Source organism: Achroia grisella, unplaced genomic scaffold (assembly GCF_030625045.1).
Source record: "Achroia grisella isolate CSIRO2021 unplaced genomic scaffold, CSIRO_AGI_Agris_v1 utg1112, whole genome shotgun sequence".
Taxonomy (NCBI): Eukaryota; Metazoa; Arthropoda; class Insecta; order Lepidoptera; family Pyralidae; genus Achroia; species Achroia grisella.
This window is the reverse complement of record NW_026712582.1, coordinates 790292-862380: the sequence shown is the minus strand read 5'-3', so window position 1 is coordinate 862380 and position 72089 is coordinate 790292. Positions and strand designations below refer to the sequence as shown.

The window sequence follows — 72089 nt, the reverse complement described above, 5'->3', positions numbered from 1 at the left end:
TCATTCAAGTAATCGTTTAGTGAGTAATAGGCTTTGCTCAGTAAATATGATTTAACAGATGTTTTGAATTTATTTAAGGGTAATTCCAACATATCCTTTGGTATCTTATTGTAAATTTTTATACCTATTCCCATAAAAGACCTATTAACTTTTTCTAAACGATACTTGGGGACAGCAAGTTTGTCTTTAAATCTAGTATTAATATTATGAATATTGCTGTTTTTTGGTAATACCTGAAAATAATCAAATAATCAATACCTGATGATGAAATTTGATCACCATTAGAGAAGCTCGTAACGGTAGTCATGTTTCCGCACTAAATATTTGTGATCTCACACATACTAATTGTAGCGGAATTAAACAAAATAATATAAATACATTAAATAGTAAATTTTTCTCTAATATAATATCAGAGGCAAAAAAACAAATATCATTTAATAAAATAAGCATTATCTCAAATACACAAACAATGTTATTGTATGCTAATCACATATAGCTTTGTATAGAGATGTATCAACTCGAGTTACGCTAAATTCGAGTTAACTCGAACTGAATTCTCCCAACTCGAGTTGGAAGAATTCAAACGGTACATAGACGAATCAAGTGAAAGAGTGAGAGCATGGTCATCCCAACCAACAACATGAACAGGATGTTTTCCAATCATTTCATATCATAGAATTTTCACTCGTTACAAATGTCTCATTATTGGTTTGAGATTATGGCATCATTAAAATTATTTTGAAATTTATAAACAGACATTTCCGAATCACCAGTGTGTAAACGTGCAAATTTAATAAAATTTTATTTCAAGCAGATTCATTTTAAATACGTTGGAAATAGGAGTTCGTTATTGAGGGATATTTAAAAAAAATAGCTCTCAAATAGGAGTTGACCTGCAGCCATGAATGCGCTCCATAACTCCGTCCGCGGGTTTGGAGTGCCATTTCCACGCGACTATACTAGCTGCAACAACATTCGGATAGGTCGATAATTTAAAAATATCTGATTCGTCGAGGTGACTCGAGTTAACTCGAGTTAACTCGATATTTATAACGAGTTAGCACATCTCTAGCTTATGTAGTATACGTGTAGCGAGACCGTGAGCACCCGACAATAGCTCAAACCTGGGCTATTGTCAGGTGCTAAGTCAATATAATACAAAAATACATCAAGTCTCTATTGCCCAATTTACACTCAGCCCGAGTGGGCAGGGAAGTGAGCAGCGCGAGAGTGTAAACACGAGTGGAAACACTTCCCATGCCATTGGCGCTGCCACTCGCGCTGTCCGGCGCTCCCTCGATTGTCGGTTTTTCGTGCGCGAGTCAAAGGACTGGCAGCGCGAGTAGCAGCGTGTTTTTACATTCAGCCCTCTCGCTCAGTTGTCGCCCGACAATGTTTCCGGCAGCGCGAGTGGCAGGGGAAGTGGCTAAATGTAAACGTAGCATATAAAACCAGTGTACATTTCTGAGTTTAAACAGTGTATAAAATGCGACATTTTTTATAAAAAAAACCGTTGATTTTAAATCCCCCACGTGTACGTGATGTAAGCAAATTGAACTTATCGCATCCCCAACATCCCTCATTCCGTAAGACATCCGCATTGCTATTAAAAAGGGCCGCGGGGTCTTGAATGGAACTCCAATAAGAATTTCGAGGATCACAATTGTCGACACTAATTTTGAAATCTTTCAACGATGATTTTTAAAGTAATGAATTGGTGTGGTCCTTTGCAGTCATTTCTTCTTCATTATAATGTTTGATACTTTATTCATTAGGCTAGATTTTTAATTGTGATCCAAATCTTTATTTAATGTTATAAATGCGAAGGTAACTCTGTTTCTGCGAGACAGACAGGCAGACAGAGTAAAAACTACTGGACCGATTTAAATAAAATTTTGTACACAGATAGTCTAGACCCTGAGAAAGGATATAGTGTACTTTTCCATGCGAAGAAAGAGTTGCATGGGGTTGAAAGGGGGGATGAAAGATTGTATGGGAGAATCGTCATTTTTGAAGCTTGAAACTTATAGTCATTTTTGAAGCTAAAACGATGAAACTTTTTTATTTGGCTTTCATTGGGTTAGGTCAGTGGTTCCCAAATAGTTTTTGCTGCGTACCACTTCAAAAAAGACCTCAAACCTTGCGTACCCCTCATTGTAGCAATCACACTAATATTATAAATAGGAAAGTTTGTGAGTGTGTGTGTATGTTTGTTTTACTGACATCCGCACATACCCCTTGATGCAACTTCACGTACCCCTGGGAATACGCGTACCACTAATTGGGAAACACCGGCTTAGGACATGAAATATTTTTTCATTATTTACGCGGACGAAGTCGCGGGTTCATTATAAAGTAGAAACAATTGATTTTTTGTTATGAACATAGAACACATTACATAGAATACCAAATAAATCTGCTATAGAAAGTTACATTAGAGCCAGTAACATGGACTATGTTTTATCTTAAAAATTTGCTATATACAAATAAATAAAATAGAAGTGTCTGTTTGTAATATCTAGACACGCGGTAGCGTGTCAAAGCCGAGTTTCAAGTAAACTGGCAAGCAGCACCGTGTGTATATTTACACGAACCATTTGGAGCCACTTTTGACCCCCTCATAACTCAAAAACTCATTCACACAAACCTGTCAAATTTGGTTCATATATTGAGACTTGCGAGATAAATATGTGTTCCAAATTTCATAAACATATCTCAAACGGTTATTTAGATATTAATGTCCAAAAATCGTCATTTTTATCACTGATCAATAATAGATATAGCTTGGCTAGTTTTCATATAGTACATAGTTTTTATATAGGAAATATACTGTAGCCTTCGCAAGTTCTAAACATGTTACTTGTCGGTTCCTATTTTAATATTAGTAGTAACTAGCAATAGAAAGTAATAATTGGTATATGAGAACTGGCCAAGTTAGACCTTAGGCTACAGTATATTATCCTAAGTGATAAGAAGAAATGATATTATATATTGTTATAAATACATTTCAGGACAGACCATTGAACTTGGCACCCATTTAGATCTCATCTCTTTTGTCGTAGAAGTCAACAATCAAGGTATATATCATAATATTAAACTCGGCTATCATTTCACATTTATGTTTTTGATGGGATCAAATTAACAGCTTTTCACTAAATCCATATAAAAGTACATACCCGTATCTACAAGTACGGTGCTTACATCAAAATGTTAATTCAAATTTTTATGTCTGTCCGTCTGTTTATTACTGCTAATCTCTGAAACGACAGTATCTGTTTTGATAGTACTTTAACCGAGAGATAGCTAATGTTATAAGGTGTAACTAGGGCAATTTATATTTTAGATTTTTTCTATGTTAAAAGTACTTTAACCGAGAGATAGCTAATATTATAAGGTGTAACTTGGGCTACTTTATTTTAGATTTTTTCTATATTGAAAAAACTACCACGCGAACAAAATCGCTGGTAATGGAATGGCTAGTTTACAATAATTGCATCTGTATAATGACGAACCAACTTATTGATATACATAAATAATTATAGTAATCCTGGACAATTCACACAGCGCCATCTAGTACATCGCTAAGCAGAACATGTGTTATGGATACTAAACAATAGTTACAAACACTTAAATAGGTTTATTTTATAATATACAAGTGCAAACAATCATACTCATGAATACAAATGTTCTTGTCGAGAAATCGAATCCATGACCATTGGAATTAAGATGGTCTACAAAAAATTTTAAATCACCAATGCCATCTAGTTCCAAACTAAGCACAGCTTATATATTCATATACATACTTATATTCCTTTTTTTATAAATAGACACAATATATATAGGTAACCTTTAGATCCGTCAAGAAACAGTCTTACTCATGAATCTGTATAAATATTTCAAAGAAGCTTATTTCAGGATCAAGTCTGGATTGAAATAAGAACAGCCACATGTCACTTGATAATCAACATGATTTAGTGTTCTAATAAAACAGCTCCGATCGAAGAATTGCAGAGCGCGCTTGAGAGATTCAATATGCATTAAGGTTGAACGGCCTCCTGATTATTTGAATGAATGAATGAATGATTCGTAGTTTGAGCGTTAAAGAGTAACAAACGTGCATTCATCCATCTACATATCCATACTCAGAAACTTTCGCATTTATAATAATAGTAATATATACTTTTCTATGAAATGAAATGAAATTTTATTAACTTAAACACTTGTAACAATTTTCAAGCCAAGTATAATATGCAGAGGCACCTGTTTAATTTCCTTAAATGCGTCTAGGCATGTTTTACATTTACATGCACTCTGTGTTGGTGGTTACTCTATCCTCCCAAATTTGAATTTAAAAATGAATCTGTGTTCTTGTAAACATGCACAATCATATTTAAAAAAAATACGAGCTAAGTTTCTTTGTCAGTTCTTCTCATCACGAAAACATTCTGAACTGACAGTAGATTTGACATATTATGAGTCTGTAATAGACCTACATGAATAAAGATATTTTGAATTTGATTTGTTATCTATACATCTATACATATAAATAAAATTAGAGTGTCTGAAATATTGAAATAACCGTTTTTTACTACATGCATATGAATATAAATACAGTACATAAACCAAAATGTCATTTTTTACCATTTTTGTCTGTCTGTCTGTTTGTTCCAGCTAATTCTGAAATGACTGGACCGATTTTAACGGGACTTTTTTTGGAAGGTAGCTGATGTAATAAGGAGTAACTTAGGCTATTTTTATTTTAGAAAAATAAAGTTAAATTCCACGCTGACGAAGTCGCGGGAACAACTAGTACGGTAATAATACTGACCTCATAATACATCAGTGGGTTTTCTTCCCCAACGTATATTCGTACGTAACTAACGATACCTATTTGTCGGCCTTCAGCTCTCAGATTATTGGCGTCGAGTAATGTCAGGTACTAGCGCCGGCTTTCTGTATCCACTCTTTATTGATGACGATTTTAACTTAGGCGTTACATTGACACAAATATAATAAGATATTACAGCCTGTATTGTACTTAGATATATTTAAATAACAAACAGTTTTTTTTATGGATGATATCGGAATGGTGCACTTGCCTGCACTAGCGGTTTACGCTGGCGGAGCACCAGTGGAGGATGATAAGATGAACATGAGGTCTCATACTCATCTTATCATCCTCCACTGGTTGTCACAATTTGTCTGACCAAGTCAGTTAGCCCATCGTGACAAATTCACCAAGAATTTATCACGGTGGATTCACCGCGTGGAGGTCAACCTGACATGGTACATTGCTAGCGATATGATCATCAGTTCACATTACTAACAATCCCCTCTCCCCCCAATAACAAGCAGTTATCCGCTACTTTGTCTGCTTCCTTGTGATGCATGTATACATATCAATCGATCCCCCATCCAATTTAAACGGGAATTGAAATTACGAAATTACGATTACCCTGAGCCGAGGTTCGAACCCATGGTGGTGGTGCCCTCACACTAAAGTCCTTCCGCGGATTTGGTATACATATTAAAATCTGGACAACACGCACAGTTATAGCCTCAAGCTAAGCAGAGCTTGTGTTACTGTACAACTGATAGAAATTCTTAGATACATTTTTTTCGTGAATATATAAATAATATACATATAAAACACTCAGATTAACAATCATGAATGTTCACACCGTGCAAGGAATCGAAACTGTGACCATTAGAAGTAAATCAACCGCTAATCCGCAAGAGCCCTGGTACAAGAAACCAATAAAAACAAATTAACCATTAATAGTGATTTTATACGCTTTTTTTAGATAAAGTATATAGCCTGCGCATTCTTGGCACATGTTACGGCAAATGTCATTAAAATACTTTCAGTCGTTGAATTATTAAAAGGTAACAATATAACAAATAGATTGATATACTGTCTTGTCCATTTCCACTAAACTCCACTTTTACAGAGCTTGTATTTTATACAGAGTACCTTTTACCTTCCCTATTTCTACCACCAATCAGTGTATTTTATAAGCTGAGTAATGATAGTGAAATTTCAATGAACGTACGCATAATTATTCATCCGGAATAACAACAGAGGAGTATATAGTAACCTTGAGCAACACACAAGTTTCTTGCTCGTAATGAGACAGCTTTCCGAATGAGCGGTAGATTAAAAAAATGTTGTTATGACTATTCAAAAGTGCTTGAATTAAGTTAATTTGAATAAATGATTTTTGTCTTTCTATACTATTCTCGAGTGCCAAATCAAATCAAAATATCTTTATTCATATAGGTCTATTACAGACACATGATATGTCAAATATTTTGAAAGCACTTTGGAATGCTTTCGAGTAAAGAGAAACCGACAAGAAACTCAGCTCTTATTGTTTATGTACCGTCAGGTCAGACTGCTACCGAGACAAGAAGAAACTCAGCTCTTATTGTTTATGTACCGTCAGGTCAGACTGCTACCGAGACAAGAAGAAACTCAGCTCTTATTGTTTATGTACCGTCAGGTCAGACTGCTACCGAGACAAGAAGAAACTCAGCTCTTATTGTTTATGTACCGTCAGGTCAGACTGCTACCGAGACAAGAAGAAACTCAGCTCTTATTGTTTATGTACCGTCAGGTCAGACTGCTACCGAGACAAGAAGAAACTCAGCTCTTATTGTTTATGTACCGTCAGGTCAGACTGCTACCGAGACAAGAAGAAACTCAACTCTTATTGTTTATGTACCGTCAGGTCAGACTGCTACCGAGACAAGAAGAAACTCAACTCTTATTGTTTATGTACCGTCAGGTCAGACTGCTACCGAGACAAGAAGAAACTCAACTCTTATTGTTTATGTACCGTCAGGTCAGACTGCTACCGAGACAAGAAGAAACTCAACTCTTATTGTTTATGTACCGTCAGGTCAGACTGCTACCGAGACAAGAAGAAACTCAACTCTTATTGTTTATGTACCGTCAGGTCAGACTGCTACCGAGACAAGAAGAAACTCAACTCTTATTGTTTATGTACCGTCAGGTCAGACTGCTACCGAGACAAGAAGAAACTCAACTCTTATTGTTTATGTACCGTCAGGTCAGACTGCTACCGAGACAAGAAGAAACTCAACTCTTATTGTTTATGTACCGTCAGGTCAGACTGCTACCGAGACAAGAAGAAACTCAACTCTTATTGTTTATGTACCGTCAGGTCAGACTGCTACCGAGACAAGAAGAAACTCAACTCTTATTGTTTATGTACCGTCAGGTCAGACTGCTACCGAGACAAGAAGAAACTCAACTCTTATTGTTTATGTACCGTCAGGTCAGACTGCTACCGAGACAAGAAGAAACTCAGCTCTTATTGTTTATGTACCGTCAGGTCAGACTGCTTCCGAGACAAGAAGAACTAACAAGAAACTCAGCTCTTATTCTTTTTATATGAGCTTGTACAATTACTAAAATACAGATTCGGTTTTATGTTTCTCAGACTAGCTGTCTAATATGTAAATGTCAGAATATAACTTTTTTGTAGCACTTCTTGTCATGGCCATACGTCTCTTGACATCTTCCATGTTACAGAAATACAAATTTAAATTTAAAATTCAATTTCGCAGAATATCGAGATTACTCTAATAATAATAATAATAATAATCCCAGGACAATTCACACAGCGCCATCTAGCTAAAGCTTGTGTTATGGGTACTAAACAACTGATACAAATACATATATATATATATTTGCAAATACATACATATTATACATAGAAAACACCCAGACCGATACAAACAATCATAGTCATGAATATAAATGTTTGTGCCGTGCGAGGAATCGAACCCGCGACCATCCATCCATCCATCCATAAAGCGGTGTGCTATACCGCTAGACCACCGAGGTCGTCAGGTATATGAGTATTAAGTTTATTACATAGCTTTTTACACTTCACGAATCATATTGAATATTCGCTGATGTAATCGGTATAGCGACAGTATAGCGACCCGTAGAGCCTCTTTTGGGTATCATCGGTCTAAACAAATACTTATTTAATCCTTTACAAACATGACCCGAATGTATATAGGAAATAACTTAAGCTACAAAATCTATAACGTTGTCCGCGTAATATAATGTGTCAACCACATGAGGTTTTTTTTTTCGGACTACTCTAATGCTGTTGGCCGTAGCTGGCCTTTACAGCTTCACCGGACGTTACGGCGCGAGTGCAGATGGCACACCAAACCCGCGGAAGGACTTATGGAGCGGCTGAAGGCCAACTCCTGCCTGACGGATACGACTTTAGTCTGAGGGCACCACTACGGGTTCGAACCTCGGCTCAGGCCGTCGTAATTTCGATCCCCGTTTGAATTGGACGGGGGATCGATCGGAGGGGCGCCCGGGGGCGCCGGTGTGGAGCGCCAGGGCGCGCGCAGGCGCCCGGTTGAATGCGCATATTGCAATGTTTAATGCGAATATTGAGTGTTTGAGGTCGTCGTCTTCGCCGGCGAGGACGGTGTCGTGTGTGTGTGTAAAAGTGTGGTCGGGGTGGAACGGGTGGGCCCGTGGGGAGGTTACCTGCCGTTATGGGGTCGTCGGGGTCAATGAGAATGTGCCTCGGGCGACGTTGTCGCGTATGTCGGATATTACTCCTCGGTGCGTAGTCGACCGCACTGACTATACCACATGAGCGTTGTACATTTATATTTATAATAGGTGACCCTGCTCTGCTCCTATTGGTTACAACCAATAGGAGCAGAGCTGCAATGAAAATATGCGTAATGTTATATAGCTTAAACCCTTCCTTGACAAGTGGACTGTCCAACATTAAATAATTTTTCAATTCGAACCAATAGTTCCTGAGATTAGCGCGTTCAAACTACTGGTAGCCCAAAGTGGTAGTGCAAAATTTCATACTCTTTCTTCCGCACAATTTTCATAAAAAGATATACAAAGTAATTATATTGTTATAATATAATGTTTACTAGCCGTCACCTGCGACTTCGTCCGCGTGGCATTTCTAAAATAGGGCATGAAATGGGGCAGTAACGTCCTCGAGTGGCGACCACGGACCGGAAGACGCAGCGTGGGTGGCCTCCAGCAAGGCGGACCGACAATCTGGTCAAGATCGCTGGAAGGCATTGGATGCGAGCAGCGCAGGACCGATCGTCGTGGAGATCTTTGGGGCGGCCTATGTCCAGCAGTGGACGTCTTCCGGGCTGCGATGATGATGATGATGTTCTAAAATAAAGTAGCCTTAATTACATTTCATAACATTAAAAAAAAAATGTGCCGTCAAAATCGTCCATTCGTTTCAGAGATTAGTAAGGACAATCAGATAGACAGAAAACCACCTAAATGTATACAAAAATATTCACAAGTATTAAGAATCGAACCTGTGACCGCCACAACATAAGACATCCTTCTAAAATATCCTTGATTGGTAATCACATTTCTGGATAGTCGAATTGCGTATTCACTTCATTTTCCGCTTAAACACGCAGTATCGTTTGAACTGTTTGAAGTGGTTTATAGTACTATACACCTGGTATAGACTGAAATAGGGTTGCTACTTCTTGGTTTTTATACTGAAATGTCTATATAAATAAAAAAAAAACTGGACAGTTAAACACAGCGCTCTAGTACCATGGTAAGCAGAGCTTGTGTTATGGGTAAGAACAACTGATATAAATAGTTAGTTTTTTTTTTATCTTAATAATATTATAAACCTTAATGTTTGTTACTCTTTCACGCGAGAACTACTAAACGAATTTTGATGAAACTTTGCAGTAAAATAGATTATACATCAGAATGACATATAGGCTATATTTATTATTGAAATTTAACGCGGGTGAAATCGCAGGCTGGTACATTCATAAACACCTTAATTAGTATGATTGTTTGTATCAGTGTGGGTGTTGTGTATGTATAATATGTATGTAGGAATTAAAAATATATATATATATATGTATATAAATCTAAACATATAAATAAAATTGGAGTGTCTGTTTGTAATATTGAAATAACCGTTTTTTACTACATGCATATGAATATAAATACGGTACATACACCAAAATAACATTTTTTACAATCTTTGCCTGTCTGTCTGTTTGTTCCGGCTAATCTCTGAAATGGCTGGACCGATTTTGACGGGACTTTTTTTGGCTGGTAACTGATGTAATAAGGGGTAACTTAGGCTATCTTTATTTTAGAAAAATAAAGCTAAACTCCACGCGGACGAAGTCGCGGAAACAGCTAGTATATTATATATTTATACTCATTGCGATAACCTAGTTCTTCTCGGAGATCTCAATATTAATTTGATAGATGTCAATGACTGCAAATCAAAGAAGTTGCTTGCCTTTTTTAAACGTTGTAGTCTGACTCAAATTATTAACACGCCTACACATTTTATAAATAACAGTCAGACACTTATCGACATAATATGTACTGATACAAATGCTAGAAACGTCTGTGTCGACCACGTAATTGAACTCGGCCATCACTCATTCCTGTCGTGTGAGTTACTGTTAAAAAAAGATAAGCCGCGTCCTAAAACTGTTAAGTTTCGCCCGATGAAGGACATCTTGCCTCACTTGTTTTCTGCGGATTTAGAGCATATGCCATGGAATGCAATCTGTGACTATAATGATGTTAACGAAATGGTAGTAACGTTCAATAATATGATATTACAATTATTTGACCTTCATGCACCAGTAAAAATAAAAAAAATTACATCTCGTCCTACTCCCTGGCTCACTGATAATATAAAATTACTAATAAAATTAAGAAATGACGCACACGCTAAGTTTCGTAACTCAAATCTAGACGGTGATAAAATATATTACAAGGAATTAAAGCGCCACACTACCATTGCTTTACATACTGAAAAAAAAGCTTATTACAATCAATACATAAATAATAATATAAACAACTCAAAGAAGTTGTGGCAGAATATTAAAAATGATCTTTTGCCTTTAGCTAATGAACATGAATTACCTTCATTTTTTGATGACCCAGATAAAATTAATAAATCATTTTTAAATATTCCAGGTGATCATAATATAAGCAGTGTATCTTATTTAACTTTCTATGAGTTCAATCGATATGGTACTTGTACTTTTACCCTTAAACCAATTAGTCAGGCAGCCGTACTCAAAATTATAAATAACCTTAAATCTAATGCGCAGGGGAATGATGGCATTACCCTAGAAATGGTAAAGTTAACTCTGCCTTACTCGCTGGAAGCAATCACGGCTATTATAAATAAATCCATTATAAGTGGTTGCTTTCCGGAAGCTTGGCAAATGGCTGTAGTGCGACCAATTCCCAAAAATAATAATCCCACTGAATTTAAAGATCTTCGCCCTATAAGTATATTGCCTTGTCTGTCCAAAGTTATTGAGCGTGTGGTACATTCGCAGGTGGTAGAATACTTAGAGACAAATGCTATATTGCCTGACTTGCAGTCTGGCTTCAGGAAGAAACGTAGTACAACCACAGCTTTATTAGACGTGATAGGTAACATCCTGGAAGCACGAGACGTTGGTAGGGGTACGCTATTGTCTCTTTTGGATTATTCTCGAGCATTCGATGCTATTCAAGTGCAACTGCTTCTTTCTAAGTTTTTTTTATTACGGCTTTGACACTGTTACGGTAAACTGGTTTCACAGTTACTTTTCAAAAAGAAAACAAATTGTTGAAATTACAAAAGAGGACGGAACTATTTTATCATCACAGCCACTTGCAATACGTAGGGGTGTTCCTCAGAGCTCGATTCTTGGACCATTGCTGTTCATAATATATACGGCGGATATTGTTAAGTGCATACATTACTGTCAGTACCAATTATATGCTGACGATTTGCAGCTGTATATATCATTTATGCCTAGTGAGACATCTACTGCTATTCAACATATAAATGAAGATCTAAATAGAATTTCTAAATGGTCAGAATTGAACTCACTGGTCTTAAACCCGCTAAAATCTCAGTTTATAATTTTGGGTAGCAAGAAACAAATTACCAAAATAATGTCAGGTAAACCAGTTGTCAAAATAATGGACGAGACTATAGAACGTGTAGACACAGTGCGTGTTTTGGGCTTAAAAATGGACCCGGGACTTCGGTTCGAGGATCATATTAATAACACTGTACAGAAATGTTTTTATAGACTCAAAGTCCTGTATAAAATGCGCGATTTTCTATCAGTGGAGTTACGTAAACGCTTAGTGGATTCACTGGTTTTGTCAAAATTAAATTACGGAGATGTAGCATATGGACCATGTTTGTTATCAAGAACAGAACGTTTAATTCAACGAGTCCAAAACGCTTGTGCTCGCTTCTGTTTTAGAATACCGCCCAGAAGTCACATAACACCATATTTGAATAATAATGACATTCTCAAAATGACCGCTAGGAGAAATCTCCACCTGGCCACTTTGCTGTTCGGTATAATGGCATCCAATCAGCCTCATTATCTGTACCATAAATTAACCTGGAGGCAAAACTGTTACCAATACGCGATACGATTAAATGTCAATATACTTAAAATTCCAAGTCATAATACAGCTGCATTTAGGGGAAGTTTTAAATATGCCGCCACTCACTGCTGGAATAACATACCACCACCTATTCAAGATCTAAAATCAATTCACACTTTTAAACGACACCTAAAAAAATACTTCATGCAGGTACAAAAATCAATCTAGGCAAAAATACATTACCAATTTATATATCTGTATCTTTATATACCCTCTCCTGTATCTCTTTTATTTGACTGTATTTATATCTATTATCGCCTTGTCATTTGTGTACTATCTCTATTTTAGCTAAATGTGTATTTATGTATATTAATTTATATCAATTTATTATATATTAAGTATTGTATCATATCATAAATCGTGTACAACACGGCAATACACCACCCCAGGTCTTGTGCTGAAAAACAGCGTTGCAGCGCTCCAGCCGCTGCAGCATTATGCTGAGCACGGACCTATTCAGTGGATGCTTCGACAGACATACACATGCACGCACACGCGCACATACGTAATTTGTGTACTGTTATTTGTATGTAATTGTTCGCACTATTTGTTATTCTATTTTTTGTTTGTTTAATGTGTGTTTTAGTTTTCTACTGAATAAATATCATTTCATTTCATTTCATTTCATTTCATTTCATTTCATTTATATCAGCTGTCTAGTACCCATAACACAAGATCTGCTTAGCTTGGGACTAGATGGCACTGGGTGAATTGTTATTATTTATTGTATTATGAATATATAAATATAATCGTGTCAATGCAGTGACTAGTGACAACCCTATTAAATAAATACCTATCAATATTTGATAAAACCATTTCGATGATATCCGATAGAACTCAATCATACGAATCGGATGCAATCGGATATTATTTCAACGGAATTTGCGTTTAATTATTACAGTTCAAATTCAAAAATCATTTATTCATGTAGGACATTTTAGCCGCTTATGAACGTCAAATTCTTTATATTATAATTATTCCCATACCGGACGGTATTGGTTGACAATATTATCTGATTGCATTAAAAATGAGTTCGTAGCGATTTTTATGTTGATTATCGCATGTCTCTTACTTATATAAAAAAAACATCTATTCAAATTCAAATTCAAAAATCATTTATTCATGTAGGACATTTTAGCCGCTTATGAACGTCAAATTTTTTATATTATAATTATTCCCATACCGGACGGCATTGGCAAATGAGTTCATAGCGATTTTTATGTTGATTATCGCATGCCTCTTACTTGTTATTGTGTAATTATTTATATAAAAAAACATCTATTGAAAAGAGCAACAGACAAGTTTCTTGTAATGAGTCTGCGTTCCGAATAAGTGGTAGAATCAAAATATGATTATTCAAAAGTGCTCGTAACGAGTTTATTTGAATTAAGATTATTTCTATTTCTATTCAAAAGTTTTATAATATATTTTTAAGTCACAACTCGAAACAAAACTGATTAGAACTCGATTAAATCGTAAATCGATCGACTGCCCCGGCGGTGTACCGTACTCGGCAATAACCATTGTCTATGGACCGGAAGCAACGTAATCGCGCCCTCCACAACGGAAGCAGCGCGTTCGTTTCGTGCTTTATTGTGCGAGCTGTTTGTTATTGAACCATTAGCTGATGCCCGGACATAGCCATTATTTTTATAGTCAACTTGATATTTTTAAGATTTAAAAGTAAATCCATAGTCTTAGTTTAAAAATAAGTTTTTAATCTTTATCTTTCTATATACAAATCAGTAAAATGGAACCGTCTGATTGTAGATTTAAAATAACAGCTTTCCACTAAATGCACACGAAAATATATATACGGTATTTACATAAAGAATTTAGGAATAAGTCCATATTCTTTGTCTATATATATATAAAATAGAATCGTTGGTGTGTAGTTTCAAATTGACAGCTTTCCACTAAATGCACAGGAAATTATATTATATTTCGACAGCCTCGGTGGTCTAGTGGTTTAGCACACCGCTTTACTATCCGATGGTCGTGGGTTCGATTCCTCGCACGGTACAAAGATTTTTGTATTCATATGTATGATTGTTTGTATCGGTCTGGGTGTTTTCTATGTATAATATGGATTTATTTACAAAAAAAAATGTATCCATGTATTTATATCAGTTGTCTAATATCCATAACACAAGCTTTGCTTAGCTTGGGACTAGATGGCGGTGTGTGAATTGTCCTGAAATATTATTATTATTATATAAAAATAAAAAATAATTGCATATTATTGTCTCTATGTCCATCTATTTATTCTTGCTAATCAACTGAAACTGTATTGTCTCTAATCGTAGTACAGTTTAGAAATCAAGCTACTTGACTGCTGAAATTGATAGAGATACTCAAACTAGACTAGACTTTATACCAAGTCTGTCCTGCTGAAATGTACACGAATAATGAATTTATCATGAGACTTATTGAATTATTGAAATCACTGAAACGGTTCGACCAATTTTGACGGGACTCTCAGTCGCAGATAGCTAATGTTAGAATGAGTAAGTTAGTCTATTTTATATATATATTTTTAGTGATTTTAATAAAAAAGAAAAGAATAGCTACAAGAACGTGTGTTAGCCCGTAATAGCTAGTCTATACATATAAATAAAATTGGTGTGTCTGTTTGTAATATTGAAATAACCGTGTTTTACTACATGCATATTAATATAAATACGGTACATACACTAAAATAATATTTTTTATAATTTTTGTCTGTCTGTCTGTCGGTCTGTTTGTTCCGGCTAATCTCTGAAATGGCTGGACAGATTTTGACGGGACTTTTTTTGGTAAGTAGTTAATGTAATAAGGAGTAACTTAGGCTACTTTTATTTTAGAAAAATAAAGTTAAATTCCACGCGGACGAAGTCGCGGGAACAGCTAGTATATAATAAAACTTGATTGATTGAAATGACTGAACCTTTAAGACTTGACGAAGGAGGATGAAATTTTCACGGCATAAGTATTTTACGACAGATGGGTATATATACAAACATATAGGCTGAAGAAAGCCGAGTATAGTATCGGGGGGAAATAAACAAAAAATATATTAATTAGTTTCTTAACAAAATAATAGATGGCGTAGATGAATGTTTTATTAGTAAACTTAAAACGATTCGTTGCCTGCATCAATATTAAGTAGTCAACTACATACAACTCTCGTACTTATAAATTCAAACGTTATCTTATTTTATCATATGCTGATACGCTACTGATTTCATTATTAATGTCTACAATATAAATTAAATCTAAAAATAAACATTTATTGTTATAGGACCTTTAGGCCTCTGTGCACGTTTGATCATTTTTGTTGATATTTGTTCATTTTTTATCAGTATCCAGGTTTTTTTTTATGGATGATAATGGTATGGTGCACCCGCCTGCGCTAACGGTTTACGCTGGCGGGGCACCAGTGGAGGATGATAAGATGAACATGAAGTCAGATCAGTTAGTCCAACGTGACAAATTCACCGGGAATGTATCACGATGGTTTTCAGGGGGAACCGCGTGGAGGTCGATCTGACATGGTACATTGTTAGCAATGGGATCATTAGTCCACATTACTAACAATCCCCATCCCCCCCCCCCTACCTTCCAGTTTTTTTTTTTATGGGTGATAATGGAATAGAACACTCGCCTGCGCTAACGGTTTACGCTGGCGGGGCACCGGTGGAGGATGATAAGATGAGCATGAGGTTAGGTCTGTTAGCCCATCGTGACAAATTCACCAAGAATTTATCACGATGGTTTCCAGGGGGAACCGCGTGGAGGTCGATCTGACATGGTACATTGTTAGCAATGGGATCATTAGTCCACATTACTAACAATCACCATCCCCCCCTACCTTCCAGTTCGACTAGCCATTTCAATTGAGAAACACAAGAAACTCAACTGTGGTACATTGTTTACGTCCTATAATATAGCTTCTAGGAGGGATAAAAGGGGATCGGAAGTAATGAGATCTGAAGACGCTATTGCTAGCAATGTACCACGTCAGGTTTAGCACCACGCGGTTCCCCCTGGAAACCATCGTGATACATTCTTGGTTGATTTGTCACGATGGGCTAACTGACCTGATCTCATGCTCATCTTGTCATCTTCACTGGTGCCCCGCCAGCGTTAAATCCTTAGCGCACTATTCCATTATCATCCATAATATATACATATATATATAGGTATTAGGAGGGATAGAATTCTTAGTAATGCGATCTGAAGACCTTATTGCTAGAAATATACCAAATAATGTCATGTTTTGAGGGAATTTATCATGATTGTGCTAACTGATTTCACCTGTTATTCATCTTATCATCCTCCACAGGTACCCGTCTAGTGTAAACCGTTAGCGCAGGCGGGTGCACCATCATATCCATTATCACCAATTAAATAGAAATTATAGGTATTATATTAAGTTTTATCGTTTTGTTTAAACCTCGCTTTAAAACTATAGGAATATTAAATTGGTGAGTATTTAAATTCCCAAATTCCTCATTACGCCATCCATCCATGATCATCTGGATGAATGGCGGTCTTCCACAGTGCGGTTTTCTTGAAACTTTTTGCCTCGCACAACCACATTGTGGAATCACCTTCCAGCAATGGTATTTCCGAACCGATACGATATTGAAACCTTCAAGAAAAGAGCTTATTCCTTTTTAAAAGGCCGACAACGTACTTGCAATTCTCCTGGTGTTGCGGGTGCTCATGGGCGGCGGTAATCACTTACCATCAGGTGAGCCGCATGCTCGTTTGTACCCTGTGTTATAAAAAAAAATCCAATTATCATTGGCGAGCAACATCACCGACCAATCACCTGCATAATCTTTAAAAAAAACCTCCAATTAAATTTGTAATCGTGGTTCTAATCCACTGTTGATCCCAATCTCGTATAGGCTACTTCAGAATTAGTACGTGACGTTGGATACGAATGTATATTTTATCACGTTGTCTGTGATATAAGAGATATCCTGATAAGGTGATTGATACCTTGCAACTGTATCTACACGCTTGGTTGACGAATGGAAAAGCAGTTTGTTTATACAACCAATATTTTACGATAGTTGCCTGTGTTCGTTGAAAGAAGTAATATAAAAAAAAATCGAAAACGTTTTGTCTAATCAGCTGTTATCTATATAGTACATAAGTACACAGTAACCGGTATGTTTATAACCAAGTCTATTATTTACATATATTTATTATGTTTAAACATATTGCTACACGTTTTAATTAAAAGTAATAGAAAGTATGTTTAATATAAAAAGACATTTATTAAACAATTGTGTTTAATTGTAAATTATGAAATTCATATTTTATATCTATAACTAGATAACAATATTATTTAATTAGACACAGAATGTTTATTATGTATTTACAATAAATATGTTTAAATATAATACTGTATGTTTTAATTAAAAGTGATATAAAGTATGTTCAATATAAAAATATATATATTTTTAAATAATTATGTATTTAATTTTAAATTATGAAATTAAATTTTCTTTCTATAAATAGTTCTTAATGGGATTTATTTAGACACAGAATATTTTTTTATTTGTGCCTATTATTAGATACTGTTCTGCTTTTGCCAGTAAATTTTAATTTAACAATTTAAATAGATTGTACAATGAAACTTTTAACAATAAGAAATTAAATACAAATAATTACAGTTTTAGTTTATTTCAATTATCAATTATACTTAATAACTTTTATTAAAATCTATAGTTCTAAAATCTTACTACGCTTTTTTTAGAGATCAACGTGCATTGAATCTTGAAACTTAGTAATAAGAAGATATGCTCGGCCACAACGCAACGGCGGTCTTTTGCTAGCATTTCTTAAATTAGTATATCTGAAGCCAATAAAGATGTACTATATATTCAAGAGCTTTACATATACTATGTATCCTGTATTTCCGCCGGATGAGTAAGTAATTTTTTTTTGACATTATTTATTCTCATAAGTGCTATATTATTTATCTAATATATGAATATATTCTCGTGTCACATGAATATATTTATCTGTGACACGAGAATATCTAATATATTCTCGTGTCACAGATTTCGAAACAGATTGATAGATTTTGATGAAATTTTATATATAACATATACCTCAGAACACAAGTTATATTGAAATTAAACGCGGGGAAACTATGGGCTTTGTGCGTAATTTTATAAACGCGAAAGTTTGTGAGTGTGGATAGATGTTTGTTACTCTTTGACGCAAAAACTACTGAACAGATTTTGATGAAACTTTACTTTATAGCTTATACATCAAAATAACACATACGCTATATTTTATAGTGAAATTTAACGCGGGTAAAATCACAGGCATGGTTAGTAATTTTATAAACGCCAAATTTTGTGAGTATGGATAGATGTTTGTTACTCTTTCACGCAAAAACTACTGAATGGATTTTGATGAAACTTTACAGTAATATAGCTTATGCATCAGAATAACATATAGGCTATGTATTTTATTGAAATTTAAGGCTTGTGAGACCGAGGACACAGGTAGCGTACATATAATATTTTTCTTTATATAGCAATTCCAACTATTAAGGTTTCTTGACAGATGTATTCTATTAAAAAAAAATGATACACATATAATAAGCATAATTTTGAGTATTATTTCATTGACTTAATATCAACATAATGCCATTTCTCAATGACATTATTGTTACTTAATGGACTATAGAAAAAGTGTTTGGAAATGAAATCAATCGATAGAGCGCTTCTGTATTACCATGGAAGTGATAATACAAAATAGAGAGAAAGTGTTGCCATATAACATAGAAATACCCTATATTATATAATATGTAATAAATACGCTATATTTTATAGTGAAATTTAACGCGGTTGAAATCACGGGGCATGGTTAATAATTTTATAAACACCAAATTTTGTGAGTATGGATAGATGTTTGTTACTCTTTCACGCAAAAACTACTGAACAGATTTTGATGAAACTTTACAGTAATATAGCTTATGCGTCAGAATAACACATAGGCTATATTTTATTTTGAAAGTTACACGCGTGGTACAGCTAGTATGTATATGTATTATTCAACCCCTATGCACATTGTTCGACCCGGTAGAAGTTGGGGAGGGTTGGTTGTTTATAAAAATATTAATTATCTGGGATCAACATTATCATACAATTTCTACCTACTACTTCCACATAGCCCTTTTTCGTTGTTCATCAAATTTTCAGGGGTAGTCCGTTGTTAAGTTGATAAGGGTGTTGTTTTGGTTACTTGCATTATTAAGCGAATTATGAATATGTAGTTATAACTAGGGTGGCCAACTCTGATAATTATTTTGTGATTTAATGCATCAAAAATAACGGTCGCTAAAAAAAACAATATTATAATAATATCTCGGAATAATTCACACAGCGCCATCTAGACCCAAGCTAAGTAGAGCTGGTGTAATGGGTACTAGACAATTGTAAATTCATTTTTTTGCAAACATTATACTACGTAAGAAAACTTCCAGATACAATCATATTCATGGACACAAATGTTTGTACTGCGCAAGGAATCGAACCCGCGACCATCGCAAGTAAAGCGTATGCGAAGTCACTAAACCATAGAGGCCATCAAAATTACGGAAAATATTTTCATCCCGCACATCCCGCATTGTATGAAATTTCATACACTTATAGTTCTTGTATATTTTAGTTATTTTAAATTATGTTAGTATATTTTAAATTATGCATAAATAATACAAAAAAAACATTACAGAAATTATCATGTACCAATATAGGGATATCGCTTACTGAAATCGAGATGTCCCCATAAAATCGGTACAGTTGGCAAACCTACCTCGTTAATGAGTTTGTGTACAGTGCTTTAGGTAACAACGTTTCGGAATAAATTTTATAATTTTACGCAAATTCATACATAGTTTTCTTAGTCTGCTAATTTTAATTAAATATTATATTAGAGTGCAAATCGGTTTTCGTTTACAAGGTGAATATAAACAGATAATTTCATGTTGCTAGCATTACATTATATTAATAACTCCTTTAAACGTTTAGTTGAAGTTAGAAATTTAACATTATTTTTTAAATTGAAGTAACAGTCAAGAAAAATGATAAAACTTAATATTACTCTCCACCATTTTGTTTTATTGTATTTTTCTTTTGTTGGTAGAGGCAAAAGCTCTCAACCCATACAGCCGTTAACTTCAGTATTTTCTTTGAATTTTTGACAGGCTTTCTGTAACATTTTTATGCACTCTTATTTATTGTCTGGGTTAGAACCTACTTTATATTATTGTATTTTTTATAATAATTTATATATACATATAAGTAACATCAGTCAGTAAAATATTAGTGTTACAAGAGAATTCGAGATAAAAACAATAACATTATATCTAATCATATTTAAATTAAAGTCACAGTCAAGAAAAATTCTGAAACAAAATATAACTTGCCACCATTTTGTTATATTGTATTTTTCTTTCGCTGGTAGAAGCAAAAGATGGCAAACATATACAGCCGTTACTATCAGTACTATTGAATTATGACAGGCTTTCCGTAACATTTTTATGCACTTTTATTTATTGTCTGAGTTAAAAACTATGTATAATATTATATTTTATCTACGTTCTTTATAATACTTATTTTGTTTATAAATGAACCATTAACCGTGAATTACTTCGATATGTACAAGAAAGCCAGCTGAATTCTGAACGCCAGTATGGCTTTCGCCAGGGTTGCTCAACTAGTAATCTTCTAGTGTTCTTGACACATTGATGAGCAGAGCCACCATCAGTTAGTCTGGACATTGCGAAGGTCTTTAATGATTTTAGCACAAAGCTCTTCTTTCAAAACTTCCTTCGATATCCCTGCAAAATTATGCTTGAAAGGTCGCCAACAAAATTGCAATACCCCTGGTATTACAGATGCTCATGGGTGGGGGTAATCACTTACCATCAGGTAAACCACAGGCTCATTTATCGCCTATGGTTTAAAAAAAAAATTACACTAATCAGTAAAATATTTGCGACTACACCGTGCTATCTTTTGATCTCTCGTATTTGATCTCTGTCAGGATATAAACACTCTGACTTCATTATTTCAATAACAGCAGACACCGCTCGTTTACTAAACATACAAGTACATACATATGTATGGTTTACTAAACTACGAGTCCCCATACAAGTATGTAAATACATACATACGTACGTAGTTCATCACTTAAGTGCATATACAGGTACGGACAAGCATCTATTGCCGCACTGTAATTGCATGCCAATGTTGACATGACGCAGGATGAGATCTCGACGGACTCTGTGAACAGGATGCTGTGATTCCTGATATAAATAACTTTATTATAGACTAGCTGTCTTCGCGACTTCGTCCGCGTGGAATTTGTTTTTATACTTTTTTTCTAAAATAAAAAAAAATCTAAAATAAAAGTGGTCTAAGTTACTCCTTATTACATCAGCTACATGTCAAAAAAGTCCCTTCAAAATCGGTCCAGCCATTTCAGAGATTAGCCGGAACAAACAGACCGACAGAGAGACAGACAAAATTATAAAAAATGTTATTTTGGTGTATATATCGATATGCGTGTAGTAAAAAACGGTTATTTCAATATTACAAACAGACACTGCAATTTTATTTATATGTATAGATAATAATAATAATAGTAATCTCAGGACATATCACACAGCGCCATCTAGACCTACATAAGTTACACTAGCTAAAGCTTCACGTTATGGGTACTAGACAACTGATACAAATACATACATTCACAAGAAACCGGGGCGGATCGCTAGCTATAATATAAAAATTCCAAAGTTAGGTAGATCCTTTTAATTCTTCATGTTCTTTGATATAAATAGAAATATTTAAAGAATATTTTACAAATATTATAAACGCGAAATTTTGTGAGTGTGGATGTATGGAAGAATCTTTGTTACACATTTAAGCAAAAACTACAATATGGATTTTGATGAAATTTTACAGTAATATAGCTTATATATCAGAACAAAACATGGGCTATAAATTTCACGCATGTAAAACCGCAGACTCGGCTAGTATAAAATATAAATATATATGTTTCATATAGCCCTGGTTTTCATATAATAAATAAATAACTTCATATAAAAGCAAAAAGTCTGTCCTACAATAATCTCTTTCTTTAGACAGCTAAATGAAGCATTTTAGCTGTCTAAAGAAAGAAGCTGAAAATAATCAACAGACTTTATAAAACAAAGTCGCTGTCGCTCACTGTCCGTCCCTATGTACACTTAAATATTTAAAACTACGCAACGGATTTTGATGCGGTTTTTTTGAATAGATAGAGTGAATCTAGAGGAAGGCTTATATGTATAATATAATTACACCCAGGCGAAACCGGAGCGAATAGCTTTATAAATAACAGTCATATAAAAACAGCAAGTCTACAATAATCTCTTTTTTTAGACAGTTAAAGTGCATAAGCTGAAAATAATCAACAGACTTTATAAATATTTCACAGTAAGTCCTGATAGTGATATCAAAATTGTTATATTAAAAATATATCTTAATTAATACGTTAACACATAATATAAATTTATTACTTATATCATTACGTACATATACGTATTAGATATACATTGTTATATTATTTAGCTACAGCTAAATCGTAGAAAAGATGGCGGCCTGTAATCACTTTTTTATTTTTTTATTATACGAGTGTTCGCTTTATTTGCAGCCAGTTATATTTTTTAGAGATCTAGTGCCTAATTATTCCGGAATATTCTGGCAATAGATTATAAGTGCATGAAAAGATATGTGGATAATAATCTGCCAGAATCATTAGTCATCAAAGCCTTTGTGACAGGCTCGACTCATTGGCTTTGATTTGACATTGCATCTTTGTGCATTTTCTACTGAATGTATCACAGAGACTGTTCTAAGGAATTATTCCGAGCTACGTAACATCCTGATCATCTGGATGAACCTTCAAGAAAAGAGCTTATTCCTTCTTAAACAGTTGACAACGCACTTGCAATTCTCCTGGTGTTGCGGGTGCTTAATTAACGGCTGTAATCAGTTATCTACTATCAGGAGAGCCGGATCTCGTTTTTTTTAAGGATGATAATGAAATTCTTTACCCGCCTGCGCTAACGATTTACGCTGGCAGGGCAGTGGAGGATGATAAGATGAGAATGAGGTCAGGTCCGTTAGCCCGTGACATATTCACTAGAAATTTTTCACTATGGTTTCCAGGGGAAACCACGTGTCAAACTGACATGGTACATTGTTGGTAATGGGGATATTGGGCCTCATTATTAATAATCCCCTTCCCTCCGCCGTTTTTTTTTTAGTGGATGATAATGGAATGATGCACCCGCCTGCGCTAACGGTATACGCTGGCGGGACACCAGTGGAGGATGACATGATGAACATGAAGTCAGGTCAATTAGCCCATCGTGATAAGTTCACCGGGAATTTATCACGATGGTTTCCAGGGGGGACCGCGTGGAGGTCAACCTGACATGTACATTGTTAGCAATGGGATCATCAGTCCACATTACTAACAATCCCCTTCCCCCCTCCCTCCGCAGTTTGTGTCCTGTGCTATAAAAAAAAAGTAAATAACCTAACCAGTAATGTGTATTTTTTAGTTAGCATTACAATAATAACCGGGTCAGATTTAAATAATATAAGGTACCCTAATAAAGCGTTCTGCTCCAAATCAGTTAGCGGTCAAGCGGTCACATTACGTACAGATTTACGGCGACCTTCCCGCTGGGCTTTGGCAGGAAACTCGCAATTTTTGCTTCAATAATTTTTGCCTTTGTTACTTTTCATGGATATGTTTTTACATCAGTATCAGGAAATTTCGCTTACCTGCTTGTACCGAAGTTTCTATTTATGCTCACACTCTTTTTTTTTTGTTTTTTATTCTTACATTTATTTAGGGACTTTTATCATAATATGATAATGCCAGTCCCATTGTATCTTACGTAACTCTATTAAATTAATGATCACCCAGTGGTGATTACCATAATTAATTTAAGTAACACTTTGTAAGACCATAGACAAAAGGAATAAATTATTAAATGATATAAGACTTTGTTACCGCTTACCAAAGGGCGAATAATAATACAATCTAGTAGTAGACACAGTAACCATATATTTACATAATATTTAAGCATAGGACGGAACTCCTAATTACTCATTTCTGTAATTGTAAGTAGTGCTATAAACAAAATAAACATTTATCTTTATTTTTTAAAATACGGTTCAGAGCCATCTGTTACTTCAATGCAGAAACAGTTACGTGAGATACCTCCTGGCCTGCTCATAAAGCACAATGAAAGCATAGATTCCGCTGTCTACGATACATGAATCTGTGCTAATAGGTATTTTATTATAATAGATATTTGTTAATAAATAAATCCATATAAAACTTATAAAAAAAAGGTATGAACCTGTTTAGCAATTTCAGAAGCGAATAAAGAAAAATTAGTAGAATTGAAACCATCCTTGAGTTTTTTTCTGCTTATCCTTTTTCGGCAAGGCAAAGAGAACAACATCTATACAGCCATATCTGCATGTTTTGATTCTCTAAATTTTCTTAATAGTTCCTAAAGAGAACGCGAGGTATTCTCTGGTAAATTTCAAAGAGTCTTCCGGACAGAAGAACTCGTATAGAGAAACCATCATTAAATAAAGCGATTGTCAACTGTGTCATTTCTTGTGTCACCTCTCTCGGTTACGTCAGTCAGCAGCCAGCTGATTGAATTTGACATGGCGGTTACGACTGACTACGGACGCCATATTTACTTCCGTTTGACGTTTAATAATAATAATTTCTCAGATTCCCCTACCGGTTTGCGAGCCTTGTTCCTAGTAATTGTTAAAACGTCATTTTACTCGAATTCGTTTTTACAATAACGTTTCGGCGCTGTTCTGGTTTAATTTCTCTGCAAATCGCATTACATTCAAGTAAGTAATATTTTAAATACATTTTTTGGTACTATCAATTTTAAACAATACATTTTCTCTAGAAAGTGTCTACCATCCTACGTAATAACCGCAAAACTATGAAATTGCGTGTCTAAAATGCTTACGCAATTTAAATTCTTCCACACGCTCTTTTGAGTATACCAAACTTTACGCTGAAATCGCAGATTATTGTATTTTTTCTCTTTTAATACATATGACGATAAAACTAACCTAACTTTGCCGATCAATAACATTTCGAATTTATGACAAAATCTCCATTCTTTTGTTATAATTTTACATGTATTTATCCAATGTTTATTCTGTCATGTAACGAAATGGATTCTACGAGCGGTATTAGTTTTTTTTTATAATGAAATGGTCCTCCCGTTTATTATAGCGGTACCTATACGATAGCGGTGCACTATTGGAAGATCATAGAAATTAGTTATTATACTGTGATAAAACACCAGGAATTCATGACTAGTTTGCAGTACTATGTGAAGGTCAATCTAGCTTAATAACAGGCTGTTTTGTCCCCATTGTTAAGAATGACCTCTGTCCACTTTCTGCTAACTGTATACTATTTAATTGTGTATTGGCTATGATTTAGTTCCAAATACATTATTTTAAATTTATTTTCCCTTTCTTTATTATGGGTGTAAACTAGTAATTTTATAAAGATATAGTAGTACAATGTATGAATAAATATTTTGCTTTTCTTAAAGTTATACTTGAGAAATTAATAAATGTAAATTATTAATACAATATTTACAGAAATACACTGTATTTAAGCTTTATTGTCTCATTTAATGTATAATTGAATATTTACTGTGATTGTCTTGTTTAGGAGGTCATAAAGTCCCAACTACAACATACAACACAATCAGTTGCACATTTTACAATAATTTACAAATAACTAAAATATTTGTTTAAATATTTGAAAATCAACTTATTACTTCTACTATTAATTGTCATTAAATTTTTCATTACAATTAGTAATTTGTAATAGCATGCAATCTTTGTAAAAATAGATAAAACACAGTTTTCCAAGTACTGCATATCAACTTGAATTTGTAATTACTTTTATAATTGTAAAACCGAGTACTAAAAAACTAATAGATTTTGCAGTTCTATAATCTACTATTTTAGTAGTTAGAGTTGATATATCTTTAGCACTGGTAAAGGAAAATGTGTTTATTTTTTTATTATCACAAAAACAACTCTGATTGCCAATGTCAAATTATGGAGGTTACACTGTATTAAAAAAGCATAAAAATCAATCATGTTCACTTGACTAGTTTATACAAAAAATATTTAGAGTTAGAACAATCTGAAACCGTTACTTATAGAAACATACAGAATTTATAAAATTATTGTTGGCAATCAAATCAAATCAGAATTTATTCATTCTAAATAATGGAGTGACAGCAAGGCAATGATGATTGTTTCTATGCACAAAATATTCAAATCAAATCAAAATATCTATATTAATGTAGGTTTATTACAGATTCTTATGATATGTCAAATCTACGGTCAGTTTGGAATGATTTCGAGTTGAGAGGACAAGAAACTCAGATTGTATTATTTTCAAATTCACATTCATAGACACTTGTCTGTGAACGACAGATATAAGTTTTTATGTGTGAAAACTAATATTTCTTTTCAAACAAAAAAAAAGTATTGTAATCCAATAGTACACAACAAAATCTAAATGTATCCAAGATATTGGAATCTTTGAATAGTCAATAGATTCACAGATAAGTTTTAAATTTTTAAATTGTATCTTCATTTTTTTTAAATTTATTCTATTTGGGTAGGATATAGAGGGATGGTATTCTGCCATAGTTCCAAAGGTCTTTTATAATTAAATTCTTGTTACAAATGCTAGGTGATGCCAGCCACAAACGATAGGAAAAGACTCCGAGAGTCTGATGGAGAGGTCAATGGGAATTTGCCAAAGAAACATCTTATAGAGAGGTATTGTTTTTGAACAAAATATGGGATGACCTTTCGCTTGCCTCAGCAGTATAGTTATGGTTTGGGGTATTGCATGAAATTAATTAGTGCAAATAATTAATTTATTGTATGTGGGCCTTTCTCTACTAACTGGAAACTTGTCTATTGAAATTTGTCCCAACCTATTTTTCAACAAAATTAAAAATATAATATGTTAAATCGATAGATAGTTATAATATAAATGCATATGAACAAGAAACCATTGTAATTTTCCCTTATTTTTCGAATTATAGGCAATTTTGTAAAAAAATGCGGCAGAGGACTGTTTTGCCACCCAGAGTACTGTTTTTTCCACCCTGAGGACAGTTTATATCAATGTTTATTTGAAGAAAAACACAATATTAATTATTAATTGCAATCAAATAAATTTTCTTCTTTATTTAATACTGTATCCCATATAGAAATTTTCGTTTTCATCGCCTCTGAATGTATTTCCTTTAGCATCACAAATTTTTAAGAAGGTTACTGTTAGTTCGCCTTCTTCCGTGTCTATGTATCAGCATATTCAGTGTTTCTTACTAGAAATTTAACCACGATGTAATCACCAATCATGCAATCAAGATGTGATAGTGGAATTCTGTTGGTTGATTGAGCTAGGTCCAGCCAGTACAACGTCGTTGTGGGTCTCCATTGTGGAATCCTGTGAGTTGTCCATGTTTTCACTTTCAGAGTCTGTGTAAATATCATCTACGTTAAGTTTTGTCTTGTTTTTGTACTCTAACACTCCTAAATTGAAATGCTGGCACTCATCTTCACAAGTGCAACTTAAACTTTTCATTATGAGTTTCGCGGTACTTGGAGCTAATTCCAGAGGACTTGTTATTATTTCAGCCTTAACTTGATGTATTTTTATAGAGCCATTAAAGTTTTTTAAATTAACTGTTTCATTTTGAATGTCGTCTGTCAATTCTTGGATGGCTTTATCGTCTATCGTGAACAAGTTAATTGCGGAACATCTTCGTTGAATAGCCTGTATACTAATGTCTCAATATCACCTCCTGTAGTGACGACGACATCAGCGGTTCTCTTGCAGGTCTCTCCAATGCCAAGTTTTTGACTGCGTCTATGCGAGCTTCTGGCGAATCACGCATTTGGGTAAGTTTAGTGTTAGGTGTGTCTACATTTTCCTTTGTCCTAGCTTCTTCCAAACGTTCTAATCTCTTCTTATATTTCTCGGATTTTTTTCTGTAATACTCTAACTTTTTGTCTTTATCCTTTACAATTTTGTTTCAACGTTTCTTTCTAGCATTACGCTTTCTCGCATTACTTGCATCACTTCGCGGAGTGGTCATATGGTATTTTCTCGTACAAAATTATTTGTAATTTCTTTCAAAGCTTTTTTTTGCTTGCGCGATAGATAGCACAGTGCTTTCTCTATTCTTTAGTCACAGTTTTGTGTTTACGTCGACTCATATCATGAACTGACTTTCTTGTACCTTTTTCCCTCTTTCATTGGTAGTTCCGACGTACGTTTTCCTTCAATTGCTCTCTTTTTACTGGGTAATTTTTTAGCCGTTGATGTCTTAATCTTCCTGCAATTCGTTTCTGCTCTTCTATTTCTTCTTTGGTTTTAGGTTTCTTCTTTGGTGACATTGCGGCAATTCTTAAACAATAAAACATTCAATATATAAAACTTTCAACATATAAAAAAACCGTAATGGTTTAGTTACTAGATACGTATTTTATTTTATATTCTAAAATCCATAATAATAGAAAAAAAGACCTGAATTAGCGGAACAGGCCAATGTAAGAAAGAAAGACGCTATTGGCAAGCAGTAGGTTAGTGCAGACTATAAAGACTATTAATAAAGTACACGGACGTCAAATAAAACAGTCCTCTGTCCCATTGAACAGTCCTCTGTATTATAAATTTCCAGAGGACTGTTGTACAGAGGACTGTTATTTTTACGTAAAAATGTCATACCACGTATCAGTTTAAATATTATTTCACAACATAGAAACAGGTCTAAATTATCACACTGAGCAATTTTTTTGTTAAATAAATATAATTATAACACATAAAACACTGTAAAATAGACTTACCAGAGGAATGTTCACTCAACATTACAGAGACGTGGCTCCCACACAGACGCGAAGTTGTCACTGCGCAAAATCTTGGAGACTTGTTCAGCATGACGACCGAGTAAACTTCACACTGTTAACGTTCCATTTCACGCGAAATATACCCATAATAGTGTTTAATATTTTTGTGGCGCGATATTCAAATTGTGACAGTGGACTGTTCACAAATGTATCGGACAAAATTCGAACATGTTTTTTGTTCACATGCATTCAATATTCTTTATGTTCATAGACTTATAAGATTTTACATTTTTAAATACAACTAATAAAAACCGAACCGAATCATACTCGATCCGGAATTAGGACATAACAGAGGACTGTTTTTAGTGACTTTCAGACCAATTTTATGAAATAATTATGATTCTAAATATTGATTAAGCTTGGCTCCTTAAATAACAGGTTATATATTATGTGTTTTAATAAATAAAACTATGCATTTACATAGGCAAATTTAAAAAAAATGCTTGGACCATGATTTTCCTGTTAGTGGAGAAAGGCCCATGTATTTATAAAATATATGTATATGTACATATATTTTTAGAAAGCAAATACTTATTAATATATTTATCTATTGAATCAGCAAATAGATGTAATCAACTATAATGAATTTGATATTTAATTACTTAATTTAAGTGTTAGTCTAACATTATTTAATGAAATTACTTTCGGGAAAGTTAAAATTTAATTAATTAATTTATTTATTTACTTACACAACTATTAAAATAATCAGAGTGTTGGAAACAACAGCATTTTATTAGGGTATTTCTATGTTATATGGCAACACTTTCTCTCTATTTTGTATTATCACTTCCATGGTAGAAGCGTCCTACCAATTGATTTCATTACCAAACACTTTTTCTATAGTCCATTAAGTAACAATAATGTCACCGAGAAATGGCATTATGTTGACATTAAGTCAATGAAATAATACTCAAAATTATGCTTATTATATGTGTATCATTTTTTTTTTAATAGATTACCTATGTCAAGAAATCTTAATAGTTGGAATTGCTCTATAAAGAGAAATATTATATGTATGCTACCTGTGTCCTCGGTTTCACAAGCCTTAAATTTCAATAAAAAATATAGCCTATATGTTATTCTGATGCAGCTATATTACTGTAAAGTTTCATCAAAATCCATTCAGTAGTTATTGCGTGAAAGAGTAACAAACATCCATCCATGACGACCTCGGTGGTCTAGCGGTCAAGCACACCGCTTTACGACCGATGGTCGCGGGTTCGATTCCTCGCACGGCACAAACATTTGTATTCATGAGTATGATTGTTTGTATCGGTCTGGGTGTTTTCTATGTATAATATGTATGTATTTACAAAAAAAAATATCTATGTATATGTATCAGTTATCTAGTACCCATAACACAAGCTCTAGCTAGCTTAACTTGGGTCTAGATGGCACTGTGTGAATTGTCCTGAGATTATTATTATTATTATTATTATTATCCATACTCAGACACTTTCGCGTTTATAATATTATTATTAAGATTATTAATTGGTATTATCAGCCAGTAAGTTTTGAGTTACAAGTGAATGCCTAAAGTAGTAAGTTTATCTAATTTTATGATTGCCCAAGTTCAAATTAGTATATTATCAATAAATATCTACATACTGATTATAATCCGTCTAGATACAAACATATGTTGGATTGTCGCATTCTTTTAATAGTTGATTGCAAATTGCACACGTGTGTATTCTCAGCTAATTGTCCTGGAAAATAATCTAGCATTGTAATTAGTGCAGTTATGAGTCGACAAGGTTTTTCTATTCCCATTACGTTATCGATTTAATTGGGAGGGGGTTGGTAGTATAGGGAACTAGTCGCACCCTGCTAAGGGATTTTTTTTATACGTAAAATTTGGATCGATCCCCCGTCTAGTTCAAACGGTGATCGAAATTACGGCCTAAGCCGAGGTTTGAACCCCTTTAGGGGTCTAAAGGTGCCTTCAGACTAAAGTCGTATAAGTCATATCCATCAGGCGGGAGTTGGCCTTCAGCCGCTCCATAAGTCCTTCCTCGGGTTTGGATGATTGCGAGTATGAAAAATAGATAGTAGCCGATTCTCAGACCTACTGGTCAAGTCGTATGGTAACTAACACGAGAAAAATTCTCGTAAATACATAAGATAAATTTAGTTTTACATCCTTGTACCGAGATTCTTATGTTCTATTTTTGTTTTAAAGGATGATAATGGATTGGTGCACTCACCTGCGCTAACGGTTTACGCTGGCGGGGCACCAGTGGAGGATGATAAGATGAACATGAAGTCAGATCAGTTAGCCCAACGTGACAAATTCACCGGGAATGTATCACGATGGTTTTCAGGGGGAACCGCGTGGAGGTCGATCTGATATGGTACATTGGAGATCATTAGTCCACATTACTAACAATCCCCTACTCCCCTCTCATGTTCTATTGAAATGATTTAATATTGTGCAATCGAAAGTAAGCTGTAACGTCATCTCGTCAGTGGGATATTTCCGACTCTTAACGCGGGGGAAAAAGAAATTCGGTGATATGGACTGTTGACCTCATTGCTATTATGAGACTCCAAAGTACCATGTCTGATTAAGATCCACCCGGTTTCCCCTGAAAACCACCATGAATTCCTGGTTAATTTGTCACGATGGTCAAACTGACCTGACCTTTGCTATTTTATCATCCTTCACTGGTGCCCCGCCAGCGGAAACCGTTAGCACAGGTGGGTGCATCATTTCATTATCATCTATTTAAAAAAAACTGTTAATACCGTTACTGATGACGTGATTTCATGGACTGTTGACCCCATTGCTAGTATGCGACTCCAAAGTAACATGTCAGGTTGACATACATCCGGTTTCCCCTGAAAACCACCATGAATTCCTGGCAAATTTGTCACGATGGTCTAACTGACCTGACCTCTGCTATTTTATCATCCTTCACTGGTGCCCCGCCAGCGGAACCCGTTAGCGCAGGCGGGTGCGTCATTCCATTATCATCTATTTAAAAAAAACTATTAACGCATCTACTAATGACCCCATCTTCCATCTGTCGGTTGATTATACGGTTTCTAATATAAACATCAACTATATACCCAACTTCGGTCCAACTTCTAAATATTGTCCAGGATTTCTATCAGACCGTGCTAATTTGATGAGTCAATCCCAAAAGTGATGAGCCGACTCAGCTAACCTAGCGGGCCTCGTCGTGTGTTAATTTGTCAAGATAGATCTAGCTGACAAATCGGGGTTAGTATATATGGTTACTATGAATTTAGTCGTGGATGTTTTAATGATACTAATAATCGTAACGTATTAATTGCATTACGTACTGAACAGGGCGGGAACACAACTACTATTTTAATTAAAAATCAAGTAATAGTAAACATGTGTATTTTTCCCAAAAGGGCTCACAGCGAACAGGAAAGTAACAAAAGAAATAGCAAAAGTGACATATAAAAAACAAATATCAAAAATAAAAAGAACGGTAGACAAGCTGCCAGCAACAGATGGTCTAGCGGTTTAGCGCACCACCTTACTTCTGAAGGTCGCGAGATCGATTCCTCGGGCGGTGCAAACATGTAGTCATAATATAATTGTTTGTACTGGTCCTTCGGGTGTTTTCTATGTATATTATGTATGTATTTACAAAATATATATGTATTTATATCGGTTGTCTTACACAAGCTCTGTTTAGTTTGCTAGATGCGACTCCATGGATTGTTATAATTATATTGTTTACCTATATATTCTTCATGTGATGAGACAGCTTTCCGAATAAGCGGTAGATTTAAAAAAATGTTGACTATTCAAAAGTGCTTAAATTAAGTTTATTTGAATAAATGATTTTCTATTCTATTCTATTCTATGTAAAACAATATGGCGGATAATCTTATTAAACGACTATTTTAAAAGATTTCAAAATTACTATTTTATTATTAAATAAAAATTAACTGTTGCTATTACTCACCAAAAAGTATTAATGTAATTCTAAATTATAATATAATAATAATAATCTCAGGACAATTCACACAACGCCATCTAAACCCAAGTTAAGCTAGCTAAAGCTTGTGTTATGGGTACTAGACAACTGATATAAATACATGGATGCATTTTTTTTTTAATAAATACATATTATACATAGAAAACACTCAGACCGATACAAACAGTCATACTCATCAATACAAATGTTTGTACCGTGCGAGGAATCGAACCCGCGACCATCGGATAGTAAAGCGGTATGCTAAACCACTAGACCACTGAGGCTGTCGAAATTCAAATTCAATAATCATTTATTCATATAGTACATTTTAGTCGCTTATGAACGGATTTTTTTTTGTAATTTATATTTTTTTCCCTACCGTTCAGTTCAGTATACAGATTCAATTGCGAAGAACTGACTAGAAACTCAATTGAATTACTTTTATTTTTTTTAAAAGCCAGTTTAGTTACAATGTATATTTATATAGGTGTCTATGTCTAACATTAAATTAAAATCCCGTGCATGAACAATTTGCCATGCACGCTCGTCATTCAAGTAATCGTTTAGTGAGTAATAGGCTTTGTTCAGTAAATATGATTTAACAGATGTTTTGAATTTATTGAAGGGTAATTCCCGTATATTCTTTGGTATCTTATTATTAATACTTAAGTAATTTTTATACCCATTATCTATACATATAAATAAAATTGGAATGTCTGTTTGTAATATTGAAATAACGCTTTTACTACATGCATATGAATATATATACGGTACATGTACCAAAATAACATTTTTTTATAATTTTGTCTGTCTTGTCTGTCAGTCTGTTTGTTCCGGCTAATCTCTGTAATGGCTGGACCGATTTTGACGGGACTTTTTTTGGCAAGTAGCTGATGTAATAAAGAGTAACTTTTAATTTGAATTTTATTATTAACTACTTTTATTTTGAATTTTGTATATTTTAGAAAAAAAAATGATGATAATAAATTCCACGCGGTAATATAATAATTATTCTATTACCCAATAATTATTATCTTAACCCAATATGGGTTAAGAAAAAGAATACTGCGAAGACATGTTTTTTTGAGTTTATTTGACTATATTTTTACTACTCAATATGTTTATATTATTATCACATATCATGGAATATCGTATAAATCATAATACTCTGTGATGTATGAGAATTAAAAAAAAACAAATCATTTTGAAAATCGAATCCATGTTACTCCCATACAGCTGTTGTTGCTTCTCCTTTAAAATTCCATTCAATGTAAAAGGTAGATACAATTTCATTGCAATACTAATTAATTTTAAAATAACAGCACTCAAATTCCCAATTCTAAATCATGACTATGGAGCACAAATGTTACTGCCGAGGGGATGAAGTCACAAGTTTGGATCTGGACAAGCCTGAACATCTATTGCCTATGATGAGACCGTTTTCCTTGAGGTTCCCTATTACTATTACAAATTAATTGTAGTAGTTAGTAGGTTTAGATGTTGGTGTAGATTTGTTACTGTAAATCATAGTAGTTACCAAAAAAGGCGTGTATTCGCTAGTAAAATAACATAAGACCGTTTTCCTTGAGGTTTTCTATTTGCTATTTCAAATTTATAAATAAACTAGTAATGTAGGTAGGTAGGTTTAGATGTTGGTGTAGATTTGTTACTGTAAATCATAGTAGTTACAAAAAAAGGCGTGAATTCACTAGTAAAATAACTGCTGACAAACCATATTTGAAAACATGTTAAAATATATTTATTCAAATTCAAATTCAAAAATCATTTATTCATGTAGGACATTTTAGCCGCTTATGAACGTCAAGTTTTTACATTAGAATTTTTTTTTCCTACCGTCCAGTTCGGTATATAGATCCAATTGAGAAGAACTGGCAAAAAACTCAATTGAATTACTTTTTTTTTAAATCCAGTTTATTTACAATGCATAGGATTTTATATAGGTGTCTATGTCTAACATTAAATGAAAATCCAGAACATGAAAACTATTGCCATGCACGCTCGTCATTCAAGTAATCGTTTAGTGTGTAATAGGCTTTGCCCAGTAAATATGATTTAACAGATGTTTTGAATTTATTTAAGGGTAATTCCAATATATCCTTTGGTATCTTATTGTAAAATTTTATACCTATTCCCATAAAAGACCTATTGACTTTTTCTAAACGATACTTGGGGACAGCAAGTTTGTCTTTAAATCTAGTATTAATGTTATGAATATTGCTGTTTTTTGGAAATAAGTCAAGATTTTTATGAACATATAGGATATTTGAATATATAATACTAACTGTACCGCTACTGTACTTTGTCGGTGTGGAATTTAACTTTATTTTTCTAAATTAAAATATTTTTTTCTAAAATAAGTGTAGCCTGAGTTACTCCTTATTACATCACCTACCTGCCAATAAAAGTACCGTCAAAATCGGTCCAGCCATTTCAGAGATTAGCCGGAACAAACAGACAGACAGACAAAAATAGTAAAAAATGATATTTTGGTGTATGTACCGTATTTATATTCATATGCATGTAGTAAAAAACAGTTATTTCAATATTACAAACAGACACTACAGTTTTATTTATATGTATAGATTTAATATGAATCATTACGAGTAAATGGCAATAGCGAATAATAAGATTCCCTGCAAGAACCTTCTACTATAAGTAATTTTAGAAATATTACATTTTCATATGCAATTAGTGAGAATTAGTTAATTTGTTATTACAAACAGACACTCCAATTTTATTTATTTGTATAGAGTATTAGAACTTCTTTTGTGGTAATTAAAAATAATGTGTCACGTTACTAAAATTTCAAATGAATTCATAATAATATTTCTTTCTTAAATATATTATTATTGCATATTTTTTATCAGAATCGGTAACACTCAATCGATTTAAATACTACATAACTTTGGAAAAATTCTAGTTCACTATCACCTCTCTTGTTTTATGTTATATATTAGATTTTAATCACGGCATCGAACCTTGCTATCTCCTATTCAATTTAGCTGCTGTCAAATCACCGTACTAAATGTCAGATAAGTGGCACGAAGTGAAGTGGTGTCGAATACACGATAAACTCATCAGAACCTATTTGCATTATGTAGATAATTTTTATTTCTAGTGTACAAATGTAGATTTTTATCTATGTTTATCTGTGTACTGTTTATCTCTCTAATTATCGGCTATAAAACACACCACTGTTCTCACTCGCCGGTTACAGCGTAATGGCATCATGACGCCAGCAGTGTGCGCAAGAGACGACATAATGTTTCCTTCTCTTTCCCACATATACGATAATCTACTATAATTACAGGTTGTCAGCATATTATCCAAAAGTATTATATGATTTTATTGGATAGGAAATAAATAAGTGTAGTATTTTTAATAATTATTAATTTACAATATCACTCTATCCTGTAGAATTTTTTTTTATATAAGAAGAAATAGAAATAAAAATAATCTTTATTCAGGTAAACTTAATAATAAGCACTTTTGAATAGTCAAGTTTTTTTATTCTACCGCTTATTCGGAATGCAGATTCATCACAAGAAGAATAAGCAAGAAACTTGTGTGTTGCTTTTTAAATAAATATTGATTTACTTATATTTAATTAACAACAAGTATTAGGCATGCGACAATCAACATAGAAGGATCAGTGCAGATATATTGGCTCTCTTATCTGATACTATATCTTAAGGGATACCAGTTTTATTGCCTGTGACTTTGTACGCGTATAAAACCCCCTTAAGGTTAAAGTTTTTTCAAAAATTGCATGTCACTAGATGGCGTGATACGTCCAGTGATAATTATCATTACTTAGCAAATAATTATATTAATTATTGATAAATAAATTATACTCGGAGAATAATAAGTTAATCTATACATCTATACATATAAATAAAATTGAAATGTCTGTTTGTAATATTGAAATAACATTTTTTTACAATTTTTGTCTGTCTGTCTGTCTGTTTGTTCTGTTCTGACTAATCTCTGAAATGGCTGGACCGATTTTGGCCGGACTTTTGGCAGGTAGCTAATGTAATAAGGAGTAACTTAGGCTATTATTATTTTAGAAAAATAAAGTTAAGTTCCACGCGGACGTGGTCGCGTGTATAGGAAGTTGATAAATAAGTTATATCGCGAGAATTAATAATAATAAGTTAATATCAGATAAAGTATAAAATTAACTTTAAAATTTAGGTCGTGGAAATTGATCAGTGATCATCGTCCTTCACTTTACTTATCTATAGATAATTTCTTATATAGATAAAGTTGCACACCTGATTCCAATTTGCAGCGATAATTTTATAAACTAAAAATGTAAAAAATGTTATTTTGGTGTTAATACCGTATTTATACTCATATGCACGTAGTAAAAACATATATGTATGTGTATGTAATTTATATGTATAGATAAGCAGTGATAATATAATAAATGCGATAGTAATTCTGTCCGTCTGTCTGCCGCGCTTTCACGACAAAACTAATGAACCAATTTAAATGAGATTTGCTACACAGATAATCTAAACCCTGAGAAAGAACATAGGCTACTTTTTAAAGTACAATATTTATTTGAAAAGAATACGAGCTGATCTTCTTGTCAGTTCGTCTCATCTCGAAATCATTCCGAACTGCCGGTAGATTTGACATATCATAAGAGTCTGTATTAGACCTACATGAATATAGATATTTTGAATTTGAAATGCGAAAAAAGGGTTAAAACGGGAGATGAACGGTTATTATTAAAGTTAGAAGCATGATATTTATATTTTAGGCTATTGATTAAATATAAATAAATATGACATTCAGAGTTTGTAAAATTTTTACCCTTAAAAGACTAAAATAAAATTGGGCATGAAAATGTGTATGGAAATTCGTCAATTCTGAAGTTAAAACGATGGAATATTTTCTTTAACTTTTTGGGTTAGATTAACAAATATCGAAGTCTCGGGCACAGTTAGCATCTCATAAATTTAAGCTTTCCAAGTGATATTTTCCGAGCTTTCACAAACATTGTCGTTAAACATGTATATGAGTATATTGTTTAATAACAAACGCATATTCGTGCCAAGTGCCAGTACAATGCAGATAACTTGAAAGTTTGAAACCTAATTGCATTGTCATATTGTTCCCAAGGTATAATAGTAACCTCGAGGTTGTGGAAACTGATGCCTTCACTATTGAACTCAAATACGCATATTTAGACGTTAGAATAGAATAGAATAGAAAATCATTTATTCAAATAAACTTACATTGAAGCACTTTTGAATAGTCTTTACATTTTTTTAATCTACTGCTCATTCGGTAAGCTGTCTCATCACAAGAAGAACGAGCAAGAAACTTGCGTGCTGCTCTTTTAAATAATTTTATTACTACTTTACATTTTTAAGTTTAAGTGTGTGAATACAAACCACCAATTAGCACTAATTCAATTAAATACTCAAATAGAAAAATATTGAATATATAAGCAACTGGTTAAATGATTAATAAAAGGAAATCAGTCATAGTGATTAGAGCAGACCAGTCACTACAAGCAGCACCCGTTCACGAGTATGACGGATGAGCCAGCCATCACTGCGCTCGACCATATTTTAGGGAGCCCAATGACCCGGCCCACCACGCCGCCACAAGTCTGGACATTTTAGTGAGCATGACTACTCAAAACACTAGACCACGTCATAGCTACTTACAATTCGTTATTCCAAAGACTTCACAAGCTACATGAGACATGGTTTGACGGCCTCGGTGGTCTAGTGGATTAACACACCGCCTTACTTCCAATGGTCGCGGGTTCGATTCCTCGCACGGTACAAACATTTGTATTCATGAGTACGATTGTGTGTATCGTTCTGGGTGTTTTCTATGTATAATGTGTATGTATTTATGTAAAAAATATATATGTATTTGTATCAATTGTCTAATACCCATAACACAAGCTTTAGCTAGCTTAACTTAGGTCTAGATAGCGCTGTGTGAATAGTCCTGAGATTATTATTATGGTATAGTGGAAATCAGTTGTTGATATACAACTGTTGCTAGCAATTCTTGTTTGAAAGAGGTTCAAATTGACAGTTTGAGTAAATAGTAGATTTAATCGTTTCATAAAATGTTAGAAAATCGTGAAAACGTTGTCTACTCCATGCAATTACCAATTGTAAAATACTAGCTGTACCCGCGACTCCGTCCGCGTAATATACTATTTTATGCGGAGTAAGTCGCGGGTACCTTGACCAAATAATGAAAAAATATTTAGTAATCTAACCCAATAAAAAAGTTACATCGTTCTAGCTTCAAAAATGAAAATTTACATACATAATTCTATATTCAATCTACAGCCTAAAAAATAAGATTCAAGCTTAAACCTTCTATATAACCTCAGTGTTAATAGGCTATTTATCTCACAGACCAGTAGATATATCATATACATATGATATATGTATACATATATATGTATTTATAAGTACAACACGATTTTGAAAATACCATTGTTCTAGCAAAATCATGAATATTACTAAAATATAAACATGCTTATATGGACAGACTATCGTGTTTCTAGCAACTTTTCAAAATGAGCACTGGTTGAAATGTTTTCACTCTGTGTTAGTAAAACAATTAGTCGATTTCTGTGTTATAAAAACTTTAATAATGTTATTTAATTGTAAGAAACATATTTGATGAAAATTGATGTGAGAACATCAATTTTATTGAAATTCTTTTTTTAATTTTGAATTTAGAATTAATGATTTTTATGTGTAGTCTTTTTATTCGTTATTATGAATATAATATTTTGAATTTAGAATGAATGATTTTATATTTAGTCTTTATATTTGTTTTTATGAATTTAATATTATGAATTTAGAATTATAAATTTTTACGCTTATTTCTTATATTCGTTTTTATAATTGATATATAAATTAATTTTATCTTTCAAAGATGATTGCCGACAAAAACCGGTTGGTACAAAAGCATTGTAAACGGTTCCCAGGGTCAATAACCTCGAAGCTGTACTCTCGAATATGCTGACATGCAATGTACTTACTGAGCATTTGTTCCATGGAAATGGTACACTACTGGTCAAATTGTGGAGGAGAACAGCATCTCTCGATTATACTGTACATGTTTTGGTAGCGGAACATTTACCTGGATGTCTGGAGGTTGATAGGTCCGATTGTAGTCAAATCAAAACAAATCAAATATCATTATTCGTGTAGGACATTCTAGTCGAGTTGATATATTTGTTTAAAATAATAGTAGTACTGGTTTTTTACTTTGTACTAGATTTGACTCGCGACATTTACTGCTTTTTTTGAGAAATGATAGTGTTTTGGGTGTCACATTAAACAGTTTAGTCGCTAGCTAATAAACAGATAGAAACAATTTTACATTTATAATATTAAATTGTTTTTTTTTTTATTAAGTTGACAGATTATTTTTAATCATAACAATAATTAAAGTATAATCCGAATAAAATAATAATTCATGGAATATTTTTCACAACGTTCGAAATTCAAAACACATGTATTACAAGAACATTTTGACTTATTATGACTCCCAACTATTTAACTTTTAAAAATGGAACACAGTTATTTTGTTTTTTTTTTTTTTTAAATTAGAACCATAACTAAAGCAATAGACACAAACTAAATTAGGGCCTAAGTGTAAGTAGCATTTGTCTCATTTTGATTTATGGAATTTCTAATAAAATAGAAAAGATCGGATATACATTTGTCAATTTGAAACAAATGACTCCTGAATGTTATTATGTTCAGGCTACGACGAAAATTATTTCTATAGCGTTATTAATGGTAACTCAAAAACTAGTGGTGAAATCTTCACCAAATTTATATAGAAACACGTATGAAGATTTTAAATAAAATCTGTTATTACCTACATAAATATGAGACGTAAAAAGAACAAAAAATTAATTAGAGGTTTAGCACACCGCTGTACTTCCGATGGTGAAGTATGAATTTTGAACATTTTCTTCTTTTAAAGTACTGACTACTGATAGCCTTCTAAATTTAAAGGTATTAAAAATAGTGATGATACGGAGCTCCGTAACCGTAACCGAAGCTATCGGATATCCGATATGAAAAAATATCCGTAACGATAACCGAATCCGAAATAAAAGTGTCGGATAATATCGGATAGGTGCGGAGACTAATTGAGACACTTTATGTATACATTTTATTGGCTATATTTGTATTTTACTTTTAATATACCTTAAAAAATTAATATCCGTAACCGAAATTATCCGAAACTAACGGATAATCCGAATTATTTCATATCCGTATTCGAAATTTCATATCCATAACATCCCTGATTAAAAACAATATCTGCAAATTGACAGCCCATGATTTTGAGAACTTCTATCGTTTTTTATGTCATTTGAAAGTACTCACAGACTTCTAAATTTAAATGTATTAAAAAACATATCTAGCAATTTGACAGCTGTATATGTACAGTCATGATTTATCTGCAGTGTACTTTATACTGTCAATTGTCATTCTGTGATATTGCGGACTTTGATAACGTCTAGTGTGCTTCCATTATATCCAGCCAGTTGTACCGCGAACAGTTCACGGACGGACGTGTTGTGTATTGTGATATATAGTGAATAATTTAATAGGTATTCTTAATTATTTAGTCGTTGAGAAATATTTTTTTTTTACATCGTAGGTTTAATGTTATATAGTTTTAGAATTTGTAGATGGGTCTATGATTTTTAAATTGGAGTTTTATTTTATTGATACCTACATTTTAAATTGTTAAATTTTTAGTTCTTCTGTAGTGTAGTTTACTTTAGTTTTTTTTCAATTACATTAGTTACAAATAATTAGAAACTTTTTTAACGTTGACTTTTTTTTAACATTACTTTATTATTTTGTATAAGTTAACAGTTGAAGTTTTTTTTTTTTAATTTTGGAGACAGATTAAATTTCATTGCATTTTTATTTCGTCTAATTTTAGAATCGACTAATTTAAATAACTGTCCTATAATGAACCTTATGAATATAGTCAAATCTAAGAAAGTTATTAACGGTACTCAATTTCGACAGGTTAACGTAATTTGTAGCCTATGGCTATGTTAATAGAGTGTGTTTTTGCAGCTTTAACAGAATGCCGCTGCAGTTGACCAAACCCGCGCCCCAGTTCAAGACCACGGCGGTCGTGAACGGTGAATTCAAAGATGTCTCTCTGTCGGACTACAAGGGCAAATACGTGGTTTTGTTTTTCTACCCACTAGACTTGTAAGTATGAATTTTGTTTCTATACCTATTTAAAAAAAAAAAAATAATCGTCCAACCATCTAGTGAGACTAGATGGTTGGACGGTTATTTTTTTTAGACATAGACATAAAGGAATTATAAAAATCTATACCTCGATACATATAAATAAAATTGTGTCTGTTTGTAATATTGAAATAACCGGTTTTTACTAATGTAGTACAAACAAAAATTGTAATAATCGTCCAACCATCTAGTCTCAAGAGAAAGGAAATATAAAAATCTATACATATAAATAAAATTGGAGTGTCTGTTTGTAATATTGAAATAACTAGGTTTTACTAATGTTAAACAACAATAAGTACAAACAAAAATTGTAATAATGCATGTGCATATGATGAATATACATACGGTACATACCCCAAAATAACATTTTTTGCAATTTTAGTCTGTCTGTTTGTTCCGGCTAATCTCTGAAATGGACCGATTTTGACGGGACTTTTTTTGAGAGGTCGCTGATGTGATAAGGAGTAACATAGGCTACTTTTATTTTAGAAAAATAAAGTTAAATTCCACGCGGACGAAGTCGCGGGAACAGCTAGTAATTAATATAAACGAGAAAGTTTCCATGTAACTTAAACGACAAACATGCATGGCAATAGTTGTTCATGCACGGTATTTTCTTTTAATGTTAAACATAGACACCTATATAGATGTACAATGCAAACAAACTGGCTCTTAAAATGAAGAGAAATTCAGCCGAGTTTCTTGTCAGTTCTTCTCAATTTAACCTGTATACTGAACTCGACGGTAGGGAAAAAAAACTTAACTTTAATATGCAACTTTTAAATTCAATTACGGAGGTGACTAACTGCAAATGCTAAACCGTCCATGTTACAAGGGAATAATTTAAACGTAAAGTATTTATTATTGATGGAGATATTCAGTGGATTACATATATAGCAGTAAATATAACCCATCAAAAACATAAATGTGAAATGATAGCCGAGTTTAATATTATGATATATACCTTGATTGTTGACTTCTACGACAAAAGAGATGAGATCTAAATGGGTACCAAGTTCAATGGTCTGTCCTGAAATGTATTTATAACAATATAAAATATATATAATATAAAACAATATTCTTCTTATAACTTAAACGATAATATACTGTAGCCAAGTTCTAACTGTAAATCTATCCTTTTGGCGGACCAGTTCTCATATACCAATTATTACTTTCGATTGCTAGTTACTACTAATATTAAAATAGGAACCGACAAGTAACATGTTTAGAACTTGCGAAGGCTACAGTATATTTCGTATATATTTACTATATCGAACTCTGAAAAGGGCGAGCACAATAGATCTATGTAGGTCGCAGTGCTACAGGTGCTACACATCTGACAATAGCCCAAACAATCCAATAAAAATAATGTCCTTTGCCTACAAGAAACCCATAGAGACAAATACGCTAGCAGACCGGTACTATGGCACACCTGCTGGCTTGTCCTCTGTGCCCAGCAGTCTGCACAAAGGGGGACTTAAGAGATGCGACGGAGTGCGAAAGGGTTGTCGAGGCGTTCTGAGGAAAATATATATAAATATATGTATTTGGTTGCCGTTGAAACGAAGAAGAAGAAGTAGCAAAATAGCATATCAATAATTAACTCTCTTAAAATACTAATCACTAATTATATATATTAATTATAGTTAGACCTATAATATTTGATTAATGTTAACAAGATAGTAATGAAGTTTCCACAATGATTTATTTCGCGTCTTCCAACGTGAGAACATATACAATTCGTTCACGGCTTTTGTACACAATGCTAATGTATTTCACCTTCGATCTTCGAACCTGCACTCACATGTACTGTAGCAATTTAAAACCAGTTTTAAAATTCGACACGTATTCTAAATTGAGAGTTGCGGCAAATAATTGAATTGTCATGGATATATACTCGTGTTTTTAATGGATGATAACAGTGTGGTTCTGTTGTAGTTTATTCATGTAGTAAGTAATAATACGAAAAAAGACCAGGTAAACGGAGAAAAATATATTATAGGTATTTTTCTCATAATATATACTAGATAAAAACCCGGCTTCGCTCGGGTGAAATGTGGGTAGATATTTCTGTAGTCATCGGTTCTCATGGAATATTAAAAGTAAGTAAGGCATAGATTTGTAAAGCTTTGTCATTGTGTTTAATAAATATAAAGTGCAAAAGGTTTTAAACAAATAATTTTTATTTTTTTGTAAAACATTATGTTGGGCTGAAAAGAACTTTTATCCAGAGCCGTAAAACTAATTAATAAAAAAAATGCCAAATTTGTCTCGCAATCAGCCAATTTCAGGTTTTAAGAAAAAACACATACTCTTTTATCATAAAAAAGTGTCAAAAACAATATTTTCGCGAAACGTCCACGACTAAAAAAATGCTAGTGAAATGAAAAGATGGCGACTGCGGCTTGTTTGTCAGTGTCATTAGGATTTAACGAAATACTCCATAATCCGAATTTTGCAGATATATGTTGTCGACTCGAAATCAATATTATTTTATGTTTTGTTATTCACATAAGATTTCGTTCGAGTCTTACGGCCCTTGACGAAATTATTAATATAGATAGACAACTGACATAACAGAATAGAATGAAAGTGAAGTAACAAACAATAATCTAGAAAAGAAACTCTAAATTTTAAATACAAATTTAGAATATAAAACGTTTCTTCATTATCCAATTACAATAGGTTCTCCCTCCTGCGCTAACGGTTTACGCTGGCGGGGCACCAGTGGAGGATAAGATGAGCAATGAGGTCAGGTCATTTAACCCATCGTGGTAATTCACGATGGTTTTCAGGAATGCGTGGAAGGCAACCTGACATGGTACATTGCTAATAATGGGGTGATCAGTCCGACAGTCGTTATAAACAATTCAAATTCCTTTTTTTTTTTAAGGTTTCATAATTTTTTGCGTTATCGAGTTATTTTTAAAAAAGGCATTTTTTTTTTATTTTTTCATACCTTTCCTTACTCGTAAATTTAACTTAAAATTTCTTTCTGAATTTTATTATTCACGTATTTGCAGACTTATTGTAATATAACCAAAACTGATCACATCATGATTTTCAAATTCAAATTCAAAATATCTATATTCATGTAGTTCTATTACAGACTCTTATGATATGTCAAATCTACCGTCAGTTTGGATTGATGTCGAGATGAGAAGAACTGACGAGAAACTCGGCTCGTATTCTTTTCAAATAAATGTTGTATATGTTTACAATAATACAGATTCATTTTTAAATTCAAATTTGGTATTCTCCCAAAGTTTGAATGTTTAATTTAATATTTTATTTGGACTATTGTGTAAACGTGACTATGGTTATATTGAATACTAGTTGTACCCGCGACTTCGTCCGCGTGGAATTTAACATTATTTTTCTAAAATAAAAGTTACTCCTTATTATATAACATGCCTCCCAAAAAAAGTCCCATCAAAATCGGTCCAGCCATTTCAGAGATTAGCCGGAATAACTCTGTTTGTTCCGGCTAATCTCTGAAACGTCAGACAGACAAAAAATATAAAAAAATGATATTTTGGTTTATGTACCGTATTTATTATCATATGCATGTAGTAAAAAATGGTTATTTAGAAATTACAAATAGACACTCCAATTTTACATGTATGTATAGGTTGTCAGTTCGTTGAATGATATTGTCATATATGCCACTGATACTTGTACTAAAAGGTCGAGAATCGCTTATCGCGTTCAAAGTCGATGATAAATAAATGTAAATAAAATAGATTGTACTAGAAAATGTATCGCTCACTATTAATCAACGTAGTTATGAAATTTCAGTAATGACAGCGTCGTTGTTCAGTGACTTAACACATTGAATTACGCTCAGGAGGTCGTGAGTTCATATCTGGATGCCAAAAAAAACTTGTCAATTTATATTTCTGGAATGTCGATATCATATCAAAATTAATCCGCGAGACAGCGATAGGCTCGACTTTTGCTATTTTTAATTTTTATTTTAAAGTACGATGGTGGCAAATAAGCATACGGCCCATCTGATGATACTTTAATTTTTCTTTTAAAGTACGATGGAAACAAACAAGCATACGGCCCATCTGATGATATTTTAATTTTTCTTTTAAAGTAAGATAGTGGCAAATAAGCATACGGCGCATCTGATGATACTTTACTTTTTCTTTCAAAGTACGATGGAGACATAAGCATACGGCCCATCTGATGATACTTTAATTTTTCTTTTAAAGTACGATGGTAGCAAACAAGCATACGGCCCATCTGATGATACTTTAATTTTTCTTTTAAAGTACGATGGTGGCAAACAAGCTTACGGCCCATCTGATGGTAAACTGTTATCGTAGCCTATGGACGCCTGAAACACCAGGGGTGTCACAAGAGATTTTTCGAATTAGATTCCATGTACCGAGCGAAATGTGGGGTTGTCAAGTGTTGTAAAAAAGAAATAATCTATATTCAAATAATCTTAATATAAGCACTTTTGAATAGTCACTTTTTTTTCATTCTACCACTCATTCGGAATGCAGACTCGTCACAAGAAGAAACGTGTGTGGCTCTTTTAAAAAGTTTTTTATCAAAATTCAAAAGAATGTTGCCGGCTGACGCGATCCCATCATCATCTGCTTCTTCCTTATCCCATTTATTTGGGGTCGGCGTAATATGTTTTTCTCTTCCATTCATCGCGTTATTTACTTCCTTTCTTACCATATCATCTTTCACACAGTCCATCCACCTCTTTTTCGGCCTTCCTCTGCTCTTATAACCATCCACATTTATCTAACTGGCTGACGGCTGACGATCCCATTGTATCATAAATGGCTACAGATTAATGTCACCTACATACTATGTGCACGTAGATAACGAGACAGATGACACATAATATAAAGAAATGGTCCTCTGAGCTATAAAAAAAAATACAGAAAAAAAGGCCTCAGTAGTTGCGACATCGACTCGCGAACTAATATCTTTGTACATGGAATTGACAAAACTATGACTGTCTCTCTCTCTCCGCAGCACTTTCGTATGCCCAACGGAGATCATCGCTTTCTCTGAAGGTGCTGACGAATTCAGGAAGATCGGATGCGAGGTGATCGCAGCCTCCACCGACTCTCACTTCACACACTTGGCCTGGATCAACACACCACGCAAACAGGGTATGTATTTATTTGGGTACTAGCTGTGCCGTGCTGTGAAATGTTATTTTGAAAAAGCTATTTCTTGAATTACTTTACGTTGAAAAGGCTATTTCTTTACTTTGCTTATTTTGGATAACATCATCGGTAGTTATTTACTTTTTTACACGAATGGCAACCCTCACACTGTCTTTGCTAAAAAATATTGATTTGACATATCATAAGAGACTGTGATAGACATACATTTTTTTTACACTATGATGTTGTAGCGCCGTGGTTAGCCTCATCACTGTAGCGTTACATATGCTGTGATGAGGTGGCGCTACATACTATATTATTTATTATAGTATTTATTTATTATGGTAGTGAATATACCGGTAAAATGATTGCACGATTTATTGTACACTAGCTTTTGTCCGCGGCTTCGCTCGCGTTAATTTATCCCCTTAGGGGTGGAATTTATCAATATCCTTTCTTAGGGGATGCCTACGTCATAGTAGCTTTATGCATACAAAGTCTCAGCCCGATCGGTTTAAAAATGACAAAGTTTCATACGAACTTTCATTCCCTATTTTATCCCCTTGGGGGTAGAATTAATCAAAATCCTTTCTTAGCGAATGCCTACGTCATAACATCTACCTGCATGCCAAATTTCAGCCCGATCCGTCCAGTGGTTTGGACTGTGGGTTGATAGATCACTATGTCAGTCACCTTTAGACTTATTTTACACTGAACTTCAATCTATGTTAGTGGAGACATAAACTAATGGAAGGGTCAAATGTCGACAGAAATATTACAAGTATAGGGACAATGGTAGCTGTTAAGTTATAGTGATAAGTATCCGAAAAATATATATCAATAGAATACCGTTGTCTTTGGTACATATCTATGAAATATTGTTGTCTATGAGAACATATTCAATAAAAGCTGAAATACCATCCTGATCATCTGGATGAATGGCGGTCTTCCACAGTGCGGTTTTCTAGAAACTTTGTGCCACGCACAACCTCATTGTGGAATCACCTTCCCGCAATGGTATTTCCGAAACGATACGATATTGAAACCTTCAAGAAAAGAGCTTATTCCTTTTTAAAAGGACGACAACGTACTTGCAATTCCTCTGGTGTTGCGGGTGCTCATGGTACGGTAATCACTTACCATCAGGTGAGCCGCATGTCCCCTGTGTTATAAAAAAAAAAAAGCACAGTTCCGTCTTGCGTCTTATTTCTTGGAGAGTGTTACAATTATTATTATCCCTAAAATACCAATAAAAGACGTCGTGAGTCGTGCCCATCATATTTCCATAGTAGCAATCCTACAATATATAGTCTGATGGTAAACGGTTACTGGACGCCTGTAACACCAGGTTTGCCACGTGCGCGTTGAATGATTGAAAAAAAAAATGATTTAATTAATAACCACATATAAAACAGATTGTCTTGTAATATTTTCCAGGTGGTCTCGGACCCATGAACATCCCAATCATCAGCGACAAATCGCACAAGATCTCCCGCGACTACGGCGTCCTGAACGAGGAGAGCGGCATCCCGTTCCGTGGTCTCTTCATCATCGATGAGAAACAGAACCTGAGACAGATCACCATCAACGACCTGCCAGTCGGACGGTAAGTGGTACACCATAGATTATCCGTTGACAATTCAAACAGCGACATCTAGTCCTAAGATAAGCAGAGCTTGTGTTATGGGAACTAGACAACTGATATAAATAAATAAATAACTCTGGACAATTAACACAGCGCCATCTAGACCTACGATAACCAAAGCTTGTGTTATAGGTACTAGACTACTTCTAACAAATTCTTCCTTATTTTTTTTTAAATAGAAAACACCCAGACCGAAACAAACAATTATATAAGTCATAAATACAACTGTTTGCGTCGTGCGAGGAATCGAACCCGGTACCTCTGAAGTTAAACGGTGTATATAAATACATGGGATTGTTAGTAACGTAGACTAAAGAACCTATTGCTAGCAATGTCTGCCAGGTTGACCTCCACGCGGCGGTTACAATAATTATAAATTTAACGACCTCGATGGTCTAGTGGTTTAGCACACGGCCTTGCTTCCGATGGTCGCGGGTTTGATTCCTCGCACGGCACATACATTTATATTCATGATTATTACTGTTTGTATCGGTCTGGGTATTTTCTAAGTATAATATGAAAAAAATGTATCTATGTATTTGTATCAGTTATCTAGTACCCATAACACAAGCTTTAACTAGCTTAACTTGGGTCTAGATGGCGCTGTGTGAATGTCCTGAGATTATTATTATTAATCTCAGGATTAATAATAATATATATTATTATTATTATTATTATGTATATATGTATATTATTTCTCAGCTATAGCTGACATAGTTTTATAGAGACAAGGACAGGCTTATTATTATATATATATATATATTATTATTATATATCTCCCTTTGATGTGGTAATAGACTTATCATTGCAGGTAAAAATCACCAAACAAATTATTAGTATTATTATTATAATGCTTACTCAATCACTATCAATCTCTCAATCACTATTAGACGGCGCTGTGATTATCATGAAATATTATTGCTATTCAATATAAGTCCTTGAATCACTCTCAATAATATTATAAACGCGGAAGTTTGTTAGTGTGTATGGATGGATATGTTTGTTATTTTTTCACTTAAAAACTAATTACTGGACTTTAATGAAACTTTACAATAATATATTCAACTTCAGAATAATACATCGGCTACAAAATCTGTTGCTGAAACTGCATTAATATCCATTGAACAGAGATTAAGTGCGTAGCGGTTTCTATGTTGATTGTCGCATGCCTAATCCTTGTTGTTAATTAAATATAAGTAAATCAATATTTATTTAAAAGAGCAACACACAAGTTTCTTGCATATTCTTCTTGTGATGAATCTGCATTCCGAATAAGCGGTAGAATAAAAAAAACTTGACTATTTTATACAAAAGTGCTTATATTAAGTTTATTTGAATAAAGATTATTTCTATTTCTATTTCTGTTGCGTAGTTTGAAAAATATATGCGTACAGACAGGAGGATCAATTTTGTTTTATTTTTTTTTTCTTTCAGCATATATTTGTCCACTGCTGGACGTATGCCTCTTGCATAATTTTCCACTTCAGTCTGTCTGTGGCGTGTCTTGTCCAGGTCGGTCCTGCCGTCTTCCTGATATCATCGGACCATCTGGCAGTTGGATCTTGGATTTAAAAACATCTTTTAGTTTCCCAAAAGCGCCCCATCCTAGCTGAATTCGCCTGTCTAACTCTGCGTCCAAGGACGCAGATCTGTATCTAGTCGGACTTTCTGGCCTAGATAGATGTATTCTTCCACGTGTTCTAAGGTGGTTCCCTGAATTGAAACCGATATCGTGTTTGAGGGACCCATCCACTTAGTCTTTTGCAGATTCATCTTTAGGCCTACTCGACCAGATACTTCACTTAGGCTACCGAGCATTTTAGCTAAGTCTTCTGGGTTTTCTGCCAACAGCACAATATCGTCGGCGAAACGGAGGTGGTTTAGGTATTGACCGTCGATGTTTAGGCCCATACCTCTTCTTCGACCTTGGCTTCGTGATCTTAATCGCACAGTCATGGTTGCTGATTTATATAGATTTTTCAGCAATGTGACATATCTGTAGTCTATTTGACAACGCTGAAGGGAGTCGAACACTGCCCAATGTTCCACAGAGTCAAACGCCTTCTCATAATCCACAAAAGCAAGGTAGAGTGGTCGGTTATATTCTCTTGTTTTCTGTATCACTTGCCTAACTGTGAATATATGATTCATCGTATTCTAGCCACTTCTGAAGCCCCCCTGCTCTATAGGTTGGTGGTCGTCTAGCTTCCTTGTCATTCTTGAAGTAAGAATTCGAGAGAATACTTTATATACCTGGCTAAGAAGTGCTATTGGACGGTAGTTCTTCAGGTTTGTTTTAACTCCTTTCTTGTGAAACAGGACGACTATACAGTTATTCCATGCCTTAGGCAGTATGCCCGTATTTTGTTTTATACTATGTAAAAATAATGTGTGAAAATAATACTAGTGCGTTATCGTGCTAAAATACTGATAAGCAGTATCAACCTACATTTGTGTCACTAATTATATAATCATTTTACTATTAATTTTACGATTTATTGAACATTATCGTAATCTGAATACTATAATTACGATTTACGATACGATAACACCGTTTGCTGGCATATTTGATTGATTTACATCCGTCTGATCGCCGATAAGTAATTGAGGAATTTGATATTGTTTTATCTAATTGCAACATTGAAACTTTCTGGAAAGTCCAAGGGTATATGGAAGACTTAAAGACTGGTTTTAGAATTATTTTTAATAACATATTTATTATAAGAATAGTTTATTTATTAAAAATAATTCTTATATATGAATTATTTTTAATAAAAAAAACTATTCATACAGTTCTCTTTAGTCTCAGCTAAGCTGAACTTGTGTTAATGGTACTGGACAACTGATGTTTATAAAATTAAATGAAATTTGGTACACGGTTAGTTTAGACCCTAAGAAAGGACATAGGCTACTTTTTAATGCGAAAAATGGTTGTAAGGGGTTGAAAGGGGATGAAAATTTTGTATGGAAATTTATTATTTTGTGAATTGGGTTTTTTTTTTATTAAATTATGAATATTTTTTCTTCATTTAGTCAAGGTAACACGCGCAGTCGCGGGCACAGCTAGTAATACAATAAAACATACATATAAATGCTTAAATACATTTTATTTCTAAATTCATATATAATAAAGGGTTCCATTCCTCGCACGGTGCAAACATTTGTATTCATGAATAAGATCATGAATACAAATGTTACCAAAATCTGAACCTGCTACCATCGTGAGGCGGTGTGCTAAACCACTACACGAGAGGACGTCATGCCTCAGGCGATGTTTTAAAAAAAGAAAGTTTGTGAGTATGGATGGTAACAACCATCTCTTTCACCAAAAACTATAAACCGTATTTTGATTAGACTTTATCTTATATATAAAATTCTCGTATCAGTTTTCGTTCCCATACTCCTCCGAAACGGCTTGACCGATTCTCATGAAATTTTGAGAGCGTATTGAGTAGGTCTGAGAATCGGCCAACATCTATTTTTCATCCCCCTAAATGTTAGGGGTAGTCCACCCTTAAATTTTTTTTTTTATTTTAAGGCAAAACAACGTTTGCCGGGACAGCTAGTAGTAATATATTATATATAATAGTATATATTATACATCAGAATAACATATAGGCTATAAATTTAACGCGGCTGAAACCCTTGGGCACAAGCTGTTATATATGTAATAAGCTGTTATAAATATAAGTGTGCCAAATTTCATACTCCTAAAAATCTTGCTAATCTTTGAAACAGCTTGAATTTGATTGATTGATTTTAACAAATTTTTACTAGATTTTCACTCGTAATTAGATGTTATAAAGAGTAACTTAGACTCATTAGAAATTTTATCTACTTTAGAACAAACTGAACATAGTTAAATTATAGCTTAAGACTTAATTATGGAGTACGTTCCACGCGGGCGGAGTCAGGTAACAGCTAGTAAAAATATATTATTCTTCGATTCACAGATCTGTAGAAGAAACTCTCCGTCTAGTACAAGCATTCCAATACACCGACAAATATGGAGAAGTGTGCCCAGCCAACTGGAAGCCAGGCTCCAAGACCATCAAGCCTGACACCAAGGCGGCCCAAGAGTACTTCGGAGACGCCAACTAGAAGCCTCACTCAATTAGATGTTGAATCCATGAAGAAACATTTTGTATTCCTAATAAAAAAACACACATGTATATTCTTATTAAAGAAATAAATTAAAAAAAAACACACGTATCTTGTCGTGTTCAATTTACATTACAGTTGTTACACGATTTGGGACTTTAACACACCGTAGTTAAAATATAATTTCTACCGTCATTTCGACATTAATATATGTAATTTTGCGAACGGGAATATTCATGCATATTTGTATTCAAACAACTAATTGTATTCAACAATTTATGCATGAATTATTTACTTTTCATTGCCACTATACTGAATAGTTTGAATATCATTTCTGCTGTTTCTTTCGTAACGAAAAATAGGTTGAATATCAATTTTAGTGATGGTAACACTGAAATTAATTAAAAAAAAATCTATTCAACACAAAAACAAGGTTTGGTATGATCATTGCCTGTATGAAAATTAAAGAAATATTTTTTTTTTATTAGAAGTGCCTCTTGCTGGCTGAATAGGTATTCGAACTACTGAGTGTGTGTTGGAATCTCAACCTTATGGACAGTAGTCTGAGACAATAAATACGCACAGCTCATTGTTTATTTAGAGGTCCCATGTTATCATATCATAGAGGCTCTAATAAAAACTATGTTAAATATTGACTTTTATTTTTACACGCCGGCACTCCACGGCACCAAAGAACAATTCACACAGAAATAGAAATAATATTTATTCAAATAAACTCATTACAAGCACTTTCGAATAGCCATATTTTGATTCTACCACTCATTTGGAACGCAGACTCATTATAAGAAGAATGAGCAAGACACGTGTGTTGCTCTAGCGCGCCATCTAGACCCAAGTTAACTTGTGTTATGGATTCTTGTACATTATGGATTTTTGTAAATACTAGAGAACTGACACAAGTACATAGATATTATTTTTTTAAATACATAAACAGTTAAACACCCAGACCGATACAAACAATCATACTCATGAAAACAAATGTTCCGTGCGAACATTATACATATAAATAAAATTGGTGTGTCTGTTTGTAATATTGAAATAACCGTTTTTTACTACATGCATATGAATATAAATACGGTAAAATAACATTTTTTACAATTTTCGTCTTTCTGTCTGAAATGGCTGGATCGATTTTGATGGGAGTTTTATTGGCAGGTAGCTGATTTAATAAGGAGTAACTTACGCTACTTTTAGAAAAAACATTTTATTTTAGAAAAATAAAGTTAAATTCCACGCGGACGAAGTCACAAGTACAACAAGTTAATAGTAATATTAATTATAACATTTTTTTGCACCAATTATTACTCACTCAGTACCATATATGTCACTGATTTGTGTTCACTGGAAGAGATCTCTTCTCGGGATAAGTCCACAATTGCTCACATGGCCTTTAAATTATATTATTAAGGTAATATTTGTGCCATAAAAGAATATAATAATGACCCACGATATTCTCACAGTATCTTCTATTACCAAGCTAAGCAGAGCTTGTGTTATAAGTAGTACATAAAAAAACACCCAACACTATACAAAGAATCTCGGCCTCGATCGTCTAGCTGTAGCACACCGTTTTGCTTCCGATTATCGCAGGTTGATGCCTCGTATGGTACAAAACATTTGTTTGTATTTATGAATAAGACTTGAATTAAATAAAAGTGAATTTTCAAATTAACAACTTTTCACCACAAGCACATGAAATATATACGGTATTTACATCAAAAAAGTAATTTTAAAATAATTTTCGGTCTGCTTGCTAATCTCTAAAATAGCTGTACCGATTTTGACGGGATTTCCACTCGCAGATATCTAATTTTATAAGGATTAACTTAGGCTACTTTTATTTTAGAAATAACTTCACCTTTACCTTACTATATATTCTACACTAGTGCCTCACGAGCGTATATCGTTAGAGCAAGCAGATGCACCATTTCATGAATCATCCACTGAAAAATTAATACCAACGTATTCATACGCTTAGATACCCCTCACAATGCCTATGTACATCATATTTATCGTTGTCAATACTGATCTGTGGTAATGTGGACAGATGATCCCATTGTTATCAATGTACCATGTCTGTCAGGTTGACCTCGACTCGGTTCCCTCTGGCAACCATCGTGATAAATTCCTAGAGAATTTGACACGATGGGCTAACTGACCTGACCTCATCCTATCCATCACTGATGCCCCGCCAGCGATAATCGTCAGCGCAGGCGGGTGCAACATTCCACTATCATCCATAAAAAATCCGTATCATTTATTTATTTATTTTATTTATTCATCCAAAACAATACAAATTGTGTAGGATAACATAATTGCAACATTACAGTAATTTTTTGTCAGCCAGCATAGTGCAGTAGGTCCTCATAAGTCTTTATGTCCATCATTATAATAGTCATCTACAGTAACACTTATTCAATAAATATGACCTCAATCTGGACTTAAACAATGTGAAACTATAAACAGTTTTTAGATGTATTGGTAAATTATTAAACAATTTCACATATTGATATTTCGTACTGTGTGTAACTATTGTGAATTGAGGAATCATTTGGGATTGCAGATCTTTTCTCCTAGTAAGTACTTTCACGGATGAATCTTTCTTCGTTAGTATCTATCTGGGTTAAGTTTTTCATCAAATTACAAACAGTCGCCAAAATGTACAAACAAGGCGCTGGCAAAATTCTTAATTCTTTGAAATAATTCTTACATGAATCCCTTTGTGGAATGCGCATTATTGTCCTAATTGCCCTTTTTTGAATCACAAAAGCAGAATTTACATTATAATAGAAACTTACCTTATTACCCCATAATTGGATTCTATATCGCAATTTCATTGCAATTTTCATTCATTAAAAAAACTTATCTAAACAATATATTTTCTCTAAACTAGTAACTAGATACTGGGCTGGAATAAACTATCAATAAATAAAATGTCCTATGTAACTACATAAAAATATGAATCGTAATGTTGAGACAATAAATAGATATTTAAACGCAAATCCAATACAACAAAATTATTATGTTAAAACTCCTTCCCGTAAACACAGTACCTACCTACCTCCTTATATTTTTCGCCGACCTACCTGCAACTAACAGTTTTGTAATAAGATATTTGTTTATATTAGCATAAAGTACTTTTTTGCATATCACCGTCGCTCCCTCAAACAAAACCTATTCAATACAAACGAGTAGTTCAGTTTAATATACTCATAACATTCCTGTTAAAGTTATGACCGTGTACAGACGTGGATAATTCATTAAAGATTTTAAATACGAGGAAATTTAAATAAAATGGGTCACAATAATTTTAGTGATTACGGCAGCGCGAGCAGTTTTAATTCTGTAAGTATTTCATACATGTTACTATTTAATAATATTTCTAATTTATTCTATTTTTAGATTACGTATCGACTTGTCAACACAGGAATCGTGTTTCAAATAGACGGTGTGTGCTTTTTTTTGTTGCCAACGGATTATTTGTTTACATTATGGTATTTATATGTCGGTGTGAATACAGTCGGCGTTATATGATTTTATTGTTTATTTTAAAGACGAATGAATGTGTTCCTGAGTCCTGAGGGTAGGTATGTTAATAAAGTTGACGAAATAAAGCGTTGCCGCTTGCTTTATGAAACAATTAGCTATGCTCGCGGATTCACTCGCATGAAATTTATAGCCTACTTTTGCCCGCGACTTCATCCGCGTAAATAATGAAAAAATATATAGGGTACCTATTTAAAAAATAACCCAAAAAAACAATGAAAATAGTTTCATCATTATAGCTTAAAAAATGACGAATTTACATAAAAACTTGCTTCCCCTATTTCATTTTACCACCTTAAGTGTATTTTTTTACAAACATTGAATATCATATTTATTTATATTTAATCAACAGCCTCAAAAATAAGTTTCAAGTTTCTAACTTCAAAAATTACGATTCTTCCATACAATCCTTCATCCCCCCTTTCAACCCCTTACAACCCTTTTTTGCATTAAAAAGTAGCCTATGTCCGTTCTCAGGGTCTAGACTATCTGTATACCAACTTTCATTTAAATCGGTTCAGTAGTTTTGATGTGAAAGCGAGACAGCAGAGTTACTTTCGCATTTATAATTAGTAAGGATGTGTTGTTCTGATGTATAAGCTATATTCCTGTAAAGTTTCATCAAAATACGTTCAATTGTATTTGCGTGAAAGAGTACTTACAAACTTTCACGTTTTTATTATTAGTAAGATGTGATCTTTATTGACAAAAGCTGAATTTTATAATTAGAACTGAACTGCTTTTTTTTTTAATTTAAAGTCAAAAGCATATATTCATACGTTCATAGAACATTTTTTGATTCTGTGCACGTTCCTTTTTTGTTTACATTTTTATAACACTCCAACACTATAATTTGCATCTAACTCGAATGTTATGTCTGAATATATGGTAGGCGATTATAAGGAATATATACCTTTTATATGTTATTTAATACTTTCAAGCTATACCTATATATATGTTGTTGCCGAAGACAACCTTTTTGATAGTTTTTATTTATATATTTTTGTATTTTATTTTTTGACGTCCTGTTTTTATTTTAATTGCTGTTATTATAGGTACTAGCAAAGCCGGACCACGCGTTGCTATGGCCAATAATAGACAAATAATTTGCAATAAATTAATATAGCGACTATAAATTGAGATGTAAGCTATCCTATCTTTCAAGTTGGATCAAATTGCACACAATGTGAAAATCAAATTTGCAATCGGTTCAGTAGTTTAGGAGTCCGTCGCGGACAAACAACGTGACACATAATTTTTACATATAAAGATATAGCTGAATATAATATTTTGCCTCAGCTAACAAATGGTTTAAAATGAAACACGTCTCGTTTTAACCAGCCTATTACAGTCTCGATCACATAATTATGTTATACTATAAGTAGGTTTATAAATCGCAGATGGGGTAGACAGATATATTGTCAACAGTCAGCTATGACTGACTGTTGACAAATGAATGAATGACTGAATGGTAAAATAATACTTAAGTTTTCCACATTTCTCTGGGTATATTCGAATATAAAGGCGTGTCGATCACCACGCAATAATCGGTTAATTTCGGTATGTTATCGGTGTTTCCATCGCCGGAGAGTAACATTAAAATTCAGATATTTATTCATACGATAAGCAATAAGTAAATCAAGATTATTGTACAAAATTTTATTTATAAATTAAAATATTTATAAACTTGCAGTTCTCATCGTGGGAAGGTCAACTGAATTTGCGCGCGTCAAATTCAAACATCCAAGATGAACAGCATCCACCGCAGAAATCATCCAGCTATATGGATTGTACGTGAAATGATTTATTCTGAACGAATATCCCTACAAAATTTCATCCCCTATTTTATTATAACCCCTTAAGGGTAAAATTGTTACTAACTTCGAATGTCATATTTATCTATATTTAATCAACAGCCTATAAAATAAGTTTCAAGCATGACGTTACTTAGATACAACATTCCATCTCCTTTTGCAACCCATACTACCATTTTTTTGGCATAAAAAAGTGGTCTATGTCCTTTTTCATGTTCTAAACTATCTGTGTATGAAATTTCATTTAAATTGGTTCAGTATTTTTGGCGTGAAAGCGTGACAGACAGACAAGCAGACAGAGTTACTTTTGCATTTATAATCTTAGTAAGGATAATGTCTCGTATTACAGTGGTTATGAAGCGGAGCACATTGGAAGACGCATTGGAGGAGTTCAGACAGAACGGGTTCGATTCTCCGTACAACCCAGATGAAGAGAAGACATGCAACTTACAATCGGGTGAGTTTTGAAAGACTTTTACTTTTATTTTTGTGTACTTATTCTATTATACATAATCATCTGCTTCTTCCTTATCCCATTTATTTGTGGTTGGCGTAATATGTTGTCCTCTTCCATTCGCCCCTGTTCGCAGTCATCTCGTTATTTACTCCCTTTCTTACCATATCATCGTTCACACAGTCCATCCATCTCTTTTTCGGCCTACCTCTGCCCTTATAACCATCCACATTCATATGTAACACCTTCCTTAAAATATTATCCTCATTCCTACGCATTACATGTCCATACCACGATAGACGATTACTCTTCAACCTCTCCGACACCGGCGCCACTTTCATACTTCCTCTAATGTATTCATTCTTTATCTTATCCATTCTTGTCACACCACACATCCATCTGAACATTCGCATTTTAGTTGCATGCAGTCATCTTTCAACTTAATCTATACAAACAAACAAATTATAGCGTCTGTTTGTAAACTAAATGCATGTGAAGTAACATATGTATGCATATGATATTTGCAGACATATGTAACTTATATGATACTTACATTAAAAATTAATTTAGAAAATTTATGTCTGTCTGTTTGCTCTTGCTAATCTCTGAAACGGTAACACCGTGTTTGACGGGACTTATATTACTTATTTACTTATATATTCTTATATAGCTAATGTTATAAGAAGCAACTTGAGTTAGTTTCATTTTAGATTTTTTTTATTAAGAAACAAAAATTTTAATTGGTATTTAAAAATATTTTAATTTATAATCTGTGATACTACTCGTATTCTGTACAACGATGGTGGCAAACAAGCATGCGGCCCGTCTGATGGTATATGGTTACCGTAGCCTATGGACGCCTGAAACACTACGGTGTTACATGCGCGTTGCTGACCCTTAAGAAACCTTTATATACCCTTCTTGAAAAACCCCATGCTGTAGTCTCGTGATAAAACCTCGGCAGGTAGTTCATTCCACAATGTAAGTGTACGCAGGATGAAGCTCCTCTGAAACCGCACTGTCCGAGGCCACTGTGTACTGCATACATGTTGGACCAATTTGAGAAGATTGGCGCCGATTCTTTACTAAAAAAGCTGCACCATATCCCCTGACTTTCCCTCCAGGGTCTGGTAAACTGGTGCTAAGTATAGCCAACTCTGAGTAGAGTTCTTCCGGTGGAGTATCGTTGGTTCTTGTTAGAGTACACAATTCAATTAGTTGGTCCAGAGTTGGCAGACCGCGTTGAAGGTCTTCCACTGAAACCTCTAAACTAAATTCTAAAATAGCTTAGGGCTCCCTAAAATATGGTCGAGCGCAGTGGTGGCTGGCTCATCCGTCATACTCGTGAACGGGTGCTGCTTGTGTGGACTGGTCTGCTCTAATCACTATGACTTATTTTCTCTTATTAATTGTTTAACCAGTTGTTGTATATTGAATGTTTTTTTTCTATTTTATTATTTCATTGAATTAGTGCTAATCGGTGGTTTGTATTCACACACTTAAACTTAAATTGTAAGTAAGAATAAATTATTTAAAAGAGCAACACACAAGTTTCTTGCTTGTTCTTCTTGTGATGAGACAGCATTCCAAATGAGCGGTAGATTAAAAAAAAAATGTTATTTTCTATTCTATTCTATTCTATTCTAAACAACGACTTCCGACTTTCCTCAAAATACCGGACATTATTATTATTTTTAGGTCTTCTACTGAGGCTTCTAAACACCGAGTTCCGACTTTCCTCAAAATACCGGACATTGTTTTGTCCGGTATGACCATTTATTTTTTACCGAACAGGCCTCGAAAATACCGGACTGTACGCTTAAATACCGGACATCTGGCAACCTTATGTACAATGTTTTTACTGACAACCTTGGTGGTATAGCGGTCTAGCACACCGCTTTACGTCCGATGGTCGCGGGTTCGATTCCTGGCACGGTACAAATATTTCTATTCATGAGTATGATTGTTTGTATCGATATGGGTGTTTTCTATGTATAATATGTATTTGTATTTACGAAAAAAATATATCTATGTACTTGTATCAATTATCTAGTACCCATAACACAAGCTTTAGGTGCTTAACGTGGGTCTAGGTGGCGCCGTGTGAATTGTCCTGAGATAAAAAAAAATAAATGTAAATGTTTTTACTAGACATTAATAAAGTAATCTTATTCTTTTAAGGGAACATGATAGGTATGTGCCAGTCAAGCATGTACCTTCGCCAGAAGTCGTGGCCGGAGCCCGAGAGTACACCAACCATGCCGCTCCCTCAGACCAACCAGCAGTGGACCCCGAGGACTGACTTCACAGCACCCACTGCTGCAGCTCACACCAATGGAACTGTCCCATACATTAATGAAGGTTAGTTTCTTTATAGATCATAATGGAATCGTGCATACGCTAGCACTAATGAGTGAGCATGAGCTCATGCTTATGACTGACTGACCTGACCTCATGTGACCCTGTGGTCAGTTACAATGAGTTACGTAATTACTAACAATGCCTCTACCCTTCATGACTGAAATATTTTTAATGGATGATAATGGAATAGTGCATCCGCCAGCGCTAACGGTTTACGCTGGACACCAGTAAAGGCTGATAAGATGAGCATGAGGTTAGGTGAGTTAGTCTAATCATGGCAAATTCAGCAGGAATTTATCACGATGGTTTCCAGGGGGAACCCCATGGAGGTCAATCTGACGTGGTACATTGCTAGCAATAGTGTCAATAGTCCACATTACTAACAATCCCAGCATATTGAAGGATATTTTTTTATATTGAAGGTTTTTTATGGATTACAATGGAATGATGCTAACGGCTTACGCTGACGAAGCACCAGTCGAGGATGAAGAAAGCTTATGCCGTGCCGTATACTAGCTATGCTCGCTGTTTCATCCGCGTTTAATTACAATATAAAAATTTCAACTTACAGTATAGTCTGTGTTATTCAGATTCATAAGCTATATTATTGTAAAGTTTCATCAAAAATCCGTTCAGAAGTTATTGCGTGAAAGAGAAAACATCCATACTCACAAATTTTGGCGTTTATAATATTACTAGCTACTCGCCCCGGCTTCGCCCGCGTGTACATATATTATACATATAAACCCTCCTCTTGGATCACTCTATCTATTAAAAAAACCGACTCAAAATCCGTTGCGTAGTTTTAAAGATTTAAGCGTACATAGGGACGGGCAGACAGCGACAGTGACTTTGTTTTATACTATGTAAAGATGATTAAGATGTTGTTGAAGGAACAAACAACATGTCTGCTGGTATGAGGGATGATACCATCACGCCAGAACAACTAAGAGTTCTCTCGTCACTGCCGTTGAATGTTGTATACTCGCTGCTGAGGGAGCTCGAGCAGATCTGTGGCGAGAAACGAGTCAAGAAACGAGTCCCTGAAGTAAGTGTTCATTTATACAAATGAAATGGTAAACAATTTAACCCAAGGGCGGATCTTCCTAAGGGCTTTTTGGGCTGCAGTCCAGGGCCCCGAGGATACAAACGCCAAATTCACGATCTACCCCTGGGTGGACCGACCTCATGGTAAATGGTAACAGTAGCCTATATACGATGGTAGGTGGTGTAGTAGAACAGCTCTTCAATCAATCAAATCAAATTATCTTTATCCAAGTAGGTCTATTACAGACTCTTATGATATGTCATATCTACCGTCAGTTCGGAATGATTTCGAGATGAGAAGAACTGACAAGAATTAGAACACTTCTACTTTCGATGGACACGGGTTCGATCCTCGCACCATATAATCATTTGTATTCATGTTTGTATTGATATGGATGATTTTTATGTATACTATGTGTGTATTTACTAAAAATATATCTAAGTATTTATATCAGTTGTCTAGTACCCATAACACAAGCTCTGCTTAGCTTGGGATTACATGGCGCTTTTTTCGGACTACCCTAATGCTGTTGGCCGCAAACCAAGTTAATTTTGATAGAAATTAATCACCATATATTTTACAAACAAAAATTTGAAAGTTTGAATTTATTTATAACCCTGGACAATTCACACAGTGGCTTCTGATACCAAGCAAAGCATACCTTGTGTTATTTTTTTGGAAATACATACTAAGGAAGAATTATAATTTGAAAGATTATTTTTCTTTCTATTAGTTGTCTAGTATGGAAATGGTCGTAATAATGTGTACAGCAGGAGTGTCGGTTCTGTAAGAACAACGGCGAGCGGCTGTCGTACTACCGCAGTCATCCGCTGCGCGATGCGGACGGGGTCGCGTGCCCCGTACTGCGCGCCTTCACCTGCCCGCGCTGCGGCGCCCGTGGACCGCGCGCTCATACCGCCAAGTACTGCCCGCTCAGCACCAACGAGGGTGAGTTGACGCATTGTAGATTACACTACACGCCGCCAAGTACTGCCCGCTCAGCACCAACGAGGGTGAGTTGACGCATTGTAGATTACACTACACGCCGCCAAGTACTGCCCGCTCAGCACCAACGAGGGTGAGTTGACGCATTGTAGATTACACTACACGCCGCCAAGTACTGCCCGCTCAACACCAACGAGGGTGAGTTGACGCATTGTAGATTACACTACAAGCCGCCAAGTACTGCCCGCTCAGCACCAACGAGGGTGAGTTGACGCATTGTAGATTACACTACACGCCGCCAAGTACTGCCCGCTCAGCACCAACGAGGGTGAGTTGACGCATTGTAGATTACACTACACGCCGCCAAGTACTGCCCGCTCAGCACCAACGAGGGTGAGTTGACGCATTGTAGATTACACTACACGCCGCCAAGTACTGCCCGCTCAGCACCAACGAGGGTGAGTTGACGCATTGTAGATTACACTACACGCCGCCAAGTACTGCCCGCTCAGCACCAACGAGGGTGAGTTGACGCATTGTAGGTTACACTACACGCCGCCAAGTACTGCCCGCTCAGCACCAACGAGGGTGAGTTGACGCATTGTAGATTACACTACACGCCGCCAAGTACTGCCCGCTCAGCACCAACGAGGGTGAGTTGACGCATTGTAGGTTACACTACACGCCGCCAAGTACTGCCCGCTCAGCACCAACGAGGGTGAGTTGACGCATAGTAGGTTACACTACACGCCGCCAAGTACTGCCCGCTCAGCACCAGCGAGGGTGAGTTGACATGTTGTAGGTTACACTACACTACACACCGCCAAGTACTGCCTGCTCAGCACCAACGAGACTAAGATGTTATGACTCTTATCCTGTAATTTCACTGCATATTCACACCCTATAAAGGAAAACTCAACTTACAAAAAAAGTTACTGGCCGGCTAAACTAAATGAGACTGAGGAACGTCACGCAGACGACTTATTAAAAATTATTGCTAATTATAGAACGTATGAAATCAGCTGCCATGATGCGCAGCGTCCGTATGGCTTCAGGGCGAATCCGTTCAGCCCCCGCCCCTGTCACGGCCACGCGCCACGTGACCTACGTCCCCGAGACTCCGCAGGAGGCCTACGGAGCGCCCCTCGCACCGCTGTGGGCAGCTCTCGAGCAGAAATTGATGCTGTAACTATTAAGATGCTTTGAACATGCTGAGGACACCTGTCTTGACTTATAAAGGGATCTATATTAACGCCAAGACTTTGATAATTAGACATATCTAATTCTCTAAAGATCCTGTTATATGAAAACATTATTATGTGTAAAAAATGCTGCTTTTGTTGATTTTTTTCAGTAGGATGGTAATTGTGAATTATTAATTTTGTTCTTCAATGATTGTAACATAGGAATTTGAGACTTATTCTCATTTTCATAAGGGAGAACGTTTTATCTCCGTCTCATTATTCTTCAAACGCTAAGAACACTATTTTTTACTTTGCCAAACTTGCACTGAATAGGTGTCCTCTGTAGATATCAACATGTAATTTTGGTTTAATCTAATGTTTAACTGTAAGGCTTTGACAGTGAACGTAACATTAATTTTGTTGTTACAGCGCTCTCTAGTTGTTAATTGTTATAACTTATCTTATTGATTTGCTACGCGATCGCTAGATGTCGCTGTTTCTATTTTTGATTATTTTGATATAGTTTATATTAGTATTACTAGATGGCGTTGTTACTAATTTTATTAATTTAGTATTCAGTATATTTCTACACGTTAGTAGAATAATAATATGATAAGAATTTATTATGTCAATTGACTATAACAATAATGTTGACAAACTTGACCCTACTTGTAATCATTGAGTATTTATATTTCGTGCCATCAAAATATATTTACAACATTGTTATTATATTTCGCAACAAGAGCGTTATCTGTTGATTATATTTTATAATAAGACAATATTGGTAAATCAACTGCCTTTATTTACATAACGAATTCTATTTTCATTTATATGACATGTAATTTTCATATAAAATATTTGTTTCATATTCTGTGACCAATGGCGGACTTTACACCTTCATTCACACAATGTTCGATGAAATTCTCAACATTTCAATTAATTTTCCAGCATTTTAAATTGATAATATTCATCATTATTAATTAAAATGCAAATAAACAATTTTAATTTCTATATATAAAATAAAATAGGCAATATTTCAGATCACAATAATAGTTTGGTTGACGTTCAATAGATGGCGTTACTAGTAAAACTTTGCTTAATGTTTTATTAAGGGAGGCTTTATATGTTACAGTCATCTTCTATTTTTACTTTGAAATATAATAAATTGAATAATATTATAATTAAAAAACAATAATTTATCCGCATGTCACGCTGTTTTGTAATAAAATAATATAAATAACGACGTTAGAAGGCTGTAAGTTGACACTTACCTATCTATTGCAGAATTGTTGATTAATATCTAGGATATTATTTTGTTTCTATAATAGTTTACTATTGTAATTATTTTCACTGATTGCTGTTGGTATTTTTGGAACCAATAAAGTTAATTAATCAGATTTTATTTTACTTTCCATGTTAACAACTTTAAAGGCAAGTTCGAGGTAGATAAGATAAATATACCGTCTTTAACAGCAAAATTTCCCTCCATTTTCCACCATATTTGTTTTTTTTTCCATATTCGTCGATCTCCTTTTCAGTGATGCAACAGGCAAAGATCCTTAGACCGTACAGCCTAGTCCCACCATATTAGATTTTTTTTATTCGGTTTTAATGTCTCCAGGAGTGACAAAAGGACTCTGTCTATACAGCCATTCTCTTCGATAGTAGAAGCAAGCAGTTAGATTTTCAACAGAGTATTAGAATCAACGCAGATCCGATGCAGAATGTGTTAATTTCTAGAATAAATTTAATCAGCTCGCTAAATGTACGGGGGACAGTGATGACCCATCAACTGTTATGTAAGCAACTGTTACAGGATCTGAGATCGAAGTTCTTGGGAGCCCTTTTTTTATCCGAATTTATGCTACATTCATCCGATAACACACCGCGCGGTCTCTCAGATTAGGGGTTTACCGTCTTAGGCCGAAACCTCGAGGGCCCATGGTAGTTTTTCTGGTCTACTACAAGACGTGCCTGGAGACCATCTTGTTCTAATCCTGGCGCATTTTCAAGCTATAGTAGACAGATATTAATAATTCTATTAATATACCTGGTTAATAATAATAATCATAATACTCGTAACAGAGGGGAAAGGGGATTGTTAGTAATGTGGATTGATGATCTTATTGCTAGCAATGTACCATGTCAGGTTGACCTCCACGCGGTTCCCCCTGGAAACCATCGTGATAAATTCTTGGTGAATTTGTCACGATGGGCTAACTGACCTGACTTCATTCTCATCCTATCATCCTCCACTGGTGCCCCGCCAGCGTAAACCGTTAGCGCAGGCGGGTGCACCATTACATTATCATTTATAAAAAAATACTCGTAACAGCGACTAGGAAGCCAATTGTTAAGAAAGTTATATCATCTATAGGTGCTCCTGCAGTATATATATACCATATATATAAAATTCTCGTGTCACAGTTTTCGTTCGCATACTCCTCCGAAACGGCTTGACCGATTCTCATGAAATTTTGTGAGCGTATTGAGTAGGTATGAGAATCGGCCAACGTCTATTTTTCATCTCCCCTAAATGTTAGGGGTAGTCCACCCCTAATTTTTTTTTTTAATTTTAAGGCAAAACAATGTTTGCCGGGACAGCTAGATATATGTATATATATATATATATATTACATTATTCATTCATGTGTCTGTTTTATATTTAATTTTTTTTTATTATTTATATTTTTATACACTATCTTACACTTATAATAGATTTTAGGTATTTTGGTAATTATCCATTAAAAACTAGGATACTCAGTGACCTGGGTCACTACGTCATCGCCTGACTGGGCATTATAGCATGACTGTCAGTCAGCACGTCATAATATTACTCAGTATGCAGATGGAAATAATTTAGGTATTATTTACTCAAAAGAGAGTAAAAGTTGCAATTGTGTCGAACTGCGCACTTTGAATATGCAAACTATGACGTGACATACGAACAAAATAACCGACCGTAACCTACATTCTATTTTACACTTTATACACTATTAAAATAAAGTTAATTTTCGTATGCATAGTACACATAGAGCCTTTTAAAAATCGCCCGAATTTGAACTCACGCATCGCGACGCCGCATACCGTTTTTGAATTCATTCTACGAAACAGTCGCAGTCTAAAATAGACTTTAAGCACAAGGAAATACAATACATTTCACCTATTAATCAACACTTATTAATAAAATAGACCTTACTGCGTTGAAGTTGCGGTCGTAATTGGCATGTTTTTTAGAGACTGCCAAAATATCTAGGTCCCAATCCGGTTGATTTGGGAATGTGTGTCGCTAATGTAGGCCATCAAGGGGGGCGGAAGGAGGTGGGGGAGGCACCCTGAAACTACATATATCCTGAATACATAAATATCGCAAGTAATCATTATAACAATATATAATCTGGTGGCCTCGGTTGTTTAGCAGTTTAGCACACTGTCTTACTTCCAATGATCGCGGGTTTGATTCGCACGGTACAAACATATGTCATTTATTCATGATTATGATGGTTTGTATAGCTTGGGATTAATATATAGTATAATCTGATGGCCACAGTCGTCTAGCGGTTTAGCACACCGCCTGACTTCCAACGGTCGCGGGTTCGATTCTACGGACGGTATAAACATTTGTTTTCATGATTATGATTTTTAGAACTGGAGTGCGCTGTGTGAATCATCCAGGGATTTATAGTCTTCAGTTCACACAAAATCTTAAAAATGTATTTTGATATGAATAAAGATTTTATCTATCTATATCTACCTCTATCTAGGAGGTTAACCTGATATGGTATTTTGTTAGCAATGGGGTTATTAGTCCATATTACTAACATTTCCCCAGGTGGGGAAGTGGATTGTTAGTAATGTGGACTGACCCCATTGCTAGCAATGCACCACGTCAGGTTGACCTCCACGCGGTTCCCCCTGGAAACCATCGTGACAAATTCCTAGCGAATTTGCCACTGCTGTGGCAACTGTGTGTGCTAACTGACCTGGCCTCATGCTCATCTTATCATCCTCCACTGGTGCCCCGCCAGCGTAAACCGCTAGTGCAGGCGGGTGCACCATTCCATTATCATATATTTAAAAATAATCGCTCCTACCTAGCGGTGTCCTCAGACTAAAGTCGTATCCGTCAGGCGGGAGTTGGTCTTCAGCCGCTCCATAAGTCCTTCCTTTGGTTTGGAGTATCATCTGCACTCGCCCCATCCGGTGAAGCTGTGAAGGCCAGCTGCGGCCAGCATTAGAGTAATCCGAAAAAAAAAACTTACTTGACTGGTAGAGAATGCCATCAGGCATTAAGTCTTTGCGGCGAGATATTGCATCTCTGTGCATTTTCTACCGCATATATCACGGGGAGTGTTCTGAGGAATTGTTCGGATTAATACCAGCTGCTGAGTTTCACCACCGTACCACCCGCCAGAAACTGAAATACCATCCTGATCATCTGGATGAATGGCGGTCTTCCACAGTGCGGTTTTCTAGAAACTTTTTGCCTCGCACAACCACATTGTGGAATCACCTTCCAGCAATGGTATATCCGAACCGATACGATATTGAAACCTTCAAGAAAAGAGCTTATTCCTTTTTAAAAGGCCGACAACGTACTTGCAATTCCCCTGGTGTTGTCGGTGCTCATGGGCGGCATGGCTGTCTGCATATGCCATTGCATTTTTGGCATTCAATTTCTACTATAAAAAAAAATTAATCTACATACAAACTACTTATAAATAATCACATCTGGTGTGAATCATACAAACATAAATATTAATGGACCTAAGCAATCTAATGCGTTACAAATGTATGTGTTTTACATCGTGGGCGTGCTTATTAAGCTAATGACCTTAATATCGCTAATCTAAATATGATGTATGTACTTGTATGTTGTTTGTATGAGGGTCACGTGTGCTGACATGGCGTTATATTGTTTGATTGGGACTGCAAACAAGCTGGCGGCCCACTTGAGTGAAACTGGTAGCTGAACTGACAATGCATTTTTTTATTGACAGCCTCCGTGGGCTAGTGGTCTAGTATACTGCTTTACTATCCGATGGTCGTGGGTTCGATTCCTCGCACGGTACAAACATTTGTATTCATGAGTATGATTGTTTGTATCGGTCTGTGTGTTTTCTATGTATAATATGTATTTATTTATAAAAAAATATATACATGTATTTATCTCAGTTGGATAGTACCCATAACACAAGCCCTGCTTATCTTGGGACTAAATGGCGCTGTGTGAATTGTCCTGAGATATTATTATTATTTATTTTATTTGTTTATAGGTATACTCTTTTATTGCACCAGAAAAATTACATTAATAAAATTAAGAGGGTTAGAGCTTATGCAATCTCTTCCAGGCAACCTTTGGGTAGAAGAGAAAAAACAAAAGGTGGGAGGTGGCACTAGAATAGAAGAGAAAAAACAATAATAATAATAACAAATTAATAATAATGAATAACATAACATATTTGTTAGAATATTTTAATATCTATCGTAAAGTAACCTACTCTGTACAACTTTTGTGTTCTCTGTTTTTTTCTTATTATCTGTGATTATTTCTTTCACCTTGACCTTCTTCCGGTTTGTGTTTAGGCAATCAAAGATTTCGTCTTTTGTTCAGATAAATTATTAAATAAGTACATAAGTATCTAATTATTTCACAATTGTCAACAATATTATATATATAAACACCACCAATAGAAAGAAAGAAAGAAACAACAATAATAACATGCAACAAATAGATATAGAACACAAAACTTTATGGTTGATAATAGAATTGTACACTCTCCTTACTTATTATACGCTATTTTTTATAATAATAATATCTCTAGGTAACTCACAGCGCCATCTATTACCAAGCTAAGCACATCTCGTGTTTTTTAATGGAATGGTGCGCCCGCGTACGGTTTACGCTGGTCACCAGTGGAGGATGATAAGATGAGCATGAGAGCAGGTCGGTCCGCGATGGACTCCTAAACTACTGTTCGATTGCAAATTTGATTTGCACATTGTGTGCAATCTGATCCTTGAAAGATAGGATAGCTTACATCTCAATTTATAGATGCAATATTATTTTATTCTAGAACCTTAGTCACAGCAGCGCGTGGCCGTATCTGCTAGTATAAATATAAATACCTCATTATTTAAATTATTAACCGGGTCTTAACACGAATAATTTTATGGCAAATAAAGGTATTTACCTCTCTCGACGTTTCGACTAGGTTGCACTAGCCGTGGTCACGAGCTGACTGGAGTAACAGCGATGTCAATGTAGACAGGTGACAGCAGTTTTTTCTTCATCTACCGTCACTAGATTGTTTAACGAAAGTTCGCGACACACAGCACTCACGGTATCCGTACACTTATTGACTATTGATGCTACTGAACTTTGCTTGAATTTATTTATAACTGGATTCCACGCAGATGATTTTAAGCCATCCTCTCTGTTGAAATTGGGATGTTTTTTAATTTCAATCACCTCCCGGACCATTCGTGGGTAATAGTGGCGATCAGTAGAGAGGGCCTTAGGCGCATGTAGTTCAATCCAATTCAATTTAGATCAATCAATTAAGATCAATCAATTAATTAAGTTAATAATTTAAATAATGTGTATTACACACGAAAGTTTAAAATTAACTATAAATACCTCATGTCAATAGGATTCTCCTACTACTGGGCTGACATTACCTCTATTACCCAACGCTACAAAGTGCAGTTATGTATATAAATTGAGCGGGAGACATCATAAACTCCCATTGTACCGGACACTGCGTCGTATAATTCTACGAGAATATAATCTTGTCTTTGAAACTCGTGCCCCAGTTCCAAGTTCAATATCCAATACTAGTTTCCGCTTGCGACTTCATTCGTAATAATATAATATAAAGTTTAAATCCATAAAATTCAAATTCAAAAATAATTTATTCATGTAGGACATTTTAGCCGCTTATGAAGTTCAAATTTTTTCCCTACCGTCCAGTTCAGTATATAG

The 72089-nt window shown here is 34.5% G+C and overlaps 2 protein-coding genes across 7 annotated transcripts; both read left to right on the top strand.

Moving 5' to 3' along the window:
* The first annotated feature begins 25318 nt into the window (after window positions 1–25318).
* Window positions 25319–53834, top strand: LOC131850039 (peroxiredoxin 1). 3 transcript variants are annotated; one of them, XM_059200189.1, is made up of 6 exons: window positions 25319–25458; window positions 27347–27435; window positions 42662–42802; window positions 47849–47988; window positions 49423–49591; window positions 53584–53834. In XM_059200189.1, the coding sequence occupies exons 2-6, from the start codon at window positions 27350–27352 to the stop codon at window positions 53729–53731; spliced, it is 684 nt and encodes a 227-aa protein (XP_059056172.1). In that variant the 5' UTR covers window positions 25319–25458; window positions 27347–27349; the 3' UTR covers window positions 53732–53834. The 3 variants fall into 3 exon arrangements, with proteins under 3 accessions (XP_059056172.1, XP_059056182.1, XP_059056188.1); XM_059200199.1 differs by lacking the exon at window positions 27347–27435 and having other exon boundaries at window positions 25320–25458; XM_059200205.1 differs by lacking the exons at window positions 25319–25458; window positions 27347–27435 and adding an exon at window positions 42090–42180.
* A 3158-nt stretch (window positions 53835–56992) lies between these two features.
* On the top strand, window positions 56993–66363 carry LOC131849864 (uncharacterized). 4 transcript variants are annotated; one of them, XM_059200006.1, is made up of 7 exons: window positions 56993–57097; window positions 58992–59088; window positions 59462–59569; window positions 61748–61927; window positions 62821–62975; window positions 63746–63923; window positions 64928–66363. In XM_059200006.1, exons 1-7 carry the CDS (start codon window positions 57047–57049, stop codon window positions 65107–65109), a joined length of 951 nt encoding a protein of 316 aa, XP_059055989.1. In that variant the 5' UTR covers window positions 56993–57046; the 3' UTR covers window positions 65110–66363. The 4 variants fall into 4 exon arrangements, with proteins under 4 accessions (XP_059055989.1, XP_059055998.1, XP_059055982.1 ...); XM_059200015.1 differs by having other exon boundaries at window positions 62809–62975; window positions 63767–63923; XM_059199999.1 differs by having other exon boundaries at window positions 62809–62975.
* The last annotated feature ends 5726 nt before the right edge of the window (window positions 66364–72089 follow it).

Excerpts from the sequence above, each read along its gene's own strand:
- LOC131850039 (XM_059200189.1), top strand. The coding sequence starts at position 27,350 with ATGCCAGCCACAAACGATAGGAAAAGACTCCGAGAGTCTGATGGAGAG. Across the intron at positions 27,436-42,661 it reads AAGAAACATCTTATAGAGAG|CTTTAACAGAATGCCGCTGC; the intron begins GTATTGTTTTTG and ends GTGTTTTTGCAG. Across the intron at positions 42,803-47,848 it reads TTTTTCTACCCACTAGACTT|CACTTTCGTATGCCCAACGG; the intron begins GTAAGTATGAAT and ends CTCTCTCCGCAG.
- LOC131849864 (XM_059199999.1), top strand. The coding sequence starts at position 57,047 with ATGGGTCACAATAATTTTAGTGATTACGGCAGCGCGAGCAGTTTTAAT. Across the intron at positions 59,089-59,461 it reads ATCATCCAGCTATATGGATT|TGGTTATGAAGCGGAGCACA; the intron begins GTACGTGAAATG and ends CTCGTATTACAG. Across the intron at positions 59,570-61,747 it reads GACATGCAACTTACAATCGG|GGAACATGATAGGTATGTGC; the intron begins GTGAGTTTTGAA and ends TATTCTTTTAAG.